This window comes from Salvelinus fontinalis, chromosome 5 (assembly GCF_029448725.1).
Source record: "Salvelinus fontinalis isolate EN_2023a chromosome 5, ASM2944872v1, whole genome shotgun sequence".
Taxonomy (NCBI): domain Eukaryota; kingdom Metazoa; phylum Chordata; class Actinopteri; order Salmoniformes; family Salmonidae; genus Salvelinus; species Salvelinus fontinalis.
In genome coordinates, this window is record NC_074669.1 from 54309084 (window position 1) to 54377955 (window position 68872).

Genomic DNA, 68872 nt, shown 5'->3' on the forward strand with positions numbered 1-68872 from the left:
GGTTCCAACCCTAGGTGTCTTTAACTGATGTGGTTCTAACCCTCTGATTAACTGATCTGGTTCTAACTCTCTCTTTAATTCTTAGTCATGTATTTATGTCACACAGTATGGGATTAGGTTTACAGACATACACAATGCAGCCCAGATCAGTCCTACATCTTTGTATTTACCAAGCTCAATTTTAGAAGTAATTGAACTATAAAGGGCCTTGCAGCCAACCCATGGCTTCTTCAACAAGTCTGTATCTTTTTCTTTGTGGCATTGTGCAGTCACTGTTACAGTTTAAAAATGATTACATGTAGATTTTATGTCACTGATCTACAAACAATAGTCAATAATGTCAAAGTGGAATTTTGTTTGTAGAAAACGTTTTACATTAATAAACATTTAAAGCTGTGGAATCAATACTTATTTAAGCCTAAATAAGTTCAGGAGTAAAAATTTGCTTTACAAATCACATAATAAATATCATGGACTGTGATAATAGTGGTTAACATGATTGTTGAATGACTACACCATCTCTTTACCCCACACATACAATTATCTCTAAGGTCCTTCAATCAAGTAGTGAATTTCAAGCACAGATTCAACCAGAAAGACCAGAGAGTTTTTCAATGCCTCGCGAAGAAGGGCACCAATTGGCCTCCTGAGCGGTGCAGCGGTCTAATGCACTACATCTCAATGCTGAGGTACCACAAGAGCCCTGGGTTTGATTCCAGGCTGTATCACAGCCGGCCGTGACCGGGAGATCCATGGGGCGACGCACAATTGGCCCAGCATTGTGTGGGTTAGGGGAGGTTTTGGCCAGCCGGGATTTCCTTTTGTCATGATACTCTAGTGACTACTGGTAGTGGACCAGGTGCCTTCGAGCTGACTTGTCGCCAGTTGGACAGTGTTTTCTCTGACACATTGGTGCGGCTGGCTTCCGGGTTAAGTGAGTGGTGTGACAAGAAGCAGTGCGGCCTGGCCGGATTGTATTTCGGAGGACTCTCAACCTTTGCCTCTCCCAAGTCTGTAGTGTAGTTGCAGTGATGACACAAGATCGTTAGTACCAATTGGATATCACAAAGAAGGGACCGATTGATGCATATCCTTGCTTCAGATTTGGGTTAGATTTGGGTATGTCATTTTAGGCTAAATGTTTTTTTAAATGTGTCCGATCCTTATTAAAACAGTTACAGAGTTTCATAGTTGTGATATGAGAAAACTGAGGATGGATCAACAACATTTTAGTTACTCCACAATACTAACCTAAATGACAGAATGAAAAGAAGGAATTGCTTGGTGTGCGGTAGCAGAGAGAACAGTCTATTACTTTTTAGGACTTTCTTCTGACACCGCCTGTAACAGAGGTCAAGAAAACTCGGCCCCAGTGATCTACTGGGCCTAACGTACTACCCTCTATCGCACCTTTACGGTCGGATGCCAAGTTGTTACCATACCAAGCGGTGATGCAGCCAGTCAAGATGCTCTCAATGGTGCAGCTGTATACATTTTTGAGGATCAGCCTCCTGAGGGGTAAGAGGCATTGTCATGCCCTCTTCATGACTGTGTTGATATGTTTGGACTATGAAAGGTCCTTAGTGATGAGGACTTCGAGGAACTTGAAGCTATCGACCCCCTCCACTACAGGATGCTACAATTGCCTCGTTAGAAGTTGTACACATGGGCCTGATGTGACAGCTCAGAGCTTCTGCTCCTTTCTGACCATATAGTTTTCTTGGGTGAGAGGAAGAGGCAATAATCAAGAGGTTTACTGATGGTGAGAATTGTTGGTCTCATCATTGAACGTCAATTTGCCCAAAAGTTTTGATATTTGTTCATCCCTTACACCCCATATTATGCTACTTAGTAATAATATAGAAATATACTTTTCATTCTAGAAAAACAAGCATACAACATTGTAGGAGTTTTTTAAATTAAATGTTTTTTAAGTTACCCACAATCCTCTAAAAGCAGAGCCACATGGCAAGAACTTAATTCTTCAGTTGAGAGACAGTCCCCTCCCCCATTATTTTTACCCTTGATAAAGATGAGCAAAAAGATTGTATAAAATAAATAATTCAAACATCAATATATATTTCATGCAAAAAAAGGAAATGATATAATAAAAATGTATTGGAAAACGCATTTAGGAGAGGTATATCTATAATTCCATGGGTATAACTTGTATTATCATCTACATTTATGATGAGTATTTATGTTGAAATGATGTGGCTATGCAAAATCACTTGATGTTTTTGTAACTAGTGAATGTAACGCGCCATTGTAAACTCAGATTTTTTTATATAAATATGTACTTTATCAAACAAAAATACATGTATTGTGTAACATGAAGTCCTATGAGTGTCATCTGATGAAGATCATCAAAGGTTAGTGATTCATTTTATCTCTATTTGTGCTTTCTATTTGTGCTCCATCTCTCATAGTTGAAGTGTACCTATGATAAAAATTACAGACCTCTACATGCTTTGTAAGTAGGAAAACCTGCAAAATCGGCTGTGTTTCAAATACTTGTTCTCCCCACTGTATATATATATATATATATATATTGCGTTTTTGGTTTTGAATAAGAGATCTATATCTGTAGTGTTCAGAAGCTATAGTATAGTGCTCATGCAGTGTGTGAGCAGTGTATGACAATATTGGCTTCCCATTTCTTCCTTAACCACTCATCTTTTATGTTTTTGATGGATTCATGGTCTTTTTCAATGAATTTCCACTAAATCATGCTGTTACGTGCTGGATTTTCCCATCTTGGACATATGGATCTATCTACACACTTTCCCCTGCTGTCATTGATATCCCCTTCAGTTTTGTACTCCGTTTGTTGCATTAGGTATTTTATAATTTGAATAACCACATTGCAACACCTCACACATTTTTTAAATGAACTTTAAGTATTATTCCTGTTGATGGTATCACTCAGAATATGAACTGGTATTTCTCAATGTTGAGTTCAAGTCACCATTTTCTACTGCGTTTATAAATTGGAACACTACTTTCTGAAAGAAAGAAAAAAGTTTATTTAATGTTTCATTCAAAGTTTATTCAATGATAAATAGATACATAAATAGATAGATGGACAGGTATACTGAACAAATGTATAAATGCAACATGTAAAGTGTTCATATGCCACACCTGTTATGGGGGGGTGGATTATCTTGGCAAAGGAGAAATGCTCACTAACAGGGATGTAAACAAATGTATGCACAACATTTGGGAAAAATAAGCTTTTTTTGCTTATGGAACACTTCTGGGATCTTTTATTTCAGCTCATGAAACATGTGTTATTTATTTAGAAAAACTAGAACCTAACTCACGGACACTAGAGAAGCTTAACCAAGTTTAATTCTTCCCAAAGGGTCGTTACAGCTGTAATTCAGACAAAAAATACATTTCACGCAAGCACTGATATTTAACCCCTTCTCCTAAGCTGTCTCCTCCTCCACAACTGAACAGCCAATGCATCCCTGTTACTAGACAGAACCTTAGTGATTTCTGTTCTTCCTCACTTCATCTAACCTCTACCCCAAAGTGCTCACTCCTCCCCAACTCAAGGCTGTCATGGTTATTGATACCAGACTGTGTCTCTTCTCCGCCCAGAGGATCCCTGATGGCTAACAATAACATATCCTGACATAATGTAAAGGTTATACATTACCCACTCTCCCTCAGTGACATTGTTAGTTTCAAAGATCTCCACCCTTCTCCCCTTATCAATGTCTGCCACATGTAATCACTTCCCTGCACTCAACACATTCCAAGCTTAGTTGCACACACTATAAACCTTCCTCCTATAACCCTTAACTTCTGGTGTAGACCCTAAAGCTTAGCACTCCATCAGTGACATGAATAAGTAACATTTCATATTCTCAGAACCCAACACATGGGACCAACACTTTACATGTTGCATTTATATTTTTGTTCAGGATAAATATAGGATTACTGTTCATAACATAATTTGGGGTGCAGGTTTGTAAATTGTTACTCACATGGTAACTCATACTGTAAATGTATTAATACATTTTTAACCCAATTACATGACCCAAAATATAATTATATTAAAACAGTAATGAAGAAAATGTACTTCTACGAGTTTTACATATTGGATTGAATATTAACAAGATAAGAAGTTACTATGTTTTTAAAACAGTGCAGTGGTCAGCAATAGTTCCTCAGCCCCTTTGACACACTTCAGTGTTATGCCCAAAATAACTAAAAAGTAAATATCAAAAAGGTATTTGGTCTTGGTGAATTTAAATGCAGATATAAAGTAGTTACAAGCAGTTAATAAATAAAAATGCAACTATGATCAAATAACAAAAAAACAACAAAAAAATTATACAATAGGATTTGGATGTCACATGATGTAGGAAAGGTTTTCTAATCTTTCAGTTATTTTCCTTATTAATCTAACAGATAAAACATGTGCAAGCTGCTGTGTGCAAGATGCAAATAAATAAGTCATGTCTTTGAGAGCCAATAGGGTTCAGTATAAATACAGTCACTTGAAAGAAAAGATATATGCAATATTCACAAAGCAGAAAAAAACTATATGAATTCTTAAGGAATGTCACAAATATCATACTTGACATCAAAAAGTACAATTAGGTGTGTTTTTGTTTGTGTATGGACTTGGGGGAATGTACATGAAATACATATCTATTTTGCCAATTGACACAGGCACAATCCATTGTGCATTCTTCTGCCAAAGCAGTTCCTTAATCTTAAGGCTGTCTCTATGAGAGCTGGAAAACCGTTCATTGGTGAAACCAATGCCACAGGAGCTATGACACAGGCTATTAGTTAGCCAGCAACTGTACCATTAGCAGTGCCAATGTGAGAGGCAGGAAATCCAGACAGAAGGCAGTGGGTCGGGGAGCACTTCCTGAATTGACTGATGACTCTGAAAAAGTAGGAAAAATAGAGATATGGTTCAGTGAAAGATGAAAGTGGATTGTCTTTTCATGTTTCTGTTCAAATGTTGACTTTGCTCTTACAGATGTGTAGTTGTATGGTGACGATTAATACATACCAACATTGACGCTTCCCGGTAGGATGTTCAGGGAGGTGGGACTGATGGTGAAAGTTGCCTATGCGCTGCATGCATTTGGAACCGAAGATTTGGTTTTGAACACGAGAGTCATGTTGGTAACTACAGATCCATTCCTAGGAAAGAAAATGGACAACCCACAGAAATCACTATCATCACTGTCATCATCAAAGTTTTTAAGTCAGTCGGTAATGAGAATTCATACTTACTTGAATGAGTTGACAATGGAATGAAGGAAGCTTGGGGTTCTAGCAAAAATCTTGTTCACCTGCATTGAAATATTAAAATATGATTACCAAAGCTTAACATAAATTGCGTAAAAATTAAAACAGGGCCAGAACTCACAGAGTCAAAACACCAAGCGTTACAAGAAGGTGCCCCAGACCCATTTGCTAATTGGGATACTTTAGCTGTTTTTTTGTCTGAGAGAGGGGAATGGTGTAAATCAAGAGGACTTGATGTGTTCTGAAAGATGAGATGTTGAGGATTTTTAATAAATAACACTTTGATGTCACAGAAGCAATCCCGACAGATTGCTCACAATTGACTTTAAAATTGGATGCCTGTCCATGTACTAAGGATGTTAAGAAATCCCATAATCCCATGACTCTGGATTCGAAGGTTGTTCAATACCAGTTGTAGGCACTAGTTTTTTATTTTTTGTTTCAAATCTATCCCAAACATTAACCGTTAACTTAACCTTTCAGAATGAATGCCTAAATTTACTGTTTTCACCCTATCCAAAACCTTAACATTTAACGGAAAATGTGTCATGCTATACATGAGTGCTGACTTGCTATACAACATCAAATTTCGTAGTTGCTCAAAATTTCAAAGTTAGGCAAACGCCACTCTAAAACTGTCTTTTGGTATTTGTTTCGTCAGTCCATTGTTGAAATACTTCCAAAAATGTTTGCATGTCAGCAATCACATTTTTAAGATATTTAACCTTCAAAATACAGAAACACAGCAGGTGCTGCGTTTGCTTCATATGATGCAAAATGCATCACACTGGCTGTATTTCTTCATTTAAAAGGTGTATATCTTAATGACTTGATTACCGACATGCAAAACTGTAAATGTTTCCCATGTTGTGCACATTGTACTCTCTGTTGCCCATAATAGCTGATAGGCAGGTACAAGGGCCCATGTCCACTAAGAAGACCGTAAAAAAAGTCTGGACATTGTTCTCAATGTGGAGGTCCCAGAGTACGACATCTTTGTACTGAATAATCTTTGGTTCTATCTAACAATAGGATGCCCACTCATATCCCGTCTCTTTGGTGTGGTGTGTATTGATGAAAAGGGATCTGGATACTTACCTCCAAGACCACTTTGCCAGCCAGAGTCTTGAATGCTGAAGAGGACGGGTTGGCAAGATCCAAGGTGAACATTTGATTGAGACTGAACCGAAGAAGCAGGGTTCCTTCACTAGAAGATGGAGGGTCAGTTGATGCAACAGTGGTGGTGGCTGCTGCCGGAACAGCGGTGGTGGTGGTGGTTGCTGCCAGAACAGCGGTGGTAGTGGTTTTGGCCACTGCTGGAGGGGTCGTGGTGACATCTGCCAGAGTGGTGGTGGTCACAGCTGCAGTTGGAGCAGCAGTTGTTGCAGTGGAGGTGGTTGCACTAGTCATTGTAGTAGCACCTGCAAAATTGCAACATTCAATGCAATGTTTACATATTGCAAGAAATCAAATCAAATACAATTTTATTAGTCACATACACGTGTTTAGCAGATGTTACTGTGTGTGTAGAGAAATGCTTGTGCTTCTGGTTCCGACAGTGCAGCAATATCTAACAAGTAATATCTAACAATTTCACAACATATTCCGAAAACACACAAATCTAAGTAACGAATGGAATTAAGAATATATAAATATATGGGTGAGCAATGTCAGAGTGGCATAGACTAAGATACAGTAGAATATTATCGAATAACTTCATAAAAATATGAGATGATGTGTCAGATCAGCTGTGTTTTGGGATCTCATGAAGGACAGAATAACAACATAACTGTTTCTTTCAACGCATATATTTCCCAGTTGTCAGGGTCACACCCACATTTTGGGTAACTGATATGATTAAATATGAAACTATTTGTGAGAAGATGTAATGTGATGTTAGCCTTCAAAATTAGAGAATTGTTTTTCATATGAAGTCTTAACCAAGTCAGTGGCCACGCCCACGTAAGCACAGACATTATGACAAAAGGAGGGAACACCCCTTTTCCCCCGAGTCCATAAAACCCCCTCATGACAAAATGTACAATTAGTCAAGAAAACGCAGGGACGGGACTCCCCAAGTTGAAATCGCAACTACTCTATAGAACAAGCAGGCAGACAGTGTTGAACCGGACGTCATGAATGGTTAAGAAATCTACAAAACTAAAGACTACAGATTCACAGTCTGCAGCTGTATATATGAAATAGACTAGGAAACTCGAGCGAAGACGAGAGGAGAACATTTCACAATCAAACGACCGAATGGTACTCTGAAAGATTCATTCTGGAGAACATTTCCCTATCGAACAACCATAGGTATGTCTGACGTATCCATTATAACAGAGCTACAACTATGAAAGACTTAGATCTCTGGTGGACACAGCCAGAGAATTTCTGTTGACCGACTCTCCAGCAGACAGACCGAAGTTTTCAACAAAGAGACATACAGGCGTGAATATATATATTGCAACTCTTTTCAAATGAGCGGCTGTTCATGTGAAAAGTATTATCATTTCAATGAGCCTAATTATCAACTGTGTTTAGTTGGTCCCATTATGTCTTTCCCACTCTGTATCTGTCCCCACACCTTTCCATTGTCTACCAAGCCGTCATATCGGTTTTGTCCACTAGGGACCCTTCATTGCATTGTGTTAGTAACCAATGAGCAAGACGTCGGTGTCCGCGACATGGCTGGTTTTCCTTCTGTAGTCCATGATTGTCTGTAGACCTTGTGTCTGAGCAGTTGAATTGCGATTCCACTCTGTCTCTATACTGACGTTTTTCCTGTTTGATTGCCTTGTGTAGGGAATGACTACTCTATTTGTATTCTTACATATTCCCAGTCACCTTGCCTTGTTTAAATGCGGTGGTACGTGTTTTCTGTTTTGAGCGAATGCTGCCATCTATCCACGGTCTCTGGTTGGGGTAGGTTTTAATAGTCACAGTGGGTACAACATTCCTATACACTTCCTGATAAACTCAGTTACCGTTTCAGTGAATTCGGCCATATTATTCTCGTAAGCTACCCGGAACATATCCCTGTCCGCGTGATCAAAACAGTCTTGAAGCGTGGATTCCGATTGGTCAGACCAGCGTTGAATAGTCCTCAGCACGGGTACTAACAGTTGGAGTTTCTGCCTATAGGAAGGGAGCAGCAAAATGGAGTTGTGGTCAGATTTGCCGAAAGGAGGGCGCGGGAGGGCCTTGTATGCATCCTGGAAGCTGGAGTAACAGTGGTCTAGTGTTTTAGCAGCATGAGTACTACAGTTAATATGCTGATAGAATTTAAGCAGCCTTATTCTCAAATTTGCTTTGTTCAAATCTCCAGCTAAAATAAATGCAGCTTTAGGATGTATTGTTTCCAGTTTGCATAAAGTCCAGTGAAGTCACTTGAGGGTCGTCGTGGTATCGGCATGAGGGGGGATATACATTTGATTGTGAGGTATTCTAGGTCGGGTGAACAAAAGGACTTGAGTTCCTGTATGTTATCACAATTACATCATTTGTTGTTAATCATGAAACATACATCCCCGTCCTTCTTCTTCCCGGAGAGATGTTTATTCCTGTCGGTGCGATGAACTGATAATGCAGATGGCTGGACCAACTCCGACAGTATATCCCGAGAGAGCCATGTTTCCGTGAAACAGAGTATGTTACAATCCCTGATGTCTCTCTGGAAAGAAACCCCTTCCCTGATCTCGTCAATGTTGTTATCCAGGGACTGAACATTAGCAAATAATATACTCGTAATGCTGGTCGTAATGTTGGTAGTGCTGGTGAGGTACCATAGCTCTGATATCTAATAGTGCTTCACAGCTGTAATAAATAACACATAACATTTTCTAGGCTAACAATGTAAGAAAAAATACATTAAAAACGAAACACTGCAAAGTTTCCTAAGAACTAGAAACGAGGCAGCCCTCTCTTTTCTACACCATCTAGTGTTTTGAGTGTGTGAGAATAAGTAAAGTGATGTGTTGGTGAATTGTCTTCCGTGTGACCACAATGGAGGATGAATTGATAGGTAAGGTCAGGCCAGACGTGTTGGAAGTAATGGCAGTTTGTAAAGTTTGTGCTACCAGACTATTGTTAGGCACTGAGCTGATGTTGTTGAATATCAACGTAGACTCCACCACAATTGACCCTGACCTGAAAATAATATGAGAAAAATGTTAAGATCCTTTGCAAGCGTTACTTCAGTAACATCCCACTCCCATGGCATACTAAATAACAATACACATAGAAATGTTATTTTTCTCCATCATCCACACTGTTTCAAAGTCATTCAGATGATAATTATGTACCCACCGGAAACTATTGACAACAGTTCGATTGAATCTGGCTCCAAATTGAGCCTTGAACAAATTATATTATGATAACAATTCAATAATGTAAGGCTGGTATCAAGATGCCATATGATGAATTTTGACAAAGATGACCATGACGATGATCATGATTATGATTTTGTGAAGCTCCTTTCAAACAACTAACGACACTGTATTAAATCGAATTAAAGTTACCTGTGTAGTCACATGATTTGCCAATGCCAGGAACTCTGGTGAACTGCTGTTGCTCAGAGAGCTATTGAAGGTAGATGTCAGGCTGAACTGCAGTGACAGTTGTGGGCTGGTCAGTGGCGCCTCTGTTGCAGGGGATGCCATTGTAGTTGGCACTTGGGTAGTTGGTACTGGGGTAGTTGGTACCGGCGTAGTTGGTAATCGGGGAGTTGGAGATAAAGATGTTTTTACTACTGCAATAGTTGCGGTAGTTTACTACTGCAGTAGTTGCATTGACTACTGGGGAAGTTGACAATGATGGGGTTGCAGTTGTATTGCTTTGTGTTACAGGTCCTGATGTGACATTGACAGCATTTTGGGCTGATGTTAACACATTTATGGATGCTGATGTTCCATTGGGCACTATGTGTGTTGTTGACATGTTCACACGATCCGATGTTGCATTGACAACCATGGTTGTAGTTGACCTGTTTGAAGGGGCCGAATATGCGTTCATGACCGTATATGGTTCTGATATTGGAGGATCTGGAGTAGAAGTAGGAGTTGGAGCTGAGGTTGAAACAACACCTGCAAGATAGTAAATCATCAGATATCATTATGTGTATATAACAAAAAGATGTATTGATCTTAAAGAAAAAATGAACATTAAGCATTGCACACAGCTTCGACAACATCTGATCACTGTTAACTATCAGAATTGTGTTGTGACATGACAAGATAGAATAGATTACTTAATGTCCAATCAATAATCTTTTCTAGGAATTTGTTTCAGTTGTTAAAATATTCTTATGATGTTAAACAGTTAAGTAATATAGAGACCAGATAACCATAATTAATTTAATATACTCAAACTTAGGAAAGTAAAATGCAGACATATAAAGAAGTGCAGCTGTATGAATACTTGGTCTTTAAAACACATGAGGTAGAGAGAGTGTAGGGAAATACTAAGTAATTTAGAATGTACAATATTAAGGTGTCGTACTTGTTGCCACGATAGAAGTTGTGTTCAGTGGGAGAGAGATATAAGAGCTGTTGCTTGAGACATTCTCTATCAAGGTTGCAACCACTGCACTGGACTCAGGGACTGAGCTGGCATTGTTAAATATCAGGTCAGCGTTTACCTCAATCGAACCTTGACTGGAACACAACAAAATGAAAAAAATAATAATATGATACCATCAGTAAAGCCAATTCATATTTAAATGCTATGACAGATATGAACACTACCACAAATGAATGATTTCCCTTTAAATTAATTGATGAATACAATGTCTAAAATGTATTCCAATAATGGCCCAAAATCTAAATAAAAACTAAAGAATAACTATGTACCTGAAACCTAGAACCTCTGTGCGATTAAAACTGGATCCATATTTGTTTCGATAAACTGTGTCCAGCTGTAAAAGTAATATAAGCAATTTTAGCAATTTGTCTTGAGAACTGAAACATTGACATAAACAATTTGAGGGAATGTGTCTGACATAATGACAAATATGAAAACTTATTTGGGGGATGAAATGCCCCTTTAAGAAACTGTACAAATGAAGGTGAACAGTATTAAAAGAGTGGAAAGTAAAACAGAATTTACCGCTGTAGCCACACTGGTTACTAATGCTTTGAACTCTGCTGAAGATGCATTATTCAACTCTGCTGTGAAGTTTTGCTCAAATTTGAACTCCAACTTAACCTCTGGTGGTGGAGGGGTCGGTGTTTTGGTAGTGGTTGAAGAACCAGTTGTAACTGTGGTCAGAGCAGCTGTGGTTGTTGTTAGAGTAGTTGTGGTTGCTGTGGGAGCAACTGTGGTTGTTGGAGCAGCAATGGTTGTTGTGGGAGAATCTGTGGTTGTTGTGGGAGATTCTGAAGTTGTTGTGGGAGCAGCTGTGGTTGCTGTGGGAGCAGCTGTGGTTTTTGAAGTAGCGACTGTGGTGGTTGTGGGAGATTCTGTGGTTGTTGTGGGAGCAGCTGTGGTTGTTGTGGGAACAGCTGTGGTTGTTGTTGGAGCAGATGGGGTTGTTGTGACAGCAGCTGTGGTTGTAGTGGGAGCAGCTGTGGTTGTTGTTGGAGAAGCTGTGGTTGCTGTGGGTGCAGCTGTGGTTTTTGACGTAGCGACTGTGGTTGCTGTGGGAGATTCTGTGGTTGTTGTGGGAGCAGCTGCGGTTGCTGTGGGAGCAGCTGTGGTTGTTGTTGGAGAAGTTGTGGTTGATGTTGGAGCAGTTGTGGTTGTCATTGGAGTGTCTGTGGTTGTTGTAGCCCCAATTGTAGGTATCGTTGGAGCTGCTGTGGTTTTGTGGGAACAGCTGTGAGTGTTAAGGGGATGGCTGTGGTTGTTGTGGATGTATCTGTGGTTGTTGAGGGAGCAGCTGTGGGTGTTAAGGGGATGGCTGTGGTTATTGTGGATGTATCTGTGATGGTGTGGGAGCAGCTGTGGTTGTTGTTGGAGCAGTTTTGGTTGTTGTTGGAACAGCTGTGGTTGTGATGGGAGCAGCTGTGGTTGCTGTGGGAGCAGCTGTGGTTTTTGAAGTAGTGACTGTGGTTGTTGTGGGAGATTCTGTGCTTGCTTTGGTAGCAGCTGTGGTTATTGTGGGAACAACTGTGGTTGTTGTGAGAGCAGATGTTGTTGTTGTGGGTACAACTGTGGTTGTTGTTGGAGCAGCTGTGGTTGTTGTTGGAGAAGCTGTGGTTGTTGTTGAAGAAGCGATGGTTGATGTGGGAGCAGTTGTGGTTGTTGTTGCCCCAATTGTAGTTGTTGTTGGAGCTGCTGTGGTTGTTGTTGGAGCAGCTGTGGTTGTTTTTGGAGAAGCTGTGGTTGAAGTGGGAGCAGTTGTGGTTGTCGTTGGAGTATCTGTGGATGTAGTAGCCAAAATTGTAGTTGTCGTTGGAGATGCTGTTGTTGTTTTGGGAGCATCTGTGGTTGTTGTTAGAGCAGCTGTGGTTGTTGTGGGAGCAGCTGTGGTTGTTGGTAGAGCAACTGTGGTTGTTGTGTGAGCAGCTGTGGTTGTTGTGTGAGCAGCTGTGGTTTTTTTTGGAGAGTCTGTGGTTGTTGTAGCCGCATTTTTAGCTGTGGTTTTGAGCTCCTGTGGTGGTATGAGAGCAGCTGTGGGTGTTGTGGGGATGGCTGTGGTTGTTGAGGGAGATTTTGTGGTTGTTGTGGGAGTAGCTGTGGTAGTTGTGGGAACAGCTTTGGTTGTTGTGAGAGCAGCTGTTGTTGTTGTGGGAACAACTGTGGTTTTTGAAGTAGCGACTGTGGTTGTTGTAGGAGAAGCTGTGGTTGTGGTGGGAGCACCTGTGGTTGCTTTGGGAGCAACTGTGGTTGTTGTTGGAGCAGCAATGGTTGTTGTGAACAGCTGTGGTTGCTGTGGGAGAAGCTGTGGTTGTTGTTGGAGCAGAGGTGGTTGTTGTTGGAGCAGAGGTGGTTGTTGTGGGAGCAGCTGTGGTTTTTGAAGTAGTGACTGTGGTTGTTGTGGGAGATTATGTGGGTGTTGTGGGAGCAGCTGTGGTTGTTGTGAGAGCAGCTGTTGTTGTTGTGGGAGCAGCTGTGGTTGTTGTGGGAGCAGCTGTGGTTTTTGAAGTAGCGACTGTGGTTGTTGTGGGAGATTCTGTGGTTGTTGTGAGAGCAGCTGTGGTTGATGTGGGAGCAGCTGTGGTTGTTGTTGGAGAAGCTGTGGTTGCTGTGAGAGCAGCTGTGGTTGATGTGGGAGCAGCTGTGGTTGTTGTGAGAGCAGCTGTGGTTGATGTGGGAGCAGCTGTGGTTGTTGTGAGAGCAGCTGTGGTTGATGTGGGAGCAGCTGTGGTTGTTGTTGGAGAAGCTGTGGTTGCTGTGAGAGCAGCTGTGGTTGATGTGGGAGCAGCTTTGGTTGTTTTTGGAGAAGCTGTGGTTGTTGTGAGATCAGCCGTGGTTGTTGGAGAGCAGCTGTGGTTGTTTTGGGACCAACTGTTGTTGTTGTTGGAGCATCTGTGGTTGTTGTTGGAGAAGCTGTGGTTGATGTGGGAGTGGTTATGGTTGTTGTTGGACTGTCTGTGGTTGTTGTAGCCCCAATTGTAGTTGTCGTTGGAGCTGTTGTGGTTGTTGTTGGACCAGCTGTGATTGTGGTTGGAGAAGCTTTGGTTGATGTGGGGGCAGTTGTGGTTGTCGTTGGAGTATCTGTGGATGTAGTAGCCAAAATTGTAGGTGTCGTTGGAGATGCTGTTGTTGTTTTGGGAGCATCTGTGGTTGTTGTTAGAGCAGCTGTGGTTGTTGTGGGAGCAGCTGTGGTTGTTGGTAGAGCAACTGTGGTTGTTGTTTGAGCAGCTGTGGTTGTTTTTGGAGAGTCTGTGGTTGTTGTAGCCGCATTTTTAGTTGTGGTTGGAGCTCCTGTGGTGGTGTGGGAGCAGCTGTGGGTGTTGTGGGGATGGCTGTGGTTGTTGAGGGAGATTTTGTGGTTGTTGTGGGAGTAGCTGCGGTAGTTGTGGGAACAGCTTTGGTTGTTGTGAGAGCAGCTATTGTTGTTGTGGGAGCAACTGTGGTTTTTGATGTAGCGACTGTGGTTGTTGTAAGAGAAGCTGTGGTTGTGGTGGGAGCACCCGCGGTTGCTGTGGGAGCAACTGTGGTTGTTGTTGGAGCAGCAATGGTTGTTGTGGGAGAATCTGTGGTTGTTGTGGGAGATTCTGTGGTTGCTGTGGGAGTAGCTGTGGGAGTAGCTGTGGTTGTTGTGGGAACAGCTGTGGTTGTTTTGGGAACAGCTGTGGTTGTTTTGGGAACAGCTTTGGTTTCTGTGGGAGAAGCTGTTGTTTTTGAAGTAGCGACTGTAGTTCTTGTGAGAGCAGCTGTGGTTGTTGTGGGAGCAGCTGTGGTTGTTGTGGGAGCAGCTGTGGTTGTTGTGAGAGCAGCTGTGGTTGTTGTGATAGCAGCTGTGGTTGCTGCGGGAGCAGTTGTGGTTGTTGTTGGAGCAGAGGTGGTTGTTGTTGGAGCAGAGGTGGTTGATGTGGGAGCAGCTGTGGTTTTTGAAGTAGCGACTGTGGTTGTTGTGGGAGATTCTGTGGTTGTTGTGGGAGCAGCTGTGGTTGTTGTGAGAGCAGCTGTGGTTGTTGTGGGAGCAGCTGTGGTTGTTGTTGGAGAAGCTGTGGTTGCTGTGGGAGCAGCTTTGGTTGTTTTTGGAGAAGCTGTGGATGTTGTGAGATCAGCTGTGGTTGTTGTGAGAGCAGCTGTGGTTGTTGTTGGAGAACCTGTGGTTGATGTGGGAGTGGTTATGGTTGTTGTTGGAGTGTCTGTTGTTGTTGTAGCCCCAATTGTAGTTGTCGTTGGAGCTGTTGTGGTTGTTGTTGGACCAGCTGTGATTTTGTTGGAGAAGCTTTGGTTGATGTGGGGGCAGTTGTGGTTGTCGTTGGAGCTGTTGTGGTTGTTGTAGCCCCAATTGTAGTTGTCGTAGCAGCAGCTGTGGTTGTTGTGGATGTATCTGTGGTTGTTTTGGGAGCAGCTGTGGTTGTTGTTGGATGAGTTGTGGTTGTGGTTTGAGCAGCTGTGGTTGTTGTTGGAACAGCTGTGGTTGTTGTGGGAGATTATGTTGTTGTTGTGGGAGCAGCTGTGGTTGTTTTGAGAGCAGCTGTGGTTGTTGTGGGACCAACTGTGGTTGTTATTGGAGCATCTGTGGTTGTTGTTGGAGAAGCTGTGGTTGATGTTGGAGAAGTTTTGGTTGTTGTTTGAGTATCTGTGGTTGTTGTAACCCCGATTGAAGTTGTCGATGGAGCTGCTGTAGTTGTTGTGGATGTGTCTGTGGTTGTTGTGGGAGCAGCTGTGGTTGTTGTGGGAGCAGCTGTGGTTGTTGTGGGAGCAGCTGTGGTTGTTGTGGGTGCAACTGTGATTGTTTTGGGGACAGCTGTTGTTGTTATGGCAGAAGCTGTCGTTATTGTTGGAGCAGCTATGGTTGTTGTTAGAGCAGTGGCGATTGTTGTGGGAGCAGCTGTGGTTGTTGTTGGAGCAGCTGTGGTTGTTGTGGGAGCAGCTGTGGTTGTTGTGTGAGCAGCTGTGGTTGTTGTGGAAGTAGCTGTCGTTGTTGTTGGAGCAGCTGTGGTTGTTGTTGGAGCAACTGTGGTTGTTGTAGAGCAGTGGTGGTTGTTGTGGGAGCAGCTGTGGTTGTTGTGGGAACAGCTGTGGTTGTTGTGGGAGCAGCTGTGGTTGTTGTGGGAACAGCTGTGGTTGTTGTGGAAGTAGCTGTTGTTGTTGTTGGAGCAGATGTGGTTGTGGTGGGAGCAGCTGTGGTTGTTTTGAGAGCAGATGTGGTTGCTACGGAGATTCTGTGGTTTTTGAAGTAGTGACTGTGGTTGTTGTGGGAGATTCTGTGGTTGTTGTGGGAGCGGCTGTGGTTGTTTTTGGAGCAGATGTGGTTGTTGTGGGAGCAGATGTGGTTGTTGTTGGAGTATCTGTGGTTGTTGTAGCCCCTATTTTAGTTGTTGTTGGAGCAGCTGTGGTTGTTGTGGGAGCAGCTATGGTTGTTGTTGGAACATCTGGGGTTGCTGTTGGATCCGCTGTGTTTGTTATGGGAGAAGCTGTGTTTGTTGTGAGAGCAGCTGCAGTTGTTATGGGAGCAGCTGTGGTTGTTGTTTGAGCAGTTATGATTGTTTTTGCCGCAGCTGTTGTTGTCGTAGCAGCAGCTGTGGTTGTAATTAGGGAAGCTGTGGTTGTTATCGGAACAGCTGTGGTTGTTGTTGGAGCAACTGTGTTTGTTGTTGGAACGTCTGGGGTTGTTGTCCGAGCAGCTGTGGTTGCTGTGGGAACACCTGAGGATGTTGTGTAAGTAGCCGTTGTAGTTGTGGGATTAGCTGTGATTGTTGTTGGAGCAGCTGTGTTTGTTGTTGGAACAGCTGTGGTTGTTGTGGGAGATTATGTTGTTGTTGTGGGAGCAGCTGTGGTTGTTGTGGCACCAACTGTGGTTGTTATTGGATCATCTGTGGTTGATGTTGGAGAAGCTGTGGTTGATGTTGGAGAAGTTTTGGTTGTTGTTTGAGTATCTGTGGTTGTTGTAGGCCCAATTAAAGTTGTTGTTGGAGCTGCTGTGGTTGTTGTGGATGTATCTGTGGTTGTTGTGGGAGCAGCTGTGTTTGTTGTGGGAGCAGCTGTGGTTGTTGTGGGAGCAGCTGTGGATGTTGTTGAAGTAGCTGTCGTTGTTGTTGGAGCAGCTGTGGTTGTTGTTGGAGCAACTGTGGTTGTTGTTGGCGCAGTGGTGGTTGTTGTGGGAGCAGCTGTGGTTGTTGTGGAAGTAGCTGTCATTGTGGTTGGAGCAGCTGTGATTGTTGTTGGAGCAACTGTGGATGTTGTGGGAGCAGCTGTTGTTATTGTGGGGACAGCTGTTGTTGTTGTGGATGTAGCTGTCGTTGTTGTTAGAGCATCTGTGGTTGTTGTTGAAGTAGCTGTGGTTGTTGTTGGAGCAGTGGTGGTTGTTGTGGGAGCAGCTGTGGTTGTTGTGGGAGCAGCTGTGGTTGTTGTGGGAGCAGCTGTGGTTGTTGTGGAAGTAGCTGTCGTTGTTGTTGGAGCAGCTGTGGTTGTTGTTGGAGCAACTGTGGTTGTTGTTGGAGCAGTGGTGGTTGTGGGAGCAGCTGTGGTTGTTGTGGGAGCAGCTGTGATTGTTGTTGGAGAAACTGTGGTTGTTGTGGGATCAGCTGTGGTTGTTGTGGGTGCAACTGTGTCTGTTGTGGGTGCAGCTGTTGTTATTGTGGGGACAGCTGTTGTTGTTGTGGCAGAATCTGTCGTTGTTGTTGGAGCAGCTGTGGTTGTTGTTAGAGCAGTGGTGATTGTTGTGGGAGCAGCTGTGGTTGTTGTGGGAGCAGCTGTGGTTGTTATGGGAGCAACTGTGGTTGTTAGAGCAGTGGTGGTTGTTGTGGGAGCAGCTGTGTTTGTTGTGGGAACAGCTGTGGTTGTTGTGGAAGTAGCTGTGGTTGTTGTTGGAGCAGCTGTGGTTGCTGTTGGAGCAACTGTGGTTGTTGTGGGAGCAGCTGTAGTTGTTGTTGTTGTGGGAGCTGCTGTGGTTGTTGTGGGAGCAACTGTGGATGTTGTTAGATCAGTGGTGGTTTTTGTGAGAACAGCTGTGATTGTTGTTGGAGCAACTGTGGTTGTTGTTGGAGCAATGGTGGTTGTTGGTGGAGCAGCTGTGGTTGTTGTGGGAGCAGCTGTGGTTGTTGTGGAAGTAGCTGTCGTTGTTGTTGGAGCAGCTGTGATTGTTGTTGGAGCAACTGTGGTTGTTGTTGGAGCAGTGGTGGTTGTTGTGGGAGCAGCTGTGGTTGTTGTGGGAGCAGCTGTGGTTGTTGTGGAAGTAGCTGTCATTGTTGTTGGAGCAACAGTGGTTGTTGTTGGAGCAGTGGTGGTTGTGGGAGCAGCTGTGGTTGTTGTGGTAGCAGCTGTGGTTGTTGTGGGTGCAGCTGTCATTGTTGTTGGAGCAGCTGTGATTGTTGTTGGAGAAACTGTGGTTGTTGTGGGAGCAGCTGTGGTTGTTGTGGGTGCAACTGTGTCTGTTGTGGGTGCAGCTGTTGTTATTGTGGGGACAGCTGTTGTTGTTGTGGCAGAAGCTGTTGTCGTTGTTGGAGCAGCTGTGGTTATTGTTAGAGCAGTGGTGATTGTTGTGGGAGCAGCTGTGGTTGTTGTCGGAGCAGCTGTGGTTGTTGTGGGAGCAGCTGTTGTTGTTGTGGGAAAAGCTGTGGCTGTTGTGGATGTAGCTGTGGTTGTTGTTGAAGCAGCTGTGGTTGTTGTTGGAGCAACTGTGGTTGTTGTGGGAGCAGCTGTATTTGTTGTTGTTGTGGGAGCAGCTGTGGTTGTTGTGGGAGCAGCTGTGGTTGTTGTGGGAGCAACTGTGGTTGTTGTTTGATCAGTGGTGGTTGTTGTGGGAACAGCTGTGATTGTTGTTGGAGCAACTGTGGTTGTTGTTGGAGCAATGGTGGTTGTTGTGGGAGCAGCTGTGGTTGTTGTGGGAACAGCTGTGGTTGTTGTGGAAGTAGCTGTCGTTGTTGTTGGAGCAGCTGTGGTTGTTGTTGGAGCAACTGTGGTTGTTGTAAAAGCAGTGGTGGTTGTTGTGGGAGCAGCTGTGGTTGTTGTGGATGTAGCTGTCATTGTTGTTGGAGCAGCTGTGGTTGTTGTGGGAGCAACTGTGGTTGTTGTGGGAGCAGCTATGGTTGTTGTTAGATCAGTGGTGGTTGTTGTGGGAGCTGCTGTGGTTGTTGTGGGAGCACCTGTGGTTGTTGTGGAAGTAGCTGTCGTTGTTGTTGGAGCAACGGTGGTTGTTGTTAGAGCACTGGTAGTTGCTGTGGGAGCAGCTGTGGTACTTGTGGGAGCAGCTGTGGTTGTTGTGGGAGCAGCTGTGGTTGTTGTGGGAAGACCTGTGGTTGTTGTGGAAGTAGCTGTCGTTGTTGTTCGAGCAGCTGTGGTTGTAATTGGAGCAACTGTGGTTGTTGTGGGAGCAGCTGTGGTTGTTGTGGAAGTAGCTGTGGTTGTTGTTGGAGCAGCTGTGGTTGTTGTTGGAGCAACTGTGGTTGTTGTGGGAGCAGCTGTGGTTGTTGTTGTTGTGGGAGCAGCTGTGGTTGTTGTGGGAGCAGCTGTGGTTGTTGTTGAAGTAGCTGTGGTTGTTGTTGGAGCAGCTGTGGTTGTTGTTGGAGCAACTGTGGTTGTTGTTGGCGCAGTGGTGGTTGTTGTGGGATTAGCTGTGGTTGTTGTGGAAGTAGCTGTCATTGTTGTTGGAGCAGCTGTGATTGTTGTTGGAGCAACTGTGGATGTTGTGGGAGCAGCTGTTGTTGTTGTGGGGACAGCTGTTGTTGTTGTGGATGTAGCTGTCGTTGTTGTTAGAGCATCTGTGGTTGTTGTTGAAGTAGCTGTGGTTGTTGTTGGAGCAGTGGTGGTTGTTGTGGGAGCAGCTGTGGTTGTTGTGGGAGCAGCTGTGGTTGTTGTGGAAGTAGCTGTCGTTGTTGTTGGAGCAGCTGTGGTTGTTGTTGGAGCAACTGTGGTTGTTGTTGGAGCAGTGGTGGTTGTGGGAGCAGCTGTGGTTGTTGTGGGAGCAGCTGTGGTTGTTGTGGAAGTAGCTGTCATTGTTGTTGGACCAGCTGTGATTGTTGTTGGAGAAACTGTGGTTGTTGTGGGAGCAGCTGTGGTTGTTGTGGGTGCAACTGTGTCTGTTGTGGGTGCAGCTGTTGTTATTGTGGGGACAGCTGTTGTTGTTGTGGCAGAATCTGTCGTTGTTGTTGGAGCAGCTGTGGTTATTGTTAGAGCAGTGGTGATTGTTGTGGGAGCAGCTGTGGTTGTTGTGGGAGCAGCTGTGGTTATTGTGGGAGCAGCTTCGGTTGTTTTGGGAGCAGCTGTGATTGTTGTGGAAGTAGCTGTCGTTGTTGTTAGAGCAGTGGTGGTTGTTGTGGGAGCAGCTGTGTTTGTTGTGGGAACAGCTGTGGTTGTTGTGGAAGTAGCTGTGGTTGTTGTTGGAGCAGCTGTGGTTGCTGTTGGAGCAAATGTGGTTGTTGTGGGAGCAGCTGTAGTTGTTGTTGTTGTTGTGGGAGCTGCTGTGGTTGTTGTGGGAGCAGCTGTGGTTGTTGTGGGAGCAACTGTGGTTGTTGTTAGATCAGTGGTGGTTTTTGTGGGAACAGCTGTGATTGTTGTTGGAGCAACTGTGGTTGTTGTTGGAGCAATGGTGGTTGTTGGTGGAGCAGCTGTGGTTGTTGTGGGAGCAGCTGTGGTTGTTGTGGAAGTAGCTGTCGTTGTTGTTGGAGCAGCTGTGGTTGTTGTTGGAGCAACTGTGGTTGTTGTTGGAGCAGTGGTGGTTGTTGTGGGAGCAGCTGTGGTTGTTGTGGGAGCAGCTGTGGTTGTTGTGGAAGTAGCTGTCATTGTTGTTGGAGCAACAGTGGTTGTTGTTGGAGCAGTGGTGGTTGTGGGAACAGCTGTGGTTGTTGTGGTAGCAGCTGTGGTTGTTGTGGAAGAAGCTGTCATTGTTGTTGGAGCAGCTGTGATTGTTGTTGGAGAAACTGTGGTTGTTGTGGGAGCAGCTGTGGTTGTTGTGGGTGCAACTGTGTCTGTTGTGGGTGCAGCTGTTGTTATTGTGGGGACAGCTGTTGTTGTTGTGGCAGAAGCTGTCGTCGTTGTTGGAGCAGCTGTGGTTGTTGTTAGAGCAGCTGTGGTTGTTGTGGGAGCAGCTGTGGTTGTTGTGGGAGCAGCTGTGGTTGTTGTGGGAAAAGCTGTGGCTGTTGTGGATGTAGCTGTGGTTGTTGTTGGAGCAGCTGTGGTTGTTGTTGGAGCAACTGTGGTTGTTGTGGGAGCAGCTGTAGTTGTTGTTGTTGTGGGAGCAGCTGTGGTTGTTGTTTGATCAGTGGTGGTTGTTGTGGGAACAGCTGTGATAGTTGTTGGAGCAACTGTGGTTGTTGTTGGAGCAATGGTGGTTGTTGTGGGAGCAGCTGTGGTTGTTGTGGGAACAGCTGTGGTTGTTGTGGAAGTAGCTGTCGTTGTTGTTGGAGCAGCTGTGGTTGTTGATGGAGCAACTGTGGTTGTTGTTGGAGCAGTGGTGGTTGTTGTGGGAGCAGCTGTGGTTGTTGTGGGAGCAGCTGGGGTTGTTGTGGGAGCAGCTGGGGTTGTTGTTAGATCAGTGGTGGTTGTTGTGGGAGCTGCTGTGGTTGTTGTGGGAGCAGCTGTGGTTGTTGTGGAAGTAGCTGTCGTTGTTGTTGGAGCAACGGTGGTTGTTGTTAGAGCAGTGGTAGTTGCTGTGGGAGCAGCTGTGGTAGTTGTGGGAGCAGCTGTGGTTGTTGTGGGAAGACCTGTGGTTGTTGTGGGAAGACCTGTGGTTGTTGTGGAAGTAGCTGTCGTTGTTGTTGGAGCAGCTGTGGTTGTTGTAGGAGCAACTGTGGTTGTTGTGGGAGTAGCTGTGGTTGTTGTGGAAGTAGCTGTGGTTGTTGTTGGAGCAGATGTGGTTGCTGTTGGAACAACTGTGGTTGTTGTGGGAGCAGCTGTGGTTGTTGTTGTTGTGGGAGCAGCTGTGGTTGTTGTCGGAGCAGCTGCGGTTGTTGTGGGAGCAACTGTGGTTGTTGAGGGGACAGCTGTTGTTGTGGAAGTAGCTGCCGTTGTTGTTGGAGCAGCTATGGTTGTTGTGGGAGCAGCTGTGTTTGTTGTGGGAGCAGCTGTGGTTGTTGTGGGAGCAGCTGTGGTTGTTGTGGGAGCAGCTGTGGTTGTTGTGGGAACAGCTGTTGTTGTTGTGGAAGTAGCTGTCGTTGTTGTTGGAGCAACTGTGGTTGTTGTTGGAGCAGCTGTGGTTGTTGTTAGAGCAACTGTAGTTGTTGTTAGAGCAGTGGTGGTTGTTGTGGGAGCAGCTGTGGTTGTTGTGGGAGCAGCTGTGGTTGTTGTGGGAGCAGCTGTGGTTGTTTTTGTAACATCTGGGTTTGTTGTGGGTGCAACTGTGGTTGTTGTGGGAGCAGCTGTGGTTGTTGTGGGAGCAGCTGTGGTTGTTGTGGGAGCAACTGTGGTTGTTGTGGGAGCAGCTGTTGTTGTTGTGGGAGCAGCTGTCGTTGTTGTGGGAGCAACTGGGGTTGTTGTGGATGTAGCTGTTGTTGTTGTTGGAGCAGCTGTGGATGTTGTTGGAGCCACTGTGGTTCTTGTTAGAGCAGTGGTGGTTGTTGTGGGAGCAGCTGTCGAAGTTGTGGGAGCAACTGTGGTTGATGTGGTAGCAGCTGTGGTTGTTGTGGGAGCAGCTGTCGTTGTTGTGGGAGCAACTGGGGTTGTTGTTGATGTAGCTGTCGTTGTTGTTGGAGCAGCTGTGGTTGTTGTTAGAGCAGTGGTGGTTGTTGTGGGAGCAGCTGTGGTCATTGTGGGAGGACCTGTGGTTGTTGTGGGAGCAGCTGGTGTTGTTAGAGCAGTGGCCGTTGTTGTGGAAGCAGCTGTGGTTGTTGTGGTAGCAGCTGTGGTTGTTGTGGGAACAGCTGTTGTTGTTGAGGAAGTAGCTGTGGTTGTTGTTGGAGCAACTGTGGTTGTTGTGGTAGCAGCTGTCGTTGTTGTGGGAGCAGCTATCGTTGTTGTTGGAGCAGCTGTGGTTGTTGTTAGAGCAGTGGTGGTTGTTGTGGGAGCAGTTGTTGTTGTTGTGGGAGAAGCTGTGGTTGTTGTGGAAGTAGCTGTCGTTGTTTTTGGAGCAGCTGTGGTTGTTGTTAGAGCAGTGGTGGTTGTTGTGGGAGCAGCTGTGGTTGTTGTGGGAGAAGCTGTGGTTGTTGTGGGAGTAACTGTGGTTGTTGTGGGTGCAGCTGTTGTTGTTGTGGGGACAGTTGTTGTTGTTGTGGAAGTAGCTGTTGTTGTTGTTGGAGCAGCTGTGGTTGTTATTGGAGCAACTGTGGTTGTTGTGGGAGCAGCTGTGGTTGTTGTTAGAGCAGTGGTGGTTGTTGTGGGAGAAGCTGTGGTTGTTGTGGGAGCAGCTATGGTTGTTATGGGAGCAGCTGTGGTTGTTGTGGGAGCAGCTGTTGTTGTTGTTGGAGCAGCTGTGGTTGTTGTTTGAGCAACTGTGGTTGTTGTGGGAGCAGCTGTGATTGTTGTGGGAGCAACTGTGGTTGTTGTGGGTACAGCTGTTGTTGTTTTGGGAGCAGCTGTGGTTGTTATGGGAGCAGCTGTGGTTGTTGTGGGAACAGCTGTGGTTGTTGTGGAGGTAGCTGTCGTTGTTGTTGGAGCAGCTGTGGTTGTTGTTGGAGAAACTGTGGTTGTTGTGGGAGCAGCTGTGGTTGTTGTGGGAGCAGCTGTGGTTGTTGTGGGAGTAACTGTGGTTATTGTGGGTGCAGCTGTTGTTGTTGTGGGGACAGTTGTTGTTGTTGTGGAAGTAGCTGTCGTTGTTGTTGGAGCACCTGTGGTTGTTATTGGAGCAACTGTGGTTGTTGTGGGAGCAGCTGTGGTTGTTGTGGGAGCAGCTGTGGTTGTTGTTAGAGCAGTGGTGGTTGTTGTGGGAGAAGCTGTGGTTCTTGTGGGAGCAGCTGTGGTTGTTATGGGAGCAGCTGGGGTTGTTGTGGGAGCAGCTGTGGTTGTTGTTGGAGCAGCTGTGGTTGTTGTTTGAGCAACTGTGGTTGTTGTGGGAGCAGCTGTGGTTGTTGTGGGAGCAACTGTGGTTGCTGTGGGTGCAGCTGTTGTTGTTGTGGGGACAGCTGTTGTTGTTGTGGGATCAGCTGTGGTTCTTGTGGGAGCAGTGGTGGTTGTTGTGGGAGCAGATGTGGTGGTTGTTGTTGGAGCAACTGTGGTTGTTGTGGGTGCAGCTGTGGTTGTTGTGGGAGCAGCTGTGGTTTTTGTGGGAGCAGCTGTGGTTGTTGTGGGAGCAGCTGTGGTTGTTGTGGGAGTAACTGTGGTTGTTGTGGGTGCAGCTGTTGTTGTTGTGGGGACAGTTGTTGTTGTTGTGGAAGTGGCTGTCAATGTTGTTGGAGCAGCTGTGGTTGTTATCGGAGCAACTGTGGTTGTTGTGGGAGCAGCTGTGGTTGTTGTGGGAGCAGCTGTGGTTGTTGTTAGAGCAGTGGTGGTTGTTGTGGGAGAAGCTGTGGTTGTTGTGGGAGCAGCTGTGGTTGTTATGTGAGCAGCTCTGGTTGTTGTTGGAGCAGCTGTCGTTGGAGCAGCTGTGGTTGTTGTTTGAGCAACTGTGGTTGTTGTGGGAGCAGCTGTGGTTGTTGTGGGAGCAACTGTGGTTGTTGTGGGTGCAGCTGTTGTTGTTGTGGGGACAGTTGTTGTTGTTGTGGAAGTAGCTGTCGTTGTTGTTGGAGCAGCTGTGGTTGTTATTGGAGTAACTGTGGTTGTTGTGGGAGCAGCTGTGGTTGTTGTTAGAGCAGTGGTGGTTGTTGTGGGAGAAGCTGTGGTTGTTGTGGGAGCAGCTATGGTTGTTATGGGAGCAGCTGTGGTTGTTGTGGGAGCAGCTGTTGTTGTTGTTGGAGCAGCTGTGGTTGTTGTTTGAGCAACTGTGGTTGTTGTGGGAGCAGCTGTGGTTGTTGTGGGAGCAACTGTGGTTGTTGTGGGTACAGCTGTTGTTGTTTTGGGAGCAGCTGTGGTTGTTATGGGAGCAGCTGTGGTTGTTGTGGGAACAGCTGTGGTTGTTGTGGAGCTAGCTGTCGTTGTTGTTGGAGCAGCTGTGGTTGTTGTTGGAGAAACTGTGGTTGTTGTGGGAGCAGCTGTGGTTGTTGTGGGAGCAGCTGTGGTTGTTGTGGGAGTAACTGTGGTTATTGTGGGTGCAGCTGTTGTTGTTGTGGGAGCAGCTGTGGTTGTTGTGGAAGTAGCTGTCGTTGTTGTTGGAGCACCTGTGGTTGTTATTGGAGCAACTGTGGTTGTTGTGGGAGCAGCTGTGGTTGTTGTGGGAGCAGCTGTGGTTGTTGTTAGAGCAGTGGTGGTTGTTGTGGGAGAAGCTGTGGTTCTTGTGGGAGCAGCTGTGGTTGTTATGGGAGCAGCTGTGGTTGTTGTGGGAGCAGCTGTGGTTGTTGTTGGAGCAGCTGTGGTTGTTGTTTGAGCAACTGTGGTTGTTGTGGGAGCAGCTGTCGTTGTTGTGGGAGCAACTGTGGTTGTTGTGGGTGCAGCTGTTGTTGTTGTGGGGACAGCTGTTGTTGTTGTGGGATCAGCTGTGGTTCTTGTGGGAGCAGTGGTGGTTGTTGTGGGAGCAGATGTGGTGGTTGTTGTTGGAGCAACTGTGGTTGTTGTGGGTGCAGCTGTGGTTGTTGTGGGAGCAGCTGTGGTTTTTGTGGGAGCAGCTGTGGTTGTTGTGGGAGCAGCTGTGGTTGTTGTGGGAGTAACTGTGGTTGTTGTGGGTGCAGCTGTTGTTGTTGTGGGGACAGTTGTTGTTGTTGTGGAAGTGGCTGTCAATGTTGTTGGAGCAGCTTTGGTTGTTATTGGAGCAACTGTGGTTGTTGTGGGAGCAGCTGTGGTTGTTGTGGGAGCAGCTGTGGTTGTTGTTAGAGCAGTGGTGGTTGTTGTGGGAGAAGCTGTGGTTGTTGTGGGAGCAGCTGTGGTTGTTATGTGAGCAGCTCTGGTTGTTGTGGGAGCAGCTGTCGTTGGAGCAGCTGTGGTTGTTGTTTGAGCAACTGTGGTTGTTGTGGGAGCAGCTGTGGTTGTTGTGGGAGCAACTGTGGTTGTTGTGGGTGCAGCTGTTGTTGTTGTGGGAGCAGCGCTGGTTGTGATGGGAGCAGCTGTGGTTGTTGTGGGAACAGCTGTGGTTGTTGTGGAAGTAGCTGTCGTTGTTGTTGGAGCAGCTGTGGTTGTTGTTGGAGAAACTGTGGTTGTTGTGGGAGGAGCAGTGGTGGTTGTTGTGGGAGCAGCTGTGGTTGTTGTGGGAGCAGCTGTGGTTGTTGTGGGAGCAACTGTGGTTGTTGTGGGTGCAGCTGTTGTTGTTTTGGGGACAGTTGTTGTTGTTGTGGAAGTAGCTGTCGTTGTTGGAGCAGCTGTGGTTGTTATTGGAGCAACTGTGGTTGTTGTGGGAGCAGCTGTGGTTGTTGTGGGAGCAGCTGTGGGTGTTGTTGTAGAAACTGTGGTTGTTGTGGGAGCAGCTGTGGTTGTTGTGGGAGTAACTGTGGTTATTGTGGGTGCAGCTGTTGTTGTTGTGCGGACAGTTGTTGTTGTTGTGGAAGTAGCTGTCGTTGTTGTTGGAGCAGCTGTGGTTGTTATTGGAGCAACTGTGGTTGTTGTGGGAGCAGATGTGGATCTTGTGGGAGCAGCTGTGGTTGTTGTTAGAGCAGTGGTGGTTGTTGTGGGAGCAGCTGTGGTTGTTGTGGGAGCAGCTGTCGTTGTTGTTGGAGCAGCTGTGGTTGTTGTTTGAGCTACTGTGGTTGTTGTGGGAGCAGCTGTGGTTGTTGTGGGAGCAGCTGTGGTTGTTGTAGGTGCAGCTGTTGTTGTTGTGGGGACAGCTGTTGTTGTTGTGGGATCAGCTGTGGTTGTTTTGGGAGCAGTGGTGGTTGTTGTGGGAGCAGATGTGGTGGTTGTTGTTGGAGCAACTGTGGTTGTTGTGGGTGCAGCTGTGGTTGTTGTGGGAGCAGCTGTGGTTGTTGTGGGAGCAGTTGTGGTTGTTGTGGGAGCAACTGTGGTTGTTGTGGAAGCAGCTGTGGTTGTTGTCGAAGTTGCTGTGGTTGTTGTTGGAGCAGCTGTGGTTGTTGTGGGAGCAGCTGTGGTTGTTGTGGGAGCAGCTGTTGTTGTCGTAGCAGCAGCTGTGGTTGTTATGAGGGAACCTGTGATTGTTGTGAGAGCAGCTGTGGTTGTTGTGGAAGTAGCTGTCGTTGTTGTTGGAGCAGCGGTGGTTGTTGTGGGAGCAGCTGTTGTTGTTTGTGGAACAGCTGTGTTGGTTGTGGGAGAAGCTGTGACTGTTGTTAGGGAAGATGTGGTTGTTGAGAAAGCAGCTGTGGTTGTTGTTAGAGCAGCTGTGGTTGTTGTTAGAGCAGCTGTGGTTGTTGTTAAAGCAGTGGTGGTTGTTGTGTGAGCAGCTGTGGTTGTTGTGGGAGCAGCTGTGGTTGTTGTGGGAGCAGCTGTGGTTGTTTTTGTAACATATGGGGTTGTTGTGTGTGCAATTGTGGTTGTTGTGGGAGCAGCTGTTGTTGTTGTGGGAGCAACTGTGGTTGTTGTGGAAGTAGCTGTGGTTGTTGTGGGAACAGCTGTGGTTGTTGTGGAAGTAGCTGTCATTGTTGTTGGAGCAGAAGTGGTTGTTGTGGGAGCAGCTGTGGTTGTTGTGGGAACAGCTGTGGTTGTTGTGGGAACAGCTGTGGTTGTTGTAGAAGTAGCTGTCGTTGTTGTTGGAGCAGCTGTGGTTGTTGTTGGAGCAACTGTGGTTGTTGTGGGAGCAGCTGTTGTTGTTGTGGGAGCAACTGTGGTTGTTGTTGGAGCAACTGTGGTTGTTGTGGGAGCAGCTGTGGTTGTTGTGGGAACAGCTGTCGTTGTTGTGGGAGCAACTGTGGTTGTTGTGGGTGCAGCTGTTGTTGTTGTGGGGACAGTTGTTGTTGTTGTGGAAGTAGCTGTCGTTGTTGTTGGAGCAGCTGTGGTTGTTGTGGGAGCAGCTGTGGTTGTTGTGGAAGAAGCTGTCGTTGTTGTTGGAGCAACTGTGGTTGTTGTTAGAGCAGCTGTGGTTGTTGTGGGAGCAGCTGTGGTTGTTGTTGGAGCAGCTGTGGTTGTTGTGGGAACAGCTGTGGTTGTTGTGGAAGTAGCTGTCGTTGTTGTTTGAGCAGCTGTGGTTGTTGTTGGAGCAACTGTGGTTGTTGGGGGAGCAGCTGTGGCTGTTGTGGGAGCAGTGGTGGTTGTTTTGGGAGCAACTGTGGTTGTTTTGGGTGCAGCTGTTGTTGTTGTGGGAGCAACTGTGGTTGTTGTGGGAGCACCTGTGGTTGTTGTGGAAGTAGTTGTCGTTGTTGGAGCAGCTGTGGTTGTTGTTGGAGCAACTGTGGTTGTTTTTGGAGCAACTGTGGTTGTTGTTGGAGCAGCTGTGGCTGTTGTGGGAGCAGGTGTTGTTGTTGTGGGAGCAGCTGTGGTTGTTGTGGGAGCAACTGTGGTTGTTATGGGTGCAGCTGTTGTTGTTGTGGGGACAGCTGTTGTTGTAGTGGGAGCAGCTGTGGTTGTTGTGGGAGCAGTGGTGGTTGTTGTGGGAGCAGCTGTTGTTGTTGTGGGAGCAACTGTGGTTGTTGTGGAAGTAGCTGTGGTTGTTGTGGGAACAGCTGTGGTTGTTGTGGAAGTAGCTTTCGTTGTTGTTGGAGCAGATGTGGTTGTTGTGGGAGCAGCTGTGGTGGTTGTGGGAGCAGCTGTGGTTGTTGTGGGAACAGCTGTGGTTGTTGTAGAAGTAGCTGTCGTTGTTTTTGTAACATATGGGGTTGTTGTGTGTGCAATTGTGGTTGTTGTGGGAGCAGCTGTTGTTGTTGTGGGAGCAACTGTGGTTGTTTTGGAAGTAGCTGTGGTTGTTGTGGGAACAGCTGTGGTTGTTGTGGAAGTAGCTGTCGTTGTTGTTGGAGCAGAAGTGGTTGTTGTGGGAGAAGCTGTGGTTGTTGTGGGAGCAGCTGTGGTTGTTGTGGGAACAGCTGTGGTTGTTGTAGAAGTAGCTGTCGTTGTTGTTGGAGCAGCTGTGGTTGTTGTTGGAGCAACTGTGGTTGTTGTGGGAGTAGCTGTGGTTGTTGTGGGAACAGCTGTGGTTGTTGTAGAAGTAGCTGTCGTTGTTGTTGGAGCAGCTGTGGTTGTTGTGGGAGCAGCTGTGGTTGTTGTGGAAGAAGCTGTCGTTGTTGTTGGAGCAGCTGTGGTTGTTGTTAGAAAAACTGTGGTTGTTGTGGGAGCAGCTGTGGTTGTTGTGGGAGCAGTGGTGGTTGTTGTGGGAGCAACTGTGGTTGTTTTGGGTGCAGCTGTTGTTGTTGTGGGAGCAACTGTGGTTGTTGTGGGAGCACCTGTGGTTGTTGTGGAAGTACCTGTCGTTGTTGTTGGAGCAGCTGTGGTTGTTTTTGGAGCAACTGTGGTTGTTGTGGGAGCAGCTGTGGCTGTTGTGGGAGCAGTGGTTGTTGTTGTGTGAGCAGCTGTGGTTGTTGTGGGAGCAATTGTGTTTGTTGTGGGTGCAGCTGTTGTTGTTGTGGGGACAGCTGTTGTTGTAGTGGGAGCAGCTGTGGTTGTTGTGGGAGCAGTGGTGATTGTTGTGGGAGCAGCTGTTGTTGTTGTGGGAGCAACTGTGGTTGTTGTGGAAGTAGCTGTCGTTTTTGTGGGAACAGCTGTGGTTGTTGTGGAAGTAGCTGTCATTGTTGTTGGAGCAGATGTGGTTGTTGTGGGAGCAGCTGTGGTGGTTGTGGGAACAGCTGTGGTTGTTGTAGAAGTAGCTGTCGTTGTTGTTGGAGCAGCTGTGGTTGTTGTTGGAGCAACTGTGGTTGTTGTGGGAGCAGCTGTGGTTGTTGTGGGAACAGCTGTCGTTGTTGTGGGAGCAACTGTGGTTGTTGTCGGTGCAGCTGTTGTTGTTGTGGGGACAGTTGTTGTTGTTGTGGAAGTAGCTGTCGTTGTTGTTGGAGCAGCTGTGGCTGTTGTGGGAGCATTGGTGGTTGTTGTGGGAGCTGCTGTGGTTGTTGTGGGAGCAACTGTGGTTGTTTGGGGTGCAGCTGTTGTTGTTGTGGGAGCAACTGTGGTTGTTGTGGGAGCAACTGTGGTTGTTGTGGGAGCACCTGTGGTTGTTGTGGAAGTAGCTGTCGTTGTTGTTGGAGCAGTTGTGGTTGTTGTTGGAGCAACTGTGGTTGTTGGGGGAGCAGCTGTGGCTGTTGTGGGAGCAACTGTGGTTGTTGTGGGTGTAGCTGTTGTTGTTGTGGGGACAGCTGTTGTTGTAGTGGGAGCAGCTGTGGTTGTTGTGGGAGCAGTGGTGGTTGTTGTGGAAGTAGTTGTCGTTGTTGTTAGAGCAGTGGTGGTGATTGTGGGAGCAGTTGTGGCTGTTGTTGGAGCAGCTGTGGCTGTTGTGGAAGCAGGTGTTGTTGTTGTGGGAGCAGCTGTGGTTGTTGTGGGAGCAACTGTGGTTGTTGTGGGTGCAGCTGTTGTTGTTGTGGGGACAGCTGTTGTTGTAGTGGGAGCAGCTGTGGTTGTTGTGGGAGCAGTGGTGGTTGTTGTGGGAGCAGCTGTTGTTGTTGTGGGAGCAACTGTGGTTGTTGTGGAAGTAGCTGTGGTTGTTGTGGGAACAGCTGTGGTTGTTGTGGAAGTAGCTGTCGTTGTTGTTGGAGCAGATGTGGTTGTTGTGGGAGCAGCTGTGGTGGTTGTGGGAGCAGCTGTGGTTGTTGTGGGAACAGCTGTGGTTGTTGTAGAAGTAGCTGTCGTTGTTTTTGTAACATATGGGGTTGTTGTGTGTGCAATTGTGGTTGTTGTGGGAGCAGCTGTTGTTGTTGTGGGAGCAACTGTGGTTGTTGTGGAAGTAGCTGTGGTTGTTGTGGGAACAGCTGTGGTTGTTGTGGAAGTAGCTGTCGTTGTTGTTGGAGCAGAAGTGGTTGTTGTGGGAGCAGCTGTGGTTGTTGTGGGAGCAGCTGTGGTTGTTGTGGGAACAGCTGTGGTTGTTGTAGAAGTAGCTGTCGTTGTTGTTGGAGCAGCTGTGGTTGTTGTTGGAGCAACTGTGGTTGTTGTGGGAGTAGCTGTGGTTGTTGTGGGAAAAGCTGTCGTTGTTGTGGGAGCAACTGTGGTTGTTGTGGGTGCAGCTGTTGTTGTTGTGGGGACAGTTGTTGTTGTTGTGGAAGTAGCTGTCGTTGTTGTTGGAGCAGCTGTGGTTGTTGTGGGAGCAGCTGTGGTTGTTGTGGAAGAAGCTGTCGTTGTTGTTGGAGCAACTGTGGTTGTTGTTAGAGCAACTGTGTTTGTTGTGGGAGCAGCTGTGGTTGTTGTGGGAGCAGTGGTGGTTGTTGTGGGAGCAACTGTGGTTGTTTTGGGTGCAGCTGTTGTTGTTGTGGGAGCAACTGTGGTTGTTGTGGGAGCACCTGTGGTTGTTGTGGAAGTACCTGTCGTTGTTGTTGGAGCAGCTGTGGTTGTTGTTGGAGCAACTGTGGTTGTTGTGGGAGCAGCTGTGGCTGTTGTGGGAGCAGTGGTTGTTGTTGTGTGAGCAGCTGTGGTTGTTGTGGGAGCAATTGTGTTTGTTGTGGGTGCAGCTGTTGTTGTTGTGGGGACAGCTGTTGTTGTAGTGGGAGCAGCTGTGGTTGTTGTGGGAGCAGTGGTGGTTGTTGTGGGAGCAGCTGTTGTTGTTGTGGGAGCAACTGTGGTTGTTGTGGAAGTAGCTGTGGTTTTTGTGGGAACAGCTGTGGTTGTTGTGGAAGTAGCTGTCATTGTTGTTGGAGCAGATGTGGTTGTTGTGGGAGCAGCTGTGGTGGTTGTGGGAGCAGCTGTGGTTGTTGTGGGAACAGCTGTGGTTGTTGTAGAAGTAGCTGTCGTTGTTGTTGGAGCAGCTGTGGTTGTTGTTGGAGCAACTGTGGTTGTTGTGGGAACAGCTGTCGTTGTTGTGGGAGCAACTGTGGTTGTTGTCGGTGCAGCTGTTGTTGTTGTGGGGACAGTTGTTGTTGTTGTGGAAGTAGCTGTCGTTGTTGTTGGAGCAGCTGTGGCTGTTGTGGGAGCATTGGTGGTTGTTGTGGGAGCTGCTGTGGTTGTTGTGGGAGCAACTGTGGTTGTTTGGGGTGCAGCTGTTGTTGTTGTGGGAGCAACTGTGGTTGTTGTGGGAGCAACTGTGGTTGTTGTGGGAGCACCTGTGGTTGTTGTGGAAGTAGCTGTCGTTGTTGTTGGAGCAGTTGTGGTTGTTGTTGGAGCAACTGTGGTTGTTGTGGGAGCAGCTGTGGCTGTTGTGGGAGAAACTGTGGTTGTTGTGGGTGTAGCTGTTGTTGTTGTGGGGACAGCTGTTGTTGTAGTGGGAGCAGCTGTGGTTGTTGTGGGAGCAGTGGTGGTTGTTGTGGGAGCAACTGTGGTTGTTGTGGAAGTAGCTGTGGTTTTTGTGGGAACAGCTGTGGTTGTTGTGGAAGTAGCTGTCATTGTTGTTGGAGCAGATGTGGTTGTTGTGGGAGCAGCTGTGGTGGTTGTGGGAGCAGCTGTGGTTGTTGTGGGAACAGCTGTGGTTGTTGTAGAAGTAGCTGTCGTTGTTGTTGGAGCAGCTGTGGTTGTTGTTGGAGCAACTGTGGTTGTTGTGGGAACAGCTGTCGTTGTTGTGGGAGCAACTGTGGTTGTTGTCGGTGCAGCTGTTGTTGTTGTGGGGACAGTTGTTGTTGTTGTGGAAGTAGCTGTCGTTGTTGTTGGAGCATCTGTGGCTGTTGTGGGAGCATTGGTGGTTGTTGTGGGAGCTGCTGTGGTTGTTGTGGGAGCAACTGTGGTTGTTTGGGGTGCAGCTGTTGTTGTTGTGGGAGCAACTGTGGTTGTTGTGGGAGCAACTGTGGTTGTTGTGGGAGCACCTGTGGTTGTTGTGGAAGTAGCTGTCGTTGTTGTTGGAGCAGTTGTGGTTGTTGTTGGAGCAACTGTGGTTGTTGTGGGAGCAGCTGTGGCTGTTGTGGGAGAAACTGTGGTTGTTGTGGGTGTAGCTGTTGTTGTTGTGGGGACAGCTGTTGTTGTAGTGGGAGCAGCTGTGGTTGTTGTGGGAGCAGTGGTGGTTGTTGTGGGAGCAGCTTTGGTTGTTGTTAGAGCAGTGGTGGTGATTGTGGGAGCAGTTGTGGCTGTTGTGGGAACAGCTGTGGTTGTTGTTAGAGCAGTGGTGGTTGTTGTGGGAGCAGCTGTGGCTGTTGTGGGAGCAAATTTGGTTGTTGTGGGAGCAGCTGTGGTTGTTGCGGGGACAGCTGTGGTTTTTGTGGAAGTAGCTGTCGTTGTTGTTGGAGCAGCTGTGGTTGTTGTTGGAGCAACTTTGGTTGTTGAGGAAGCAGCTGTGGTTGTTGTGGGAGCAGCTGTGGTTGTTGTGGGAGCGGCTGTGGTTGTTGTGGGAGCAGCTGTGGTTGTTGTGGGAGCACCACTGGTTGTTGTGGGAGCTACTGTGGTTGTTGTGGAAGTACCTGTCGTTGTTGTTGGAGCAGCTGTGGTTGTTGTTAGAGCAGTGGTGGTTGTTGTGGGAGCAGCTGTTGTTGTTGTTGGAGAAGTTGTGGTTGTTGTGAGAGCGGCTGTTGTCGTAGCAGCAGCCGTGGTTGTTGTGGGTGCAGCTCTTGTTGTTGTTAGAGCAACTGTGGTTGTTGTGGGTGCAGCTGTTGATGTTGTTGTGGGGACAGCTGTGGTTGTTGTGGAAGTTGTTGTGGTTGTTGTTGGAGCAGCTATGGTTGTTGTTGAAGCAACTGTGGTTGTTGTTGAAGCAACTGTGGTTGTTGTTGAAGCAGCCGTGGTTGTTGTTAGAGCAGCTGTGGTAGGAGTTGAGGTTGCTGGGGGTTGTGTTGGTACGATGACCTCTGTAATTATAAAATGGATTTCTAGGTATTCTATTCTGATTGATCAAAGGGTGTTCTATAGGATTTAATTATACCTAATGTTTATTAACTGTACAGTGGCTAAACATTGTGTACATCTCTAAACAATTCTGACATAAAATCCAGTCAACAAAGTTATAGACGTTTCATCAACAATGTTGAGGACGTAGGGTTACTCAGTTTAGCATAAGATAAGAAGGTAATGTGTTTTCTCTTCAGAATATTTTTTTTTTACAAACACATTTGTTACTTTGTTTTCTATGTGACGTAGCACACATAAAAGACAGATAATAACTCCAGGCTGCGTAGTTAAAAACTTCTTCTCAATAGGGGGTGCTGTTTGCACTTTGTAATAATTTCGTTCCCAAATTAAACTGCCTCGTACTCAATTCTTGCTCGTACAATGTGCATATTATTATTACTTTTGGATAGAAAACACTCTCTAGTTTCTAAAACCGTTTGAATTATATCTGTGAGTGAAACAGAACTGGACTTAGAGCAATTTTCGTATGAGGATGTGAGAATGCTGAAATCTGCTTGCTGTTCTGAGATCTGTTTATAAATCTGCCTGTCTTCTATTGGTTGAGATGCACTGCATACGTCTTCCCCTGGGTGTCAGCGAATAGTGAGAATTGAAATGGAGTTGCTAGGCAGAACTGAGAGGTTATAAATGGCCTGGGAACGTGGGGTCCGGCCTTTGTTCACTTCGCTCTGACGCAGGAAGGACCTCTGGCTGTGGTTCTAGAACGCTCCGGTTATAGGCCTTAGATATATCCGGCTCTGTTTTTATTTGATATAGGTGTTAAAGACATCATAATGTTGTTATATTAAACTGAGTTATATCAGTTTATATCAGTATATTGCGATTTTCGGATATTTATTTGTCCTGCGTTTTAGTGAGTCAGACACGTCTTTGCCACATGGCTAATGTTTACTGCTAATTCGAACGTTGAAGAGGACAATCTACAACCAAGCAACGATTCTTTTGGACTAAGGACACCTTGCCCAAGATTCTGATGGAAGCTCATCAAATAGTAAGAACTATATATGATGTTAATTCGTTGTTCTGTTGAAAAATTTAAAATTCATACTCCGCCATTAATCTCAGTGCGTTCTCGCTTTAACGCACGCTGTATGTCGTAGTAACGTTAATTTTAAAATTCTAAAACAGCGATTGCAGTAAGAACTAATGTATCTTTCATTTGCTGTCCAACCTGTATTTTTTAGTCAAGTTTAGGATTAGTTACTGATTAGACTAGGTGCCTCTCCCAAGATTTCTCCCGACATATTGTTGGCAGTTTGGCTACTTTTCTCATTGTATAACCACGATTTGTGCCGCTAAATATGCACATTTTCGAACAAACTCTATATGTATTGTGTAATATGATGTTATAGGACTGTCATCTGAAGATGTTTGAGAAGGTTATTGAAAAAATTAATATATTTTGCTGGTTTATTCGTTATCGCTATTGTTGGCCTGAATCAATGCTATTGTGTGGTTGGATATTGTAGTAAGCTAATATAATGCTATATTGTGTTTCGCTGTAAAACACTTAAAAAATCTGAAATATTGGCTGGATTCACAAGATCTTTGTCTTTCATTTGCTGTATGCTGTGTATTTTTCAGAAATGTTTTATGATGAGTATTTAGGTAATTCACGTTGCTCTCTGTAGTTATTCCAGTCACTTTGGTGAGAGTTGTGATGGTGGCTGCAATGGTAAACTATGATTTATACCTGAAATATGCACATTTATCTAACAAAACATCTGCTACACAATAAATATGTTATCAGACTGTCATCTGATGAAGTTGTTTCTTGGTTAGTGGCTATTTATTTCTTTATTTGGTCGAATTTGTGATAGCTACCTATGCAGGAAAAATATGGTGGAGTAAAAAAAGTTGTGTCTTTTGCTAACGTGGTTAGCTAATAGATTTACATATTGTGTCTTCCCTGTAAAACATTTAAAAAATCAGAAATGATGGCTGGATTCACAAGATGTGTATCTTTCATCTGGTGTCTTGGACTTGTGATTTAATGATATTTAGAGTATTTACTTGTGACGCTATGCTAGGCTATGCTAGTCAGCTTTTTTACTGATGGGGGTGCTCCCGGATCCAGGATTGGGAGGAAGTAGAAGTTAAATGGAAATGACCTACTTCACCTGTTTGGGACCGTATCATACCCCCAACGTTGTGATTTATTTTAATAGAATTGCACAGTCTTGAATTAACCATTCCTTGCATATGCAAGTTCTAATTAACCTCTAACGCCTCACAAACCCGGATCCAGGAGCACCCCCATCACAAAAGCTGACTAGCATAGCCTAGCCTAAAGCCACAGGGATATCATATAATAAAATGTTCATGAAATCACAAGTCCAAGACACCAAATGAAAGATACACATCTTGTGAATAAAAACATCATTTCTGATTTTTAAAATGTTTTACAGGGAAGACAAAATATGTAAATCTATTAGCTAACCACATTAGCAAAAGACAACTTTTTTTTACTCCACCATTTTCTTACTGCGTCAGTAGCTATCACAAATTTGACCAAATAAAGATATAAATTGCCACTAACCAAGAAACAACCTCATCAGTTGACAGTCTGATAACATATTTATTGTATAGCATAGGTTTTGTTAGAAAAATGTGCATATTTCAGGTATAAATCAGAGTTTACCATTGCAGCCACCATTACAACTCTCACCAAAGCCACTAGATAACTACAGAGACCATCGTGTATTAGCTAATTACTCATCATAAAACATTTCTTAAAAATACACAGCGTGCAGCAGATGAACCACACAGATCTTATGAATCTAGCCAATATTTCAGATTTTCTTAGTGTTTTACAGCGAAAACACAATATAGCGTTATTTTAGCTAACCACAATAGCCAACCACACAGCAGCATTGATTCAAGGCAAAAATAGCGATAACGTAATTACCCCCCCAAAATATAATTTTTTTCACTAACCTTCTCAGAATTCTTCAGATGACCGTCCTGTAACATCATATTACACAATGCATATAGAGTTTGTTCGAAAATGTGCATATTTAGCGGCACAATTCGTGGTTATACAACGTGATTAGTGGCCAGAACTTCAAGCAATCTGTCGGGCGCCATCTTGGACAGGAACCTAATCTAATCCATAACTAATAATAAACTTGACTAAAAAAATACAGGTTGGACAGCAATTGAAAGACAAATTAGTTCACCTGTTGAGGATGGGGGCGCTGTTGAGACTATTTATGCTAATCGGGTAATTTTTGAAACGGCTTCCCACAAAATCCTTGATCGTACAATATGCATATTATTATTATTATTGGATAGAAAACAGTCTGTAGTTTCTATAGGAGTTGAAATTTTGTCTCTAAGTGGAACAGAGCCCATTCTACAGCAATTTCCCTGACATGGAGTCAGATTTCAGAAATGTTAGCCACTGTTCTGGAGTCAGTTAAAAGGGCACTGTTATTGCTATGACTATACGGACACTGCTTACGTCTTCCCCTGGATGCCTTTACGTGATGACGATTTCAATGGGGTCGATTGCGCGTTCACAGGCACTATAAATTAAAAAACCCTGTAGCTAGCAAGTCTTTTCTTGGTGCGTAACGCGCGTGGAGGACACCGACCCGCTCCTGTTCCAAGCGTTAGTTTAGCCTGTTATATTTCTCCGGTCATCTTTTTACTCGTTATAGGAGTTAAAAACATCATAAGGTAGTTAATTTAAAGCGTTTTATAGCAATTTATATCCATTTATTTTTGAAACGCTGTGAATAGCTGGGCACGCTTTTCAGTTCATCCCGAACGCAGTTGGCATTTCCACATGGCAAGAGGACAGCTTTCCACCAAAAGACGATTACTCCCAAGAAAGGATCCTTTGCCCAAGATACTGATGGAAACACAGCTCAAAGTAGGACATTTTTATTATGATAAATCGTGTTTCTGTCGGAAAATTTTAGTGGCTTAGGACGCCATGTTTTTTGACGTAGCTTCGCTTGGCGCAAACTGTATTGAAAAGTAAGGATAAATTAAAAAATGTAATTCCGCAATTGTATTAAGAATTAAATTGTCTATCAATCCCTGTCCACCCTATATTTTTTAGTCACGTTTATGAGTATTTATGTATAAGAGTAGATCACTGTCTAAGTGGCGCAAGGACATTTTCTGACCAGCTGAGCTACATTTCACATTGTCTAACCATGATTTTGGTGGCTAAATATAAATATTTTCGATCAAACTCTATATGGATTGTGTAATATGATGTTACAGGAGTGTCATCTGAAGAATTCTGAGAAGGTTAGTGAAAAAATTAATATATTTTTGGCGATGTTGACGTTATCGCCCACTTTGGCTAGAATCAATGCTGGGCTGCTATGTGCTATGTGCTATGCTAATATAACGATTTATTGTGTTTTCGCTGTAAGACACTTAGAAAATCTGAAATATTGTCTGTATTCACAGGATCTGTGTCTTTCGATTCGTGTATGCTGTGTATTTTTACGAAATGTTTGATGATTAGTAAGTAGGTAAACACGTTGCTCATAGTAATTATTCTAGTCCATTTGTGACGGTGGGTGCAATTGTAACCTATGCCATCTACCTGAAATATGCACTTTTTTCTAACAAAACCTATCCCATACCATAAATATGTTATCAGACTGTCATCTGATGAGTTTTTTTGTTGGTTAGGGGCTATAAATATCTTAGTTTAGCCGAATTGGTGATAGCTACTGGTGTTGGTGGACAAATAAAAGATGGTGGATTATGCTATTGTGTTTTTAGGTAATAGATGTACATCTTTACATATTGTGTCTTCCCTGTAAAACATTTTAAAAATCGGACATGTTGACTGGATTCACAAGATCTGTGTCTTTCATTAGCTGTATTGGACTTTAATGTGTGAAAGTTAAATATTTAAAAAAAATATTTTTTTTGAATTTCGCGGCACTGGTTTTTCAGTGGGGGGGGGGGGGGGGGGGGGGTGTGCCGCTAGCGGCACGCTCATCCTAGACAGGTTTTAATGCAATCGCTGAATTACATTTTTGAAATTAACCTTACTGCGCATACAGGGTGCGATAACGCAAGGCTACACCGAAAGAAATGTCGTCTTATGCGTTTCACTTTTTTCAACAGATCAACGAATTATCAGCATAAATAGTTCTTACTTTTAGATGAACTCTCATCAGAATCTTGGGAAAAGGTGTCCTTTGTCCAAAAGAATCGTTGCTAGGTTGTATTATGTCGTCTTCCACTTTGCAATTAGCAGTAAACATTAGCTTGAGAGAGAGAGCTACGCAACTTTCTACAGCGCCAAGAAAATAAATACCCGAAAATCGCAAAATACTGACATAAACTGATATAATTCGGTTCAAAATAACAACATTAAGATGTCCTCAACACCTATATCGGATAAAAACACAGCCGGAAATGTCTAAGATCTATAACCGATGGTTCCAAAAGAAGTCCCGAGCTCCTCACTGCGCCCGAGCAAAGGTGGAAAGAATGCGCCACCTCGTTCCCAATCAATTTATTAACTTTGGGAACTACGTAGAGACGCCATTTCAATACTCCCTATTCGCTAACAACCAGGGGAAGGCGTATGCAGTGCATCTCAACCAATAGAAGACAGTCAGAGTTATCCACAGGTCTGGGAACAGCAAGCAGATTTCACCATTTTCAAATCCTCATAGGAGGATTTAAGTCTAGTTCTGTTTCACTTACAGACATAATTCAAACGGTTTTAGAAACTAGAGAGTGTTTTCTATCCAATAGTAATAATAATATGCATATTGTACGAGCAAGATTTGAGTACGAGGCAGTTTAATTTGGATACGAATTTGTGCTATGTCGAAATGGCACCCCCCTAGTGGCAAGAAGTTAACTGATATGTTATAACAAATTAGTAACAGTAAATCTGTGATGAACAACTAGTGCAAATAATATGTGAGTCTTACTTGTTGCCACAATAGAGGCTGTGTTCACTGGGAGAGAGAAATTAGAGCTGTTGCTTGAAACTGCCTCTGTCATCGTGGCAGCCACGTCACTGTTCGCAGGGACTACGCTGATATCGGCAAATACCAGTTTAGTGATTACCACAACTGAACCTTGACTGGAAAACAACCACAATTATTCAATTGAATTATGATTTCATCAACAGATCAGATTCATGTTTAAATTCTACGATAATTATGAACAATTAAACAAATTACTTCTTTAGAACCCCGAACACGATGTCAGACAAAAATGCTTAGAATTACTTCTTACCTGAAACCTATAACTTCTATGCGAAGGAAACTGGATCCATATTGACTTTTGTACACATTTTCCAGCTGTAAAAAGAATATGAATATATCATGTTTTATACATGAATGTCCTGAGACATTGCGATGGTTTTACATTGATATATACTTTACAACACACACTAACCCTAATTTCAAGGTTTGCTTATCATTCTGAAATGTTTTCTTCATTACTTGTAAACTACTTCTAAATCAATATATCAATCAATCATTTCAATTCTGTCGAAGCAATCATTGAGCAGAAAATCTTTAGATTTTATTCCCTGATTTAATAACATGATATTTTGATTACTGAATTGACTAGACTAAGCCTTTTTATTAGGGAATCTAAAAGTATGATATTAGAAAGGTTGAAAATGAAAGTAAAACAGTATTTACCGCTGTAACCACAGTATTTGCTAATTCTTTGAACGCTGGTGAAGAAACATTACTCAAATCTGCTGTGAAGTTTTGCTCCAATTTGAACTCCAACTTAACCTCTGGTGGTGGAGGGGCTGGTGTTGTGGTAGTGGTTGAAGAACCAGTTGTAACTGTGGTCAGAGCAGCTGTGGTTGTTGTTGGAGCAGAAGTGGTTGTTGTGGGAGCAGAAGTGGTTGTTGTGGGAGCAGAAGTGGTTGTTGTGGGAGCAGAAGTGGTTGTTGTGGGAGCAGAAGTGGTTGTTGTGGGAGCAGAAGTGGTTGTTGTGGGAGCAGAAGTGGTTGTTGTGGGAGCAGCTGTGGTTGTTGTGGGAGCAGCTGTGGTTGTTGTGGGAGCAGCTGTGTTATTGTTGAATACTAGCAGAGTGTAAACCACAACCGAACCTTTACTGGAAAACAAAACAAAACCTTTTTTTATTAGTCCATCGGCAAATCATGTTCATATTGTTATTATTTTTGGAATTATATACAATTAAATACATTACTTATTAACCTCTAAATGAATTGATGAATATAATGTGAATCTACAAAAGAAACCCAAGAATGTCCCAATGTCAATAACTACCTACCTGAAACCAAGAACCACTGTCTGATTGAAACTGGATACATATGTGTGTTTGTAATCACTGTCCAGCTGTAAATATAAGTGTTATATATCATATTTAGTCATGAATACATCCTAAAACATTGAACATCTATCAGAAGGTACAGCTGAAGATAAATAGTATAACATTTATAAAGGCAGAACTAATCATAGTTAAAATCATTGACTTTCTTTGAAGGTCTGCTTATTAACTGCTTATCATGATAAAAAATTAAATAGCTTCCTCAAACTATTTCTAAATCAAATAGAATATGTTCACAGATTTGTTCACAGAAAGTAGTACCTTCAAATAAAGAGTCGCCTTTTATTCATTGAATTAATACAATTTGAAATATTTCACTTAATTTAATTAACTGAAAGTGACTTAAAGGACCAATCAGCAGTTGAAACAATAACAAAGCGACTTCCCGCCACTGTTTCAATAAGGAGCTGAGGGATGGGGCTGGAGAAATGTTGCCACGCTCAAGTTCATAGACCAGAGCTATGGATGCAAGGACTGACCATCCAATATATCAAAATAATAGTTTTAACCATGTTTTGAGGCTATACATGATTGTTTACATTAGGTTTTTTTTACAATAGATACATATATGTTATAATTCATTTATAAGTTTTTAAAAAATTATGTAATAACTGCTCATTTAACCCTGTTGGTGAGGGAAAGTAAAGGCGTGACTTGAAAAGGATGTAATATTAAACAGAACTTACCACTGTAGCAACACTTGCTGCTAATGCTTGAAAATGTGGTGATGATGCATTAGTCAAGTCTGCAGTGAAGTTTTGCTCCAATTTGAACTCCAACTTAACCTCTGGTGGTGGAGGGGCGGGTGTTGTGGAAGTAGAGTTGTTGCCTGGTTGTGGAGAAAGCGTTGCTTTTATTGTCGATGTAGCATTAGTATATGATGTCATTGCAATGATATGTGTTGTTGAAGGTAGAGGTCTGTGCGGGACTGATTTCTTCATCCCACTACCACCCACACAGGTAGGTTTTCATACCACACTCCACCAGCACCTGCTTTCTTTCAGCCCGACTCCCACCCGCTATCACAAGATCTGGTCCCAAACCAAACTGCAGTCCCGCAATATTATTTTAGGCATATGTGATGCAGCTCACTTGCCAGCCATGGTCCCAGAAATGTTGCGCCCTATAGGCAGGGGCGCATCTTTCACTGGGGACAGGGGGGGACATGACCCCCTCCCACACACACACATTCCGAAATAGCATTTTTGTACCCCCCAGTTTTATCATTGCACTGTAATACAACAACATGCCCTGTGTGCTTTAGGACTATGCGAATGCCTCCAAGCGGTCGGGTAGGCTGTTTAGCGGTGTCTGCCGACTAGATTTAGGACCATGTGGACCCCACAAAGCGTGCCGACAGACTGTGTGAAAGAAAAGCTTCATGGGAGAGATGAAGAGAGGGAACTGCTGGGAGACGGCAGTGCAGCTTGCAAATAGTCCTAGCTTCTCTAGGTTTTGTAGCTGATGAGGAAGAAGATGGCGGACAAGGAAAAAAGGAAAAAAGTGGAACATATTATTAATACAGTAGATTCGAAGTGGGGGGTTATGGTTGTGTTTCAGATCATTCTGGACCCAATAGAAATTAATGGAAAATAATGTATTGTGTCATTTTGGAGTCACTTTTACTGTAAATAAGAATATAATATGTTTCTAAACACTTCTACGTTAATGTGGGTGCTACCATGATTACAAATAATCCTGAATGAATCTTGAATAATGATAAAGTTATGATAAAGTGATAAAGTGATGAAGTGATAAAGTGATAAAAATACAAACGCACAAATATCATACCCCCAGGACAATCTAACCTCTCACCATTTGAATAACAGGAGAGGTTAGCATTTGTTTGGGGGGGGGGGGGGGGGGTAATATTAGTGCCTCCATAACTTTCTCACTCATCATCACTAAAAACCCAAGTTGTGCCCCTGCCTATTGGCAATATCAAATGTGCAAAAATAACTTAAGAAATGGGTTAAATTACCAAAGATTCTCACGTGGTCCATTATATTAGGCTATCGGTATTAATGGGCTATATCAGCCAATATGCTAGATGTAGTTTGAAGAGAGCAGAGTTGGAGAGACTTGCATATTCTCTTGAGATAGATTTTCAGACTGAGAAATATGGGTCATCAATATTTAGAACTAATTCTAGGCAATGTAGTAGACTATAGCCTAATCATATTTAGGAAGTACATTTCTTTGGAAAAATATCTGCCCTGTGCTTCTCCGCCCATGCTACAGCCTACTCTGTTTAACTGAGACCACACGTGCACGTATGGCTACTGAACTTGACGCAGCAAGAACGATGAAAGCGACACTTGTTACGTTTTGCATATACTGTAGGACACAGCCTACATTTTAGGAGTACATTTTACAGGCAGAGACAAATGGGTAACCGATACGATATTTGAAAACGAAAAGGTGCAACGCTCGCTCGCCATAGTATCCTCCTTTTCAATGATGAAAAAAAAGATTGAACCTTGACTCAAGTTGGTTTGAGTGCCCTCGACTTGTTTTCATTATCGATTATGTATCTGCAGACACAGCAGGATACTACACTCTAATCATATGTGAGTTAATTTCCTTGGAAAGATAACTGCCCTGTGATTCTCCATCCATGTAGGCAGCCTACTCTATTTCAAAGAGAACACACATGCTAGGCTCACTTTAACTTGCACGCCCAACTAGGAGAGTGTTAACATATACAAAGCAAACAATCTGCTGGACCAAAAAATATATTTTAATCCCAAAGTAATCTGTTTGACCACAATGCAATGATCTCTGTCAGGACCCGCAGGCACCCTGCGGGAATGCAGCCCTCTAGTTGGAATTGTTGTCACATTTGAGAAATTGAAGTTGTATTTAAGACTGATTGCAAAGTAGTTGTCATATTAGTAGGTTGTGGAGTTGTATTGGTGTGTGGTTGTGGGGAAACAGTAACATTCGGTGGTAATGTAGTATTCATATCTGTTGTCAGTGTAGTCATATGATGGATCCAAAGTGATGTTGCTAATTGGTTGTTGTGTTGTCACATTTAAAGACACTGAAGCTGTGTTGGCATCTGGGTGTGGTGGTGTGCAGTGCTTCATTTGAGCCTGCTGGAACAGGATCCGGCACCTCTCACTTTTGTTTTGTTTCGTTCCGGAACCCGTTTGCCACGATCCAGTACCTCTTGTGGCATGAAAAATAATTTCACTTTGCAGTGGAAAAATGATAATGAATGCATTCAGAGTTAATTCAAGTTGCCTCCTCTGTAATTATCCCACCCTCTAAAAAGAAATGTAATTTAAAAATGTTCCTGATATTCTAAGAATTTCTTTGTTTTGGTCCGGCCCTGGTTTATGGTTTGTGCAACATTCTAGCCTATACCAATGCTTGGCCATTGCTGTGGTGAGAGAGAAGTGTATCTTTCACAGAACCAGAATGATCTCTCTTTCTATGACCTCTCCCTCCTTGCTCTGATAGACATGAGCCTGCAACTCTCATCTGTCCAGCATTGAAATTAATTTATTTCCTCATAGAATCATAGCTGCTGGAAGGGTGCTGAAAGTGCTGAACACCCCTGATGAATAAAAATGTATTTGCCATAGTTATAGAATTACTGCTGTCCAGAAAGAAAATGAATTACTCAGAATACTACACAAGGAGTAGACCTATAATTTAGCTTATTTAGCTGAAGTTGGGAACACGTGGTAAATCTGTCAGTGAACAGCATGAAGCCAAAACAGGCCTTTCATAGTATTTCAAAAACAATAGCGGGAAAATGCAGGTTGGAAAGCAAATGGCTCCTGCTGAAAAGAGAAGACTAATCTGTCGATAGGCTACCAAATATGTAATCAGACTTCCGAATGGTCTATTGAGCGAGAAGAACATTGTTCTAGAAAAGTAAAACAAGAGAGATAAGCTTTTGTTTCACCAGCGCATTGGTCATCGCAAGTGAGTGAGCTGCACATCATTTGGTGAGTCAGTGAAACTGGAAAGCTTTTTGAGGACTATAATTTGATCTTAATGTTGGACAATATGTGTTTTCCCACACCTAGGCCATTGACGGATTTAAAACATGGTTTATTTTTATTGATCTCAAATTCTCAGTTTGTCAGTGTCAAAGTTGCCTGTCATTTCAATCATTTGTGAGGTATTCAAAAAGATGATTCTAAAGTCTCCAGTCATCTAAAATGATGAAGAATATGTTTACAAAAGGCCAAGGCTTATAAAAGGCTGGTTCCTAAGCTTAAACCTTTTTCCCATTGCAACTTCTGCAAGAGCCTCTACTCTACTGCTTGCTCTATGCCAGCACACAAAAGCAATGATAATGCATGCAATGCTTTATTGTAATGTATTTGGATTTTAGATGTTTGTTTTTTTATGCATTCCGGTAATTCAGAGCCCTCCAGTTCACCCCCCTCTCAGCTCACAGTCTTGTTCCGGCACCTCCCTATGTATAAATTAAGCGCTGCTGATGTGGTTGCATTGGAAACCAATGCATTGGTATCTTGCTATGGCGTTGTCATTTTGGAGGCACTGAAGTAGCATTAGTGTCTGGTTGTGTTTTCAAATGAAAAGACACTGAAGTTGTCTGCTTTTGGTGATGTGATGTTTGGTGTTGGTACCTGGTTTGGGCGTTGTCACGTTTGAAGCTGTCGGTATCTGCTCATAGGGTTGATATGTTTGAAGTTGTGTTGGAGTCATTTGTTTATGCTAAAGTAGCAGTAAGCTTTTGTCAAATACTGTATAAATAACATTCCATTCTGAAACCTTAATAGTTAATAACAGCACTTAGAGCTTTATTCATGTGTTTTTTGCTAAATTAAAAACATTTTATTGGATTATTTATTGTATATCTGACAGCTTATTAAAATTCAAAAAATTCCTGAAACTTTCCAAAATTACCGGTAAATTACTGGTAAATTACAAAACAAACTAGGAATATTCTCTCCCTTTGCAGCACTAGTTACTGCTTATGAACATGTTTACCAGTTACAAATACCTATAATGTAACTACATTATACTGCCTATGTAACTACCATGTCAATGTAAAGGTATTAGGGACATTTATTGTAATGTAAACCAGGGATTTTGCATGCAAAGATAAGACAAGTATCTTCTCAAAGTGTTTAAGTACTGCTGGTATCTGGTGGCAGAATAGTCATATTCAGACTGAAACCACACTACCGGCAAGTGACGATGAATTGAATAAAGGCATGTTTTTTCTGAGGTTTGGTTATCAACGTTTAACCCTAACCACTTGGTAGCATCTGTTTGTGGCATTGTTCAGTAGTTGTGTTGATAACTGCACATTGTCATTCTAAATGTTATGAGGCAGTGATTTTGACTGCATCTAGTGTGGTCTCAATGAACATTGAATCTGTTTCCCAATTAGGGTTTGATTCAATGGGTTGTGTTGAAGTAGTTGTAATGTTGATTCATATGAAGGTACATTACCCGTTGCTGTTGTGTTTGTCGCTGATGTCTTCCCTACTAGTCCTGTTAGAAAACAATTTATACAAATGTAAGACAAGCCTATACATTCCAGTCCAATATATCCATCCCCCTTATACACTGTACAAGAAACACCAAGTAGGCTAATAAAGTCATCAATATTATTTCCAACTATAGTGGTAAAGGTTGGCTGTGCAACCCCTGAGGAACCTGTCAGGTTAACCCGAGGAACACCCCCACACACAACCCCCCCCCCCACACACACACACAAAACACACACACACACAAACATAACTACCCACACATACACACAAAACACACACACCAAGTGTTTTACCTGCTAGCAGAAGGAGAATGATCAGAGGCTCCATATCTGCCATGTCCCTGTAGAGGTATACAACATCAATCCATGCACATCAAACCTTAAATTAAGCCCATTACAGCTCACATTAACCCACATTGAAATACTTATGATATAGACCAGGGTTCCCCAACTGGTGGCCCGAGGGCCAAGTGATTTGTTGGGCCCCCTAAATGTTCTGATAAAAAAAAAAAAAATGTAACTATTGTTGGACATAAAAGACTGTAAAAACACCAGAGAATCAGCTCAAGTGGATTTTTATTTTGGAAATCTGTTTCAAAGTATTCCCTAACATAATATAGAGCTAATTGTGATCATATACAAATGTAAACAAGGCTTAAATTATTGTTTAATTCAAATATTATATCTGTTTGGTGTCAATTTAAATGTAAGTCGCTCTGGATAAGAGCGTCTGCTAAATGACCTAAATGTAAATGTAAATGTAATTTGCGGTCAATTTATTGCGGTCATTTTGCAGTCAACTAATTATTTGTCATTATGTTTCTGGCCCCCTGACCATCCGCTCAAGAGAAAATTGTCCGGCAGCTGAATCTAGTTGATGATCCATGATATAGACTAATATTAATTAGTCCATAACATGTTAAGTTATGTCAATAATCAATGAACCCAATTGGATCTTACATTAACCAATGTTGAAGAAATTATCATATCATAAAGACTAACATTAATTAGTCCATAATATGTGAGATCAGTCAATATCCCAAAATGATATAATGTTAATTGATATGCAAAAAACTATCCCCTTGCTACTTACAGTTGTTAACAGTATCCCTGTATAAGCTTGATAAATTCATTCAACCCTGTTCTCTACTTTCAGTCAGTGGAGGCTCCTCAGAGGAGGAAGGGGAAGGACCATCCTCCTCAGTGAAACATTAAAAAAAAATATCATTTTTAGATAATACTATACTAAATATATTCATATGTCACGAAATAATTGGTTCAAATATACTGTTTTGCAATGAAGGTCGACAGTAACTTCAACAGCACTGTCTGGGCTAGCACCATGGTATAGCCGAAGGACAGCTAGCTTCTGTCCTCCTCTGGCTACATTGACTTCAGTACAAAACCTAGAAGGCTGGTAGGCCTCACCGCCTTCCATAGACATACATGGTAACTATGACCACGTCTGGAGGACGTCCTCCAACCAATCAAAGCTTTTGCATTATGAACTGATTGTTGTCCATCCAATCATAGATGTAGGATCAGCGAACGAACCTAGTGTGCTGTATTGGCATTGTGCCACAGAGCATTATGAGGGTTCTATGTGTTGAGAAGCTTGGTGACATTGTTGGATAGAGATTAAGAGTGATAGTTGATCATTTTGGTGGACATTATTCAATTCATATTAGTTTTTTCAAATTACAGGAGATGGAGGAGGTATATTATAAATAGTTTTTGGGAGTTTAGAACTACATTTTTGTGTCCAGTTAGTGCAATTTATTTAAAATTCCCTTGCTAACTTCAGTAGCTTTCTAACTTTAGCTACCAGCGCGAGTGTGCAGTTTTCTCGCCAGAATGGTAGATTGGCCAACGCTGCCAAAAATGATGTGAACCTTTTGTTGAAGAACCCCTTTCATTCTCTGGGGTACACGGAAAAGTTGTGAAATAAAAGCGATGGTCGACCTCTGCCTGAGATCAGTTTCATGAAGAAGGATGAAAAGGTGAAAGCGTTCAATACCAACAGGGAGCCTATTATCAGGCCGCCTGTAATTGCAGGTCACAATGCTTTACATTCTGAGCATCTTTTCTGGAATGTCGAAAACAATTCCGAATGATTTGATAGCTTCCACCGCGTCATCCATTAAAAGTTAGATTAAAGAGAGGTTGACGCAGAATCACACAATCACAACGGACAGACTCAAGCAAAAACCCATGACACAAATGTTGCTGCAGCCTAGGCTACACCTGAACTTAAGAAATCTGACATGATGTATGTGATGAAAACGAGACAATTTCTCTGTCCGATCAACTGTAGGCTACTAATAAGAGCAGCTGCATACAGCCTATGGTCACGGTAAACTAATTGGTAACATTATGTATTTATGTGTGTCAGGAGAAAATGTGAATGTGATCAAATTTAGATTATATTCAAAATTGGGCTGGCTAGGCTGCCTATACGTTTTCTTAATCCAAAATTATTAACTGGAATTTTCATCCCCCCCAGGGCCAGGAGTTTTTTTCAGGAGTTTTTTAAAACCATGTGACTTGATCAGGGAAAAACTAGTCCCATCATAGGCCATATAAAAGCCCTTTACAACTGATTAATCACTGTCATACCTTATAGGGTCCAGAGTTTTCCGAGTTAGGTTAACATATAAGGAAAAACAATCCAGGTGCTAAGGGGTAAAACTTGCCCCAACGCTCTGGGACCTATGGTGGCACCAGTCTGCTTGCAGTTGTCAGTTATAGTCAGGTATTTGGATGATCAGGGCTTTATTCAGGAATGTTTCTTGGGCTACTAATGATGTGTCAAGTCTGTGTTTGACTTTAATTTTGAGATGTCTGAGTTTAACTTCATAGAGAAACTCGTACGATGGAGCAGCTGTAATGGAATGTATCTGCTATTTGTATTTACAGCTAAATCTCCTCATGCTCCCTGATTAACTTCTTAGTGATCCCTTCGCGTGCCAATCCTATTAACGGGATTGATTTGACAACACCCAGTGAAATAGCAGCGCGCCAAATTCAAAAACAGAAATACTCATAATAATAATTCATGAATCATACAAGTGTTATACATCGGTTTAAAGATGAACTTCTGGTTAATCCAGCCACAGTGTCAGATTTCAAAAAAGGCTTTACGGCGAAAGCAAACCATGCTTTATCTGAGGACAGCACCCAGTGTACCAAAACATGAAAATCAGATTTCAACCCGCCAGGCGTGACACTAAAGTCAGAAATAACTATATAATTCATGCCTTACCTTTGACGATCTTCTGCTGTTGGCACTCCAATATGTCCATTAAACATCACACACGGTCCTTTTGTTCGATAAATTCTGTCGTTATATCTCCAAAATGTCCAAAATGTGTTATTTGGCACGTTTGATTCAGAAAATACACCGGTTCCAACTCGCGCAACATGACTACAAATTATCTCATATAGTTACCTTTAAACTTGATCCAAACATTTTAAACAACTTTCCTAATCCAACTTTAGGTATTTTTAAACGTAAATAATCAATCAAATTTAAGACGGAATAAAATGTGTTCAATACAGGACGAAAACAAAGTGGAGCGAGCTTTCAGGTCGTGCGCCCCAAACACAACAGTACACTAGACTCGACGCTCGTTCTGAACAGCCATACTTCTTCATTACTCAAAGGAAAAACATCACCCAGTTTCTAAAAGTGGAAGCGATCTAGTGGAAGCGATAGGAACTGCAAGCAAGTGCCTTAGAAATCTAGATCCACATAGAAAACCCATTGAAAAGAGAGTGAACTCAAGGAAAAAAATCCTGGATGGTTTGTCCTCTGGGTTTTGCCTGCCAAATAAGTTCTGTTATACTCACAGACATAATTTGAACAGTTTTAGAAACTTTAGCGTGTTTTCGATCCAAATCTACCAATTATTTGCGTATCCTAGCTTCTGGGCCTGAGTAGCCGGCAGTTTACTTTAAGCACACTTTTCATCAGGATCTGAAAATAGTGCCCCCTAGCCTTAAGAAGTTGTAAGAGGTGATGACTACTCCACTCCACTACCATTGTGAGCTTTCTCCTGACATGAACTGAAGGTGCCCGCTAATCCACTGGCACATTGAATGTTCCATTCCAAGCACCATGAGTAGCTCTATCAATTTTCTCTCATTACTGTATGTAGTCATTCACATACACAATCACATTATTACACATCAAAGATTTTATTCCTTGCTTAGACTAACTCATTCTTAGCTCTTTTGTCTAACTGTGTAGTGTATGTGTTCCGTTTTTTTGTCTTCCCAGTAAAATCCTGTCCTGCATTGGTCATGCCTCTGAACACCTCAACTCATGTCACATTCCCTCATTCAATGACTGCTGTGATCCCTTCCCAACACAGTGTAAGTAGCCCTCTCATTCCCCTTCCCCAAAACATTGTGCTATAAATGTCTTTATTAAATGCTTTAGGTTAAAATAACGAAACACACTTTGTGGGTCTACCAACCTCCTCAAAGTCACCAGCCTCCACTGCTTTCAGTGTATATTAGTGTATTGTCCTAAAATCGATAAGAAAAAATAGTTGTGGCTAAGGTTAGCAGTAATCAAAGTGTGTGGCTTTTTTTTGACAACATTGTCAATCTATAAAAGTTGTGACTGGATGTACACAAAATGTAGTGATTTTGACCAAAACCACGATGGCCCCATCTAGATCACAAGGGCTGTGTTTAGACAGGCAGCCCAATTGTTCTATTCTTTCCACTAAATAGTAGTTTGACCAATCACATCAGATCATTTCACATCAGATCATTTTCGGAGTTGATCAGATTCTTCAAAAGCCTGATTTGTGAAAAAGCTAACAGAATCGGTCTGCCTGTGTAAACACAGCCAAATTCAAACAATATCTTCAACAGCAGCTTTTACAGTAAGCAATCCGGGGTCCCTTTGTTACAGTTGCCCCGACCCCACCTGTAAAGGTGTAGATGAGTTGATCCAGATCAGAACTTCAAAACATAACATCCAAACCCCATTCTATGTTACTGTGTAATCTTTGTCGATCTTATCTTAGTGAGTGTTCCGAAGGCTGTTACAACTCCTATATTTAATCGACTCTAAAACAGATGAGAGAGATGGACCACAGCCCTTACTGTTTTATCTCAGATCCACATCGGCCTACTTTACATTTCTAGTTAATCTGCACCTGTCATCTATATCTGCACTTTCAAACACCAAGTGCTGCTGAAAGATGAGAACCATTTATAGCTACACATTAAAACCTGTTGGGGTGGAAATGTGTGGCAATCGAACAAAGCTCACAGAACCAGTCTTGGAGAGGATGAGTGATAATGCCAACTATCTCTTCCGCTCTCTCTCGCTCGTGACAAGACACTCTCAGGAGAATAAATATCTTTGTGGTTCGTTTGATATCTAAGCAACTCAACAATGCATCAGCTATTACCTGTCTTGTCTGTGCTATCCACCTATCGACTTTAAATCTTGATAGATACAGTCAGGTCCAAAACTATTGGCACCACTGATAAAGATCAGCAAAAATACTATTTCAAATAAATAATACAAATACTGAGCTATATTGCATGCTCTAAAAAATGTGAAATTGTATACTTTTATACTAATACTACCACTAAACAGGTGACCCCTGTTTTTAATACTCCAGCACCCTCCCTTAGGGAGGATAACGATAAATGCTTTATGAGTTTGGAGAACACAATGGGGGGGTGGGGGGTCTTAGACCATTCCTCCCACAGGGTTTTTCCAAACCCTTGATATCCTTCATCTGTGCTTTTGATCCCTATCTTTTATTTTATTTGTTGTTTGTCTCTGAGCAATTGTACTAGTATGAAATAGTGCACATTTTAGGGCTGTGACGATGCCATGGTAAAAATTAAAACACAAAGCAGAAAAAAATATTTGGTCCTGTCACGTTCCTGACCTGTTTTCCTTTGTTTTGTATTCATTTTAGTTGGTCAGGGCGTGAGTTGGGTGGGTTTGTCTATGTTTGTATTTCTATGTGGGGTTTTGTGTTCGGCCTGGTATGATTCTCAATTAGAGACAGGTGTGTATTGTTTGTCTCTAATTGAGAGTCATACAAAGGCAGCCAGGGTTTCACTGGTGTTTTTGTGGGTGTTTGTTCCTGTGTCAGTGTTTGGGCCACACAGGACGGTTGAAGGTTTGTTAGTTTGTTGTTTTGTAGTTTGTAGTGTCTTGTTTGCTGTTCTTCATTAAAAGATGGCTTATTTCCCTCAATCCGCATCTTGGTCCTATCCATGCTCCTTCTCGTCTAAGGGGGAGAACAACATTGACTGCCTTTACAGAAACACCCACCACAACAGGACCAAGCGGATTGGAGCCGGAGGAAAGGAACTAAAGCAATGGAGAGAAGAGGAATGGAGTTGGGAACAAATATTCAACGGAGAAGGACCCTGGGCTAAGGTTGGTGTGAATCGCCGCTCTCGGGAGGAGAAGAAGGCAGCCACAGCCCAGGAGCGCAGGTATGAGGGTACGCGGCTAGCACGGAAGCCCGAGAGGCTAACCCAAAAATTTCTTGGGGGGGGCTAAAGGGGAGTGTGGCGAAGCCGGGTTGGATACCTGAGCCAACTCCCCGGGCTTGCCGTGGAGTAAGAGGGCGTCGTACTGGTCAGACACCGTGTTATGCGGTAAAGCGCACGGTGTCCCCAGTACGCGTGCTTAGCCCAGTGCGGGCTATTCCACCTTGCCGCACTGGGAGGGCTAGGTTGGGCATCGAGCCGAGTGCCATGAAGCCGGCCCAACGTATCTGGTCTCCAGTACGTCTCCTCGGGCCGGTGTACATGGCACCAGCCTTACAGGTGGTGTCCCCGGTTCGCCTGCATAGCCCAGTGCGGGCTATTCCACCTCGCCGCACTGGCAGGGCTACGGGGTCCATTCAACCTGGTAAGGTTGGGGAGGCTCGGTGCTCAAGAGCACGTGTCCTCCTTCACGGTCCGGTATATCCGGCGCCACCTTCCCACCCCAGCTCAGTACCACCAGTGCCTACACCACGCACCAGGCTTCCAGTGCATCTCCAGAGCCCTGTTCCTCTTCCACGCACTCTCCCTATGGTGCGTGTCTCCAGCCCAGTGCCTCCAGTTCCGGCACCACGCACCAAGCCTCCTGTGCGTCTCCAGAGCCCTGGACGCACTGTTCCTTCTCCCCGCACTCGCCCTGAGGTGCGTGCCCTCAGCCCGGTACCTCCAGTTCCGGTACCACGCACCAGGCCTAGAGTGCGCCACGAGAGTCCAGTGTGCCCTGTTCCTGTTCCCCGCACTCGCCCTGAGGTGCGTGCCCTCAGCCCGGTACCTCCAGTTCCGGTACCACGCACCAGGCCAATAGTGCGTCTCAGCCGGCCAGAGTCTGCCGTCTGCCCAGCGGTGCCTGAACGGCCCGTCTGCCCAGCTCCGTCTGAGCCATCTGTCTGCCCAGCGCCATCTGAGCCATCTGTCTGCCCAGCGCCGTCTGAGCCATCTGTCTGCCCTGCGCCATCTGAGTCATCCGTCTGCCACGAGCCATTAGAGCCGCCCGTCTGCCACGAGCCAGTAGAGCCGTCCGTCAGTCAGGAGCCGCCAGAGCCGTCCGTCAGTCAGGAGCCGCCAGAGCCGTCCGTCAGTCAGGAGCCGCCAGAGACGCCCGCCAGTCAGGAGCCGCCAGAGACGCCCGCCAGTCAGGAGCCGCCAGAGACGCCCGCCAGTCAGGAGCTGCCAGAGACGCCCGCCAGTCAGGAGCTGCCAGAGACGCCCGCCAGTCAGGAGCTGCCAGAGACGCCCGCCAGTCAGGAGCTGCCAGAGACGCCCGCCAGTCAGGAGCTGCCAGAGACGCCCGCCAGTCAGGAGCTGCCAGAGACGTCCGACAGTCCGGAGCTGCCCTACAGTCCGGAGCTGCCCTACAGTCCGGAGCTGCCCTACAGTCCGGAGCTGCCACTCAGCCCGGACCTGCCGGAGTCCCTCAGCCCGGACCTGCCGGAGTCCCTCAGCCCGGACCTGCCGGAGTCCCTCAGCCCGGACCTGCCGGAGTCCCTCAGCCAGGACCTGCCGGAGTCCCTCAGCCAGGACCTGCCGGAGTCCCTCAGCCAGGACCTGCCGGAGTCCCTCAGCCAGGACCTGCCGGAGTCCCTCAGCCAGGACCTGCCGGAGTCCCTCAGCCAGGACCTGCCGGAGTCCCTCAGCCAGGACCTGCCGGAGTCCCTCAGCCAGGACCTGCCGGAGTCCCTCAGCCAGGACCTGCCGGAGTCCCTCAGCCAGGACCTGCCGGAGTCCCTCAGCCAGGACCTGCCGGAGTCCCTCAGCCAGGACCTGCCGCCCCTTATCCCGGTGTTGCCCCTTGTCCCGGTGCTGCCCCTTGTCCCGGTGCTGCCCCTTGTCCCGGTGCTGCCCCTTGTCCCGGTGCTGCCCCTTATCCCGGTGCTGCCCCTTATCCCGGTGCTGCCCCTTATCCCGGTGCTGCCCCTTATCCCGGTGCTGCCCCTTCATTTAGGTGGGGTTAGTGGGAGGGTGGTCATTGGGAGGGGGATAAAGAAGCGGGGATTGATTATGGTGGGGTGGGGACCTCGTCCACCGCCAGAGCCGCCACCGTGGACAGACGCCCACCCAGACCCTCCCCTAGACTTTGTGCTGGTGCGCCCGGAGTTCGCACCTTAAGGGGGGGGTTCTGTCACGTTCCTGACCTGTTTTCCTTTGTTTTGTATTCATTTTAGTTGGTCAGGGCGTGAGTTGGGTGGGTTTGTCTATGTTTGTATTTCTATGTGGGGTTTTGTGTTCGGCCTGGTATGATTCTCAATTAGAGACAGGTGTGTATTGTTTGTCTCTAATTGAGAGTCATACAAAGGCAGCCAGGGTTTCACTGGTGTTTTTGTGGGTGTTTGTTCCTGTGTCAGTGTTTGGGCCACACAGGACGGTTGAAGGTTTGTTAGTTTGTTGTTTTGTAGTTTGTAGTGTCTTGTTTGCTGTTCTTCATTAAAAGATGGCTTATTTCCCTCAATCCGCATCTTGGTCCTATCCATGCTCCTTCTCGTCTAAGGGGGAGAACAACATTGACTGCCTTTACAGGTCCTTCAAAAACCTTCTGAATGTAAAATATTGTGTGCTATAGTTTGGAAAATAAATAAATGTGACTCTGAATGACAACATAATGATTTGTTTTCTACATTAGGGCTGGTTGCTAAAGAAGTTACATCCACTTCCTGTTTTGTTTCCTTGCAACGATAGGCTTCTAACGAGATACTGGTATTGTCCCGGCCAAAATAATTGTAAAACAATAATTGAGCATGCCATATAGCTCAGTATTATAATTATTTATTTTATACAGTCTTTTTGCTAATCAGTATCAAGGATGAGAATAATTTTGGACTTGACTTCAGCTTTAAATCTCTAAGCTTCTGTTGAATATGAAGTTTCCACGTTGCATGACGTTTGAGATATTCCTGAATCTGGAATGTACAACTGAAGTAAAAACTTAAAGAACAAGTTGAGAACTTCCTGAGTGACTCACATTACTCAACAAAATGACCTCATTAGTGTAGGTGTCTGTTTAAGGTGTCTGTTTCTTTACTTTGGAGCAGCAAACTGTCAAGTCACTAGTTGTGACAAACCTGGGGGCAGGATATTTGAGGCAGGCTTTATACAAGTGAATTGTGAAACTACTTCTTGCTAAGGTGATGAGCGTCATCCTTCTCTGTACTAGAATAAGCCCCCATATTGACAAACTTGCTGGGTTAGTACACGTTGCGCTGCTGAATGACATGTTATTGTATAAATGGTGTCTCTAATGCTCCCAGTCAATCAGGAAGTAAATTGACATTCTTACAGAATAATAAGATTTACTGCTCACAAAATGTGCCTTTACGGTTTCAGCTGACATCTTTGGAAATGCAGCCCAAGTTGTATAATCTTTAAAGACTTTAAAACCCACCTCCTCCACAGAACACAATGTGTATTTAACCACAATAGAACTCATCATTGTGTCCCTCGTTATCCTCAGATCGCTTTCAATGTCACAATAGAACTGCAAACATTTGGTGTTGGATTCTTCATTATCACATAATGCAATATACAATAACTTATTTTCCAGACAGTGCAATTTTCAGAACAGGTATCAATCAATGATGTATATAAACCCTTGATTGCTGATTGCTATGTATTGGCCATTGAGAGGCTTTGAAGCCACCGTTCGGTCATAATATTGCACTCCCCATAGGAGCAGTCCTCCATAGGAATGAATGGGATTCTTCAGTATTTCAATGAAATGTTTCAAGAACAAAATTACATGTATTTAAGTATTATTATTTTTGTAGTGGGGTGAGTAACATTAGACATCTCCAAAAATTATACTTTAAGAAAAATGTTCTATAATGTAATTTAAAAGTATGCATTAATGTGTAAACATGGAAAAAACTAATTCATAAATGCATTTCTAAAGCTTCCAAAATATTTTCTACAATGGTGATGGAGTGCCAAGAAGGAGACACAGTGGCTCCAACACAGCACTCCCTATCAGTCATCTAGTCTATATATAAGTCATTGGTATCAATGTGGAAGATCAGATTTTTATCAATTTTCAAAGCCTGCAGAATATTTTACATGCATCATAAAGTCCATAAAACACAGAACCCTTTATCAATGACAACGACAATCAAAGTAGAACTTCTAGTCTTGCAGTGGGATAAATTATATTTCTTTGTAGGGTAGCATGTTTGGCAGCCCCGTCGTCAATGGCTACCATATAGCAATTTAGTTGATAGGACAATCATTCATATCGAGTCATTCATATACTTATGGAGATTATTCAGAGAATTTAAGGTAGAGATATGCATTCTGAGAAGCTGCTCAAGTTTGACATTACTTGAAGTGAATACCGTTGCATGCACACAATAATACAATTATTTTGGAAGGTCAGATTAATATAAACGTTTTTTTTAAACGTTTATATGCTTTGAAAGTAAAATGATTTCCCTAATAATCCTACTAACATGGAAATCAGACATCAGGCTACCTGATGGGACTTTTGAGGAATGCAGAGAATCTGCAACCAAATAAACATTCTATCACAGCGTGAATTTTTGTGAAGCCTATTTTATTCTGAGTTCGGACATATAAAGTTTGTATGTGAAAACTATTTCTAAAATGCACAGGGAAGGGTGGCTCATAATAATGGAAGCTCACAATAGTTTCCAGCCCCTACTGGATTTGATGTTGATACGTAGCACTACCTAGCCTGCTGGATAGCTTGCTAGCACCAACATGAAGGCAAAGCAAGGTTGGCTATCCGTATTTACATGTTAAAAAGATCTCGGCTGGAAGAACGATGCTTGCTCTATCGGTGCTAGCACATGCGCAGATCAAATTAACTGCTGCCCAATTAGGCTGTTTACATGTCCTAATAATTCAAAAGATTGCTCAGAGAACCAGCCGTTTTATTCAGCGTATGCTTACTTCGATTTTAACCTGATGCCGATTAAGATAAGCAGAGTAAGGTGTTAAAATGACTATTTCCATACCACACTGAACAAAAATATGAATGCAACATGTATTGTGTTGGTCCCATGTTTCATGTGTTGATCCCAGAAGAGTTCCATATGCACAAAAACTAATTTCTCTCAAATGTTTTGCACATCCCTGTTAGTGAGTATTTCTCATTTGCCAAGATAATCCATCCACCTGACAGGTGATAATTACACAAGTGCACCTTGTGCTGGGGATAATAAAAATCCCACTCTAAAATGTGCAGTTTTGTCACACAACACAATGCCATAGATCTCTCAAGTTTTGATGGAGCATGCAATTGACATGCTGACTGCAGGAATGTCCACCAGATAATTTAATGTTAATTTCTCTACCATAAGCCGCCTACAACGTTGTTTTAGAGAATTTGGCAGTACGTCCAACCGGCCTCACAACTGCTGACCATGTGTATGGCGTCGTGTGGGCAAGCTGTTTGCTGATGTCAACATTGTGAACAACATGGTGACGATGAGCTCCTGAGGCCCATTACGAGGCCCATTTTTTTTAAGGTTTCTGTAACCAACAGATGCATATCTGTATTCTTTGTCATGTGAAATCCATAGATTAGGGCCTAATGAATGTATTTCAATTGACTGATTTCCTCATATGAACTGCAACTCAGTCAAATCGTTAATTGTAGCATGTTGCGTTTATGTTTGTTCAGTATATTTCCATAATTGGTTTAATATTAGTCTAATTATTAATGTGCAGGTACATCTACTTTTATGACTAGGTTTCTTAATCCATTAACCCAATTAAGGACATTTTCTGAAAAATGTGTTTGACCAATAGGAAATACATAAAAAATGACTGCAGACACTAAATATCAATAAAATCACAAATATTCCTTAGCCTATAAATTGTTCTCAAACCTCTCCTATCCTTTCTGTGTTTAATTTATTCCAAAGCTAGTACACTTGATTCAAATTGTCAACTAATCACCAAACCAGTTCAGGTGTCACTGAGGAGAGGTTTGAGAAACAATGGCTACATCAACACCTCGGCCACATCAACAACTGTGTGCACCGCTATACAAATATCCTGTCAAGCAATTACTCAACAGTTGTACATCCATCGGTTTACCCTATAGATGCACCACGCCTTTAATTGCCACCAAAACAGTTCTAAAAAAAAACTCTGAATTAATTGGCTATATTGTCTTTGGAAGAAGTTCCGTTAGTAGTAGATGTGCCAGCTTTCAGTTGCATAGGTAGGCCTACAATGTCTTGAAATATGAAGAAAAATTGCTGTGAAATTTGATCAAGCAATCAGGCCATCAAATTCACTACAGCTACATTTTACCTGAGAATAAATCGTCCTATATCTGAGATGATGTCAGCTAGGACCTGCGGATTGTAGCCTTCTCAAATGAGAAATGATGCACGAATACCTTCTCCTCCTCGCTTTCTGAGAACTAAAGATGCACAACTTCTGGGCAGATGTGTTTTGTAAGATGGAAAAGAATGTGACTTGAAAATTGGCCAACCAGTGTGGTTCTAACCCATTTAAAGGCTAGGTGGTTCAGACTTGTGGGACTTGTTTGGCAGCTGACATTGTTGAGCATCATTCATGCCTGTCAAAAAGTGTATCCACTGTGTAGCCTACTATAATCCAGGTAGGGGCAAAGATGCATTGGCAACGATGATACGAGGAACTTCCTCATTCCTCCTCCTCAGACCTCAACTCTTCCTGTCAAGTATCAAAAGGGCTGTAATGGGCCGCGCCCCTCTTTCCTCAGTTATGGTTCCAGGAACTGACACGGCCACTCATTTTTACACATTTCAACAACATGCTGGTTATCGTGGTTTAAATGTTCAATAGCAACAACAAAAAATGTCTGGGGTGAACCATTATTTAAAACATTAGAAATCCCTTAAAAAAAAAACGTTGATCCATGAAGAAAAAAAGCCAAGAGTACAACACTGTGTACGTACCAGAGTTAGGGGGCTAACAACCTACTCATTCCATACAACATTGCAGTCTGTGTCATCAAATTAGAGAGCAGATACAAGTCACGTGATCTGTTAGCAATCGCGATGGCACTCGATAGCAGCAGTATCGTCCAATCACAGAGCAGATACAAGTCAAGTGATCTTTTAGCGAACACGTGATGGCACATCACGTGTGATTGGACGATACAGACCACGAGGATAATGGTTAGTGGAGGCTTTAGTGCTCTTTCTCAACATAGATGTGAAACATTTATTACCGATGGACACTACAATAATATATGAATTGTTTTACTATCTCGGTAGAAAATAGAATGCCTATGCTGCACAGTAATTTCGCTAATATTTGAAATCACCACAATGCTTGAAAATCCACTTTCGGGAACCCCTCGTTGCAGCTCTTTCCTGCACAAGTCAACCCTCCCCTAGTCAAGTATCAATTCTGCAGTACTCAAGTGTCACACCTTATCCTCAACCCTCACCCTCCCCTAGTCAAGTATCAACCCTGCACTAGTCAAATGTCACCCCGCCTCCTCAAACCTCACCCCTGCCTTGGTCAGTTATCACCCTTGCTCTAGTCAAGCTTCACTTCTCCTCACCCTTGCACTCTCTTATTCACAATAATTAGGTTTTCCATTGGCTGAAATAGAGAGCCCCAAAAAATGATGATTGCAGACTATTTCGTATTTTAAGGACCAAAAAACAGAGGCATTTGGATAACTTATTAATGTAATTGAATACATTGACGCCACTGTGTATGAGCTGCTAGCTAGTTAAAACTTCTTATGGCTGCAATCCCGCTAACGGGATGATATGACAACAGCCAGTGAAAGTGCAGGGCGCCAAATTCAAAAAACAGAAATCTCATAATTAAAATTCCTCAGACATACATGTGTCTTATACCATTTTAAAGGTAATCTTGTTGTTGATCCCACCAAGGTGTCCGATTTCAAATATGCTTTTCAGCGAAAGCACTACAAACGATTGTGTTAGGTCACACCAAACCACAATAAGCACAGCCATTTTTCCAGAGAAAGATAGCAGTCACAAAAAGCAGAAATATAGCTAAAATTAATCACTAACCTTTGATGATCTTCATCAGATGACACTCATAGGACTTCATGTTACACAATACATGCATGTTTAGTTTGATAAAGTTCATATTTATATAAAAAAATCTGAGTTTACATTGGCGCGTTACATTCACTTGTTCCAAAAACATCCAGTGATAGTGCATAGCCACATCGTTTCAACAGAAATACTCATCATAAATGTAGATTATAATACAAGTTATACACAGGGAATTATAGATATACCTCTCCTTAATGCAACCGCTGTGTCAGATTTAAAAAAAACTTTAAGGAAAAAGCAAACCATGCAATAATCTGAGACGGAGCTCAGAACAATAGTAAAATTCGCCGCCATGTTGGAGTCAACAGAAACCAGAAAATACATGATAAATGTTTCCTTACCTTTGATGAACTTCCTCAGAATGCAGTCCTAGGAATCCCAGGTCCACAATAAATGCTTGATTTGTTCGATAATGTCCGTTATTTATGTCCAATTAGCTACTTTGGTTAGCGCGTTTGGTAAACAATTCCAAAGTCACAAAGCGCGTCTACTATAACGTGACGAAATGTCCAAAAGTACCGTAACGGTCAGTAGAAACATGTCAAACGATGTATTGAATCAATCTTTAGAATGTTGTTAACATACATCTTGAATAACGTTCCAACCGGAGAATTACATTGACTTCAGTTGAGCGATGGAACGGAGCTGCCTCTCACGTGAACGAGCATGTTCAATGCGTGGTCACCTCATGGCAGTGGTGAATCATTCCTGTCTCCTTCGGCCCACCTTCACATTAGAGTCATCAGACAAAGTTCTATTGACTGTTGACATCTAGTGGAAGCCGTAGGAAGTGAAACTCATCCATATCTCGCTGTAATTTCAATGGGAGCTTGGTTGAAAATCTACCAGCCTCAGAAAAAATCCAAACAGGAAGTGGATCTTCTCAGGTTTTTGCCTGCCATATGAGTTCTGTTATACTCACAGACATAATTCAAACAGTTTTAGAAACTTCGGAGTGTTTTCTATCCAATACTAATAATACTATGCATATATTAGCATTAGTTGCTCAGGCCCTGAAGCCAGGATATGCATATAATTAGTACCATTGGAAAGAAGACACTTTGACGTTCTTAGAAATGTTAAAATAACGTAGAATACTGTAACACAATAGATATGGTAGGAGAAAATCCAAAGAAAAAACAAGCAGAATAGTTTCTTTTTTTGAGAGCCCATGCTCTTACAATGGAAGGTATAAGGTCATTCTGAAATCTAGCTCTCAGGATACAATTCCTATGGCTTGCACTGGGTGTCAGCACTCAATTTTCAAGGTTTCAGGCTTGTTTCTTCCAAAATGAGGAAGAATAATGAGTTTTAGTACAGGGACACAGACTTGGAAATGTGTGTAAGTGCGCTCGAGGAAGAGCACACACACCTGCTAATATCGTTTTCCTATTGAACATACTTCTTTCCGTATTAAATATTATAGTTTAATTACATTTTAGGGTATCTGAGGATTAGATAGAAATGTATTTTGACTTGTTGAAACAAAGTTTAGGGGAAGATTTTTGCATTCCTATCTTGGCATGTTGAACGAGTGGATTACTCAAATTAATGGCTCCAACTAAACGGAATTTTTGGGATATTAAGAAGGATTTTAACTAACAGAACGACACTACATGTTATAGCTGGGACCCTTTGGATGACAAATCAGAGGAAGATTTTCAAACAGTAAGTGAATATTTAATCGCTATTTGTGAATATATGAAACCTGTGCCGGTGGAAAAATATTTGATGTGGGGCGCCGTCCTTAAACAATTGCACGGCATGCTTTCGCTATAAAGCCTACTGTAAATCGGACAGTGCAGTTAGATTAACAAGAATTTAAGCTTTTAACCGATATAAGACACTTGTATGTTCCTAAACGTTTGATATCCATAATTTTTGTGATTATTTTTTTGAATTGCGCGCCCTCTAGTTTCACCGGAAGTTGTCCCGCAAGTGGGACACCTGGCCTTAAGGGTCTCTTTTGCAAGGGAGTCCTGCACATACTATTCATAGACAAATCAAAACAGATTACTGAAATAAAGCACAACAAACAATTAAGAAAAACATCCACATTCCTCAGAAAATAGTTCCCTGAGTCAATATGTTTAATTGCCCAAGTGGCATCAGAGCAACCAATTGCATTTTGCGTTTAGTTCCAGCAATGAGGTACATTAAATTTAGGACCTAATTTGGTGATCGGGATTAGTATCTCATGTTTTAATACTTTAACAACAAAGTTAGGTAAATTGGAAGCTTGTGTAGTAGGGTTTTGTAAACAAAAAAGGAATAATTAATTGATCTACCGGACTGAGGATCAGCCAACCTTTTGATACAGGATGCAGTGGTATTAAGTATTGAAACTGTCACCAGTTATAAAACGAATGGCGTTATGGTAGACTGTATCCAAAGATTTAAAAGTAGTGACTGCTGCAATCTGGTAAATGGTGTCACCATAATCAAGAACTGTCAGGAAGTTGACTGTACAATCTGCTTCCTGCTATTAGGGAGAGGCAAGAAGATCTATTTCTAAAAAAGAAGCCTCTTTAAGTCTTAGCTTTTTAACTTCTTAGTGATCCATTCGCACTCCAATCCCGATTAACGGGATTGATTTGACAACACCCAGTGAAATAGCAGTGCGCCAAATTAAAAAAATAGAAATACTCATAATAATAATTCATGAATCATACAAGTGTTATACATCGGTTTAAAGATGAACTTCTGGTTAATCCAGCCACAGTGTCAGATTTCAAAAAAGGCTTTACGGCAAAAGCAAACCATGCTTTTATCTGAGGACAGCGCCCAGCATACCAAAACATGAAAATCACATTTCAACCCACCAGGCGCGACACAAAAGTCAGAAATAACGATATAATGCATGCCTTACCTTTGAAGATCTTCTTCTGTTGGCACTCCAATATGTCCATTAAACATCACAAATGGTCATTTTGTTCGATAAATTCCATCGTTATATCTCCAAAATGTACATTTATTTGGCAGGTTTGATTCAGAAAATACACCGGTTCCAACTCGAGCAACATGACTACAAATTATCTCATATAGTTACCTGTAAACTTAATCCAAACATTTCAAACAACTTTCCTAATCCAACTTTAGGTATTTTTAAACGTAAATAATCAATCAAATTTAAGACGGAATAAACTATGTTCAATACAGGACGAAAACAAAGTGGAGGGAGCTTTCAGGTCGTGCGCCCCAAACACAACAGTACACTAGACTCGACGCTCGTTCTGAACAGCCATACTTCTTCATTACTCAAAGGAAAAACATCAACCAATTTCTAAAAATGGAAGCGATCTAGTGGAAGCGATAGGAACTGCAAGCAAGTGCCTTAGAAATCTAGATCATAGAAACCTCATTTAAAAGAGTGACCTCAAAAAACTATTTTCCTGGATGGTTTGCCCTCGAGGTTCCGCCTGCCAAATAAGTGCTGTTATACTCACAGACATAATTTGAACAGTTTTAGAAACTTTAGAGTGTTTTCGATCCAAATCTACCAATTATATGCATATCCTAGCTTCTGGGCCTGAGTAGCAGGCAGTTTAATTTGGGCTTACTTTTCATCCGGACGTGAAAATAGTGCCCCCTAGCCTTAAATTAACTAGCTCAACCATGTTTTTTAAACATTAAGTCTTTGTTATCCAAATGCCCAGATATTTGTAAACAGGAACCCGATCAATGGGAGACCCATCGAATGAATAACTATATAGTCCATCTGAAACATTTTTGTGAGAACTAAAGAACAATAAATATTTGTTCTTGTCTGCGCTAAGTACAAGTTTTAAACCAACCAGAGCTTTCTGTAAGGAAACAAGGTCAGATTGCAGATCTAACATAGCCTGGTCAACAGTTGGGGAAATTTGCATTCAGATTAATATTACACATTTTAACAGATATATAGTTATATAAAGAGGAAAGAGAACAGGTCCTCGTACCGACCCCTAAGGTTCACCTTTTGTAATATCCAGGAAACTAGATTTAACACCATCAGAGAACACACATTGAGTCCTGTCTGACAGATAATTGTCAAGCCACTTGCAAGAAGCCTGATCCAGGCCGATTTCAGTCAATCGTTGATTAAGAATGCGGTCAACGGTGTTAAAGGCGTTGGAAAGGTCTATAAATTGTATCATCCAGGTAATTTAACACATCATCTAAAACAAGTGTAGCAGCTGAAACTGGGCTATTTCCAGGGCCCTCATTTATCAATGTTGCATAGAAAAGCTTCAAATTTAACTTGTACGAAGAAAATTTAGAATGTTCACAAGTACAAAAAGGTTGGTATTTATCAATTTCTCAGAAAGGCTTGATTTACACACACCTGTAAGCATTTTGCCTAGATGAATCAGACACATTCTAAAACACTGTGCTAGTGCATGTGAAGTCTCATTTACATAAGGATTCACCCTAAATGACCATATATGGTCACAAACCTTCCCTTTGAAGCTGCAAGAAATATCACAAATGTCTGTCCGTCAACATGGGGAAATCAAAGATGACAAAGAAAAAAACTTTCCAGACGCAGAAATGTAACTTTTGATCACCGAAGTGGAAGCAAAACAAGCCATACTTTTTGGAACCCCCAGTAATGCCTTGACAAATAAGGGAAAAAATATTGCTTAGGAGCAGGTTAGAGCTGTGTTAAATTCTGCCTCATCTGAGTGCAGAACAGTTAATGAAATTAAAAATAAATGGTTTGATTTGAAAACATGCAACATCATAAAAATATGATCCACAAAAGGGATATAAGTACAACAGTAGGAGGGCAGAGTGACTCCTCGCTGTCTGCTATGGACCAGCGCATTGGCAGCATAATTGGAGAGTCTGGAATCATTTGTGATGGTGACACTGAGGACCCTCTCCCAGAACCTGAAGGAATGCCAGACACACCAACTGATGGTTAGTCAAGCTTTATTTTCGCAACCATTTTCAGACATGGACCACATCTAGATATTTTTTTCTTGACAATAAATATAACAAATATATATAACATAATCAATGTAACAAAATGAATATAACAAAAATAACAACACATGAAATCTTCACAGATGTGGGTGATTTGCCTGATCCCTCAGCCATCCACAGGCCTACAAGAAGGGTGTCCTCTTTGGCGAGCGCTTCAGCTGCGCCGCAGGTTTCGACTGACGCAGTCCTGAAACTTAAGTCCTGGACTTAAACAGGAATGTCATATCAGAGGCAAACCTTGCTGGGCTGGTATTGCAGTGTGCCTCCTGTTCCAGACAAGCACAGCCAATGCCCTTTCAGCAGGCCTATGGTACACTCCACTGTTGTTCTTGTGTGTGCGTGGGATTGGTTGTACCTTGCCTCTTGCTGGTTTGAGGGGTTTGTGAGGGGAGTCATCAGCCATGTTTTTAATGGGTAGCCCCGGTCTCCTGCAGTTATGAACACAACTTTCAGATATTGTTTCCCAGTACAGGTCTAACATGGCAAATAAAACCTTGCAAATAAAACATAAGTCCCTTACCAATAATCCATCAATCCTCAACAACTCCTTCATGGAGGTTAAGACTAACTGAATTGTTCTGTACAATGAATGAATCGTGTGTCCCACCTGGAACATTTGGCCACTACATTCAACAAAGCCAAATGTGAATCACAGATGACCTGCACATTGACAGAATGGAAACCTTTTCTGTTGACGATGTTGAATTCCTTCTATGATGGTGTTTTTATTGCGATGTGGGTTCAGTCAATTACTCCAACGACATTGGGAAATTCAGCTATGGTGTGGAAATCCCGTTTCACTCTGGCCTGTTGCGCAGCAGTGTACGGAAACTGTATGTATTGTGGGGTCATTGAAATAATGCCATGGTTGAAAGTTTCTCTGGCAGCAAGCCTCCCTCAGGGTCTCCACCTCTGGATGCAGAGGCATTAATTTCTCTAAAACATATAAGTAAAGACAGTATATAGATCAGGTTTCATACACATTTTGAGAGATGGAATTTCAATACTTTTATATGACTTCTCCATTACTTTTAACCACATTGCCATGACCAATACATCTCTATGTACAGTATACATGAAAAAGTAAGCATAAATGTGGTATTTATGTGGTAAGCATAAATGTGGTATTGCTTTTGTTCTTGGGTCCTCTCTGTCCCTTTCAGACAGCCCTACCTTACCTGGTCTTTCGGTCACTCTTTGGGAGGTTTTTTGGGGAATGTGCACCTTGTGACTTCAGGGCAACACATGGGTGTCATTCAAAAGAGTTCATGTACTGAGATGATCGGTCAGATTACTAGGGCTGTTTACACCAGTTTGTTGGCAAAGTGGAGTCTTGTGCGTATATGTATAACAGCACAAAACTATGACATCTCACGGAGGAATTTCTGTAACCTGAAACCATATGCCAAGTCTTCTGAGAAGGAAATTTATGCCATTTGTGCCGAGAAGGAAATAGACAAAATTGTCTGGATCAGGACAATGTCTTTCACTTTGAAAATGTGGAGTAGGATGTGTAGATCAGTGAAAAAGACCAATCTAGGAACTGTAAATAGATGTTCTGTCTGAACTATATTATCTACATCATATACTATACTGTATTAGAATACATACATATTTAATCAAATGAATCTTTATTTGTCACATGCGCCGAATTCAACTTGTGTAGACCTTACCGTGAAATGCTTACTTACAAGCCCTTAACAGCACAGTTCAAGAAAGAATTAAGAAAAAAATTATCAAATAAACTAAAGTAAAAATATATTTTTCAAAATAACACACGAAAATAACAATGACAAGGCTATATGCAGGGGGTGCCGGTGCCGAGTCAATGTGCGGGGGTACAGGTTAGTTGAGGTAATTTCTGTGTACACAAATACACAAATATGTGTATGCAGTAAATAAAATCACTGTTATTGCCAGTTATTGATGGCACAGTATGATATTAGTTTATGCTCGTTCGTTGAATTGGGGTAAGAGGGGAGCAGTTGTGAAAATATTTCTTACTGTCGCTAAATTGCTTACTGGGTTCGACAATTGCTAATGACAATAGAGCATGCACCTCATAATTTAATTGAAAAGGATGAATGAATATAGAGTCAAATAATCATTGTTTCTTCCATTATTGAGAATACTGTCATGGGACTTCTAAATTATTGTCATGGGACTTCTGAGTTTGTCTGATCACACCAGCATTGTCAAGAAGTATCTACATTATAATCAATAAACTCAATAATCAATCATATATTATTATCAATATACATCTATATCTATATTCAGCATCTGAAATGAAATGTGAGATGACGTAACCAGTGATTGACTGAATACTTGAGCAAGTATTCATCAAAGTTGTGTTTGTAAGGCCTGGGTGTCGGAGTGTGAAGAAAAAGCGCAGGAGCAGCAAGTGCAAATACAAATGTTCTTTAATGAACACGTAACAAAATAGGCCACCCTACTAACACACTGGGAGTACACTATAAATTACCCCAGACACGGGGGAAAATGAACACAGTCCAGAATAACGTGAAGCACGAAACCAACACCACACTTACATACAAACAATCCCGCACAAAGAAACGTGCGGGCCGGCTGACTAAATAAGCCCAACTAATTACATCCTCATACAAAACAGGTGTACCCAATAAACACATAGGGAGGGGGAGAAAAGGATCAGTGGCAGCTAATAGGCCAGTGACGACGACCGCCGAACGCCACCCGAACGGGAAGGAAAGCCTGCCTCGGTCGAAGTCGTGACAGTACCCCCCCTCTGACGCGCGGCCTCGAGGTCGACCCGGAGGACGAGGTGCAGGGCGATCCGGATAGAGGCGATGGAAATCCCTCAGCATAGACGGATCCAAAATGTCCCCCACCGGTACCCAGCACCTCTCCTCCGGACCGTACC

At 43.4% G+C, this 68872-nt stretch overlaps 3 protein-coding genes across 3 annotated transcripts; all 3 read right to left on the reverse strand.

The window, feature by feature from the left end:
- Window positions 1-5264: 5264 nt before the first annotated feature.
- LOC129855851 (mucin-2-like) lies at window positions 5265-12171 on the reverse strand. Its single transcript, XM_055923914.1, has 6 exons — window positions 11383-12171; window positions 11127-11191; window positions 10777-10931; window positions 9798-10361; window positions 6379-6701; window positions 5265-5324 (listed from the first exon to the last, which is right to left on the reverse strand). Exons 1-4 carry the CDS (start codon window positions 12019-12021, stop codon window positions 9859-9861), a joined length of 1362 nt encoding a protein of 453 aa, XP_055779889.1. The 5' UTR covers window positions 12022-12171; the 3' UTR covers window positions 5265-5324; window positions 6379-6701; window positions 9798-9858.
- A 3786-nt stretch (window positions 12172-15957) lies between these two features.
- On the reverse strand, window positions 15958-20863 carry LOC129855849 (mucin-2-like). Its single transcript, XM_055923913.1, has one exon. It carries the CDS (start codon window positions 20722-20724, stop codon window positions 16651-16653), a length of 4074 nt encoding a protein of 1357 aa, XP_055779888.1. The 5' UTR covers window positions 20725-20863; the 3' UTR covers window positions 15958-16650.
- A 234-nt stretch (window positions 20864-21097) lies between these two features.
- Window positions 21098-27251, reverse strand: LOC129856123 (mucin-5AC-like). Its single transcript, XM_055924229.1, has 3 exons — window positions 27229-27251; window positions 25964-26983; window positions 21098-21143 (listed from the first exon to the last, which is right to left on the reverse strand). Exons 1-3 carry the CDS (start codon window positions 27249-27251, stop codon window positions 21098-21100), a joined length of 1089 nt encoding a protein of 362 aa, XP_055780204.1.
- Between the last annotated feature and the right edge of the window lie 41621 nt (window positions 27252-68872).

What these genes read in the sequence shown, in the direction of transcription:
- LOC129855851 (XM_055923914.1), bottom strand. Translation starts at nt 12,021, where the DNA reads ATGACAACCACAACTGCTCCAACATCAACCACAACTTCTCCAACAACA. An exon ending in ACAGAGGTTCTAGGTTTCAG is followed by an intron (nt 10,932 to 11,126) that starts GTACATAGTTAT and finishes GTTGTGTTCCAG; the next exon opens with TCAAGGTTCGATTGAGGTAA. An exon ending in AACTTCTATCGTGGCAACAA is followed by an intron (nt 10,362 to 10,776) that starts GTACGACACCTT and finishes ACTATCTTGCAG; the next exon opens with GTGTTGTTTCAACCTCAGCT.
- LOC129855849 (XM_055923913.1), bottom strand. Translation starts at nt 20,724, where the DNA reads ATGACAGCTTCTTCCACAACAACCACAGCTGCTACCACAACAACCACA.
- LOC129856123 (XM_055924229.1), bottom strand. Translation starts at nt 27,251, where the DNA reads ATGTTACAAAAACAACCACAGCT. An exon ending in TTACAAAAACAACCACAGCT is followed by an intron (nt 26,984 to 27,228) that starts GCTCCCACAACA and finishes TCCAACAACAAC; the next exon opens with GACAGCTACTTCCACAACAA. An exon ending in CCAACAACAACCACAGCTGC is followed by an intron (nt 21,144 to 25,963) that starts TCCAACAACAAC and finishes CAACAACCACAG; the next exon opens with TTGCTCCAACAACTATCACA.